This window comes from Nicotiana tomentosiformis, chromosome 8, assembly GCF_000390325.3.
Source record: "Nicotiana tomentosiformis chromosome 8, ASM39032v3, whole genome shotgun sequence".
Lineage (NCBI taxonomy): Eukaryota > Viridiplantae > Streptophyta > Magnoliopsida > Solanales > Solanaceae > Nicotiana > Nicotiana tomentosiformis.
In genome coordinates, this window is record NC_090819.1 from 127,577,590 (window position 1) to 127,649,678 (window position 72,089).

Sequence of the window (72,089 nt, forward strand, 5' to 3'; positions counted from 1 at the left end):
ACGACCTATGTGGGTCCCTATAGTGTAAACACATGTTTTAAACATGATTTATATATTGATTTCTCTAATACGTGAAAAATATACGGATATCAACAGATTATTCAACCACACAGTTCCATAGAATTTATCAAGTCACATTTCCTACGGTGCATGCCCACACGCCCGTCACCTAGCATGTGCGTCACCTCATAACCAATCACATATCACAGAATCCGTGGTTTTATACCCTCAGGACCAAATTTAGAACTCTTACTTACCTCAAACCATGTAATTTTTTATTCTGCTATGTCTTTGCCTCACGAATCGATCTCCAAACGCCTCGAATCTAGTCATAAATAATTTGATTCAGTCAATACAAATTATAAGAATTAATTCCATATGAAAATACTAATTTTCCAACAAAATTCAAAATTGCACTCAAAAATGTCTCGAAACCCGAAAAAGTTACAAAATATGAACGCCCATTCAACCACGAGTCCAACCATACCAAATTTACCAAATTTCAACATCAACTCGACCTCAAAATTTTAATTTCTTATTTTGGAATCCCTAGGCCAAATCCTCTAATTTCACCTAAAAACACGTAATCTAGTCGAAATACTCAATGATAATCCAATATTATTGACTAACAATGATTACAAGTGACTTATCTCAAGATTTTCCGTGAATTCTCTTTGAAAAATTGCCCAAAACCGTGTTAAAAATGTCCACAATGACAAAAATGTCGGAGCCCTCTATGCGCCATTCTCGCTTCTGCGGACAAGAGTTCACTTCTGCTATCCAGTGCACTCCTAGCCCAGGCCGCATTTGCGACCATGTTGTCGCTTCTGCGGTCGTGCTTCTGTGACATTTTGTCCGCTTCTGCGATTCCAGGCTCGCTTCTACGAGCTCGCACCTGCGAGCCAATTTCCGTATGTGCGATTGCATCCGAAACTCACCCGAGGCCCCCGAGATCTCGACCAAATATACCAACAAGTCCTAAAATAACATACGAACTTAGTCGAAGCCTCAAATCACACCAAACAATATTAAAAACATGAATCACACCCCCAATTCAAGTTTAATGAAACTAAGAATTTTCAACTTCTACATTAGATGCCAAACCCTATCAAATCAAGTCTGATTGACCTCAAATTTTGCACACAAGTCATAAATGACATAACGGACCTATTCAAATTTCCAGAATCAGATTCCGACCCTGATATCAAAAAGTCAACTTCCCGATCAAACTTTCAAACTTAAATATCTATTTTAGCCATTTCAAGCCTAAGTCCAAAATCACCATACAGAGCTATTAGAACCATCAAGACTCGCGGAGTTTGCCTATAATAACAGTTACCAGTCAAGCATTCAGATGGCTCCGTATGAGGCTTTATATGAGAGACGGTGTCGGTCTCCGTTGGGTTGGTTTGAGCCATGTGAGGCTAGGCTATTAGGTACTGATTTGGTTCAGGATGATTTGGGGAAAGTTAAATTGATTCAGGAGCGGCTCCGCATGGCACAGTCTAGACAGAAGAGTTATGCCGAAATGAAGGTCCATGATGTTGCTTACATGGTTGGGGAGAAGGTTCTGCTCAAGGTTTCACCCACGAAGGGTGTGTTGAGGTTCAGGAAGAAGGGCAAGTTGAGTCCTCGGTATATTGGGCCTTTTGAAGTACTTAAGAAGATTGGAGATGTGGTCTTATGAATTGGCATTGCTACCTACTCTATCGGGTGTTCATTCAGTATTTCATGTATCTATGCTATGGAAGTATGTCGGATATCCGTCTCATGTTTTGGATTTTAGCACAGTGCAGTTGGACAGTAATTTGACGTATGATGTGGAGCCGGTGGCCATTTTAGACCAACAAGTTTGAAAGTTGAGATCAAAGAACATAGCTTCAGTAAAAGTGCAGTGGAGAGGCCAGCCAGTCGGAGAAACTACCTGGATATTGAGCGTGAGATGCGGAGCAAATATCCACACCTATTTGAGGCTCCAGGTATGATTCCAAACCCGTTCGAGGACGAACACTTGTTTAAGAGGGGGAGAATGTAACGACCCGGCCGGTCGTGTAGATCCGTCTCATGTTTTGGATTTTAGCACAGTGCAGTTAGACGGTAATTTGACTTATGATGTGGAGCCGATGGCCATTTTAGATCGGTAGGTTCGAAAGTTGAGATCAAAGAACATAGCTTCAGTGAAAGTGTAGGTGCCCCCCGTTGATTTCGGCGGATTCCAGCCACAGACCTGATCGACGCTAGCTCGCATGTGGCCATCAATGCAAATTTGCCTACCGATCCTGAGAACAGTGTCCGCATGGAAGTCCTATTGATTGCCTAAAATACGTACGGTGGTGAAGGTGATGGAATCAATTTACGGGTGATAATGGAAATGTTATAGGCTCAACAGGCAGTTATAGCCCAGTTGTAGAACCAAAGCCGTGTGCCAAGAAGAATTGAGCCCAAGTCATCCCGAGAAGTCACCCGCAGAAATGAACTGGTCACGGAGAGGCCGAATGGAAATAAATCGAGGACCAACCCCGAGATCATAAAGATGCTCGAGGAGCTGACAAAACGGGTAGAATCGGGAGGGAAGAAAATCGAAGCCAATGACAAAAAGGCGTAAACCTATAATTACAGGGTCAACCAAATCCCAGGGGCATCGCCGATATTAAAAGGCTTGGATTCCAAGAAATTTGTTCAAAAACCTTTTCCTCCAAGCGAGCTCCGAAGCTGATCCCTAACAAGTTCCGCATGCCCGAGATTCCTAAATACAACGGAACAACGACCCAAATGAGCATGTAACCTCCTACACGTGCGTCATCAAAGGGAACGACTTGGAGGCTGATGAGATCAAGTCTGTCCTGCTGAAAAGTCCAGGAAAACTCTGTAAAAGAGAGCTATGATATGGTATCGCAACCTACCTCCTAATTCCATTGACTCGTTTACTATGCTTGTAGATTTTTTCCATAAAAGCACACGACGGGGCTATCAAGGCCGAGACCAGGAAGTCGGATCTTTTCAAAGTGGAACAAAGGGATAATGAGATGCTCGGAGATTTTGTGTCCCAATTTCAAATAGAACAGATGGACCTACCTCTGGTCTCGGACGATTGGACCGTTCAGACCTTCACCCAAGGACTCAATGTTCAAAGCTCGCTGGCTTCACATCAGTTGAAACAAAATCTGATAGAATACCCGGCTGTTACTTGGGCTGACGTGCATAACCGGTATCAATCAAAAGTTAGGGTCGAAGATGATTAGCTTGCCCCCCCCTTCCGGGTCCATTTATCCCATCAGAGCCATCGATGGAGACGTTGATCGAGAACCAATATCAAACAGGGATGGGTATCAACCATACAATGGAGACCAGAGAAGTAGTGGGTATGGGTATCAACCATACAGGGATGGCCTCGACCTCTACAGTGCGCCATTAGATGCATCAAGGACACCAAATGGCCTCGACCTCTACAGTCTGATCCAGCCCAAAGGGATCCTAACCTAATGTGCAAATATCATGGCACTCACGGCCACATAATAGAGGATTGACGATAACTAAGAGAGGAAGTAGCCCGGCTAATCAACAACGGACATCTCCGAGAGTTCCTGAGCGATCAAGCCAAAAATAATTTCAGGAATATAGATTCTAATAAATAGATCGAGCAGGAGGAACCTCAGAGCGTCATTAACATGCTCATAGGTGGGGTCGACATTCCCCAGGGGCCCAAGCTGAAGTACACCGGAGTATCCATCATAAGGGAAAAATGGACTCGGGATTACGTGCCGGAGGGAACCTTGTCTTTCAATGATGAGGACACTGAAGGGATATTGCAGCCCCACAATGATGCACTGGTAATATCTGTACTCATAAATAAATCTCGAGTTAAGCGTGTGTTAATTGATTCGGGTAGATCGGTCAATATCATTAGATCGAGGGTCGTGGAACAACTCGGTCTACAAGATCAAATCGTGCTTGCAGTCCAAGTTCTAAACGGGTTCAACATGGCATGTGAGACCACTAAAGGGGAGATAACATTACCGGTAAACGTCTCTGGGACCATTCATGAAGCCAAGTTCTATGTAATCGAATGAGATATGAGGTACAATGCTCTGTTCGAGAGGCCATTGATTCACAACACGAGGGAAATACCCTCGACTCTGCACCAAGTGTTGAAATTCTCAATGCCAAGAGGGATAAAAACAATTTACGGAGAACAACCAGTCGTAAAGGAGATGTTCACGGTCGACGAGGTAGTCCCGATATCCGCACTTACAACGACAAAAGGTCTGGGTTCGGTCATCAAAGGAGAAGCCAAATAGCAGTTACCTACACCGGCCCCGACCCAACTGTAGAAGCAGGGGACCGATGAAGATAATGACTATAGAGTTCCCAAGTCTTTTATAACCCCCGATGATTCTCACGCTACCAAATCGATAGTCAAGGAACTGGAGCAAGTCGTACCGATCGAAAGGTATACCTGGGCATGAGGTTGAGTCCCGAGCTTAGGAAAAAACTCATTCAATTCCTTATAGCTAACATAGATTATTTCGCTTGGTCCCACTTTGACATGACACGGATCCCGCCAAAAATAACCACTTACAAGTTGAACCTGGACCCGAAGTTTCACCCGGTCAAGCAGAAGAGGAGGCCCCAGTCCGAGGTCAAGAATGCGTTCATCAAGGACGAGGTATCTAAATCCTTAAAATAAGGTCCATCCGGGAGGTTAAATACTCGGACTTGTTAGCAAATGTAGTAATAGTCCCTAAAAAGGTAAACAAATTAAGAATGTGTGTAGATTATAAAGACTTGAATAAAATATGTCCCAAGGAATCTTTCCCTTTGCCTAACATCGTCGCACGATCGATGCAACAACCGGCCACGAGATCCTTAGTTTTCTCGACGCTTATTTTGGGTACAACTAAATTCGGATGGACTCGGGTGATCAGGAAAAAACTTCCTTCATCACTAAGTACGACACTTACTACTATAACGTGATGCCATTCAGACTAAAAAATACCGGTGCCACTTACCAACGCCTAGTAAATCGGATGTTCGAAGAACAAATAGGAAAATGAATGGAGGTTTACATTGACGATATGTTGGTTAAGTCCCTGCGAGCAAAGGACCATTTGAAATATTTGTAGGAAACCTTCAGCATATTGAAGAAGTACAATATGAAGCTGAACCCAAAGAAATGTGCATTTGGAGTCAGGTCCGGGAAATTTCTTGGATTCATGGTGTCCAACCGGGGAATCGAGATTAATCCCGATAAGATCAAGGCCATCGAAGATATCACTGTTGTGGACAATGTCAAGGACGTTCAAAGGTTAACCGGATGCATAGCCGCCCTGAGGTTTTTCATCTCGAGGTCCTTCGATAAGAGCCACCGATTTTTCTCATTGTTGAAGAAAAAGAATAACTTCTCATGGACCCCTGAGTGCCAATGAGCCTTTGAGTAACTCAAGTGGTATCTCTCGAGGCCACCTCTGCTTCATACTCCGAAGACAGACGAGCAAATATACTTGTACTTAGCAGTATCCGAGATAGCGGTAAGTAGAGTCCTGGTCGGGGAAGAAGAAGGTACGCAATTTCCAATCTATTATGTTACGAGGACTCTAGGCGAGGCCGAAACTATATACCCTCACATAGAAAAATTGGCGCTCGCTTTGCTAAGCGCCTCTAGGAAACTAAAACCATACTTTTAATGTCACCCCATATGCGTTGTAACTACTTACCCATTGAGGAATGTAATGCATAAACCCGAGCTCTCGGGACGATTAGCCAAATGGGCCGTAGAGATAAGCTGGTACGATATCGAATATCGGCCCCGAACCGCCATTAAATCTCAAATTTTGGCAAACTTTGTGGCTGACTTTACGCCGACCCTAATAACCAAGGTCGAAAGAGAGTTGTTGTTGAACTCGAGGACTTCTTAGGGAATCTAGACCCTTTTTACGAACGGTGCCTCGAACGCAAAAGGGTCCGGACTTGGCATCGTATTGAAGCCACCAACAAGCAATGTAGTTAGACACTTTATTAGGAATGTAAAATTGGCTAACAACGAGGATGAATATGAGGCCATGATTGCATGTCTCGAACTGGCCAAAAGCTTGGGGGCAGAGGTGATCTAAGTTAAGTGTGACTCCCTCCTTGTGGTGAACCAAATTAATGGGACGTTCAAGGTCAGAGAAGAACGAATGCAAAGATTCTTGTATAAGCTGCAGGTAACGTTACATCAGTTCAAGGAGTGGACTCTACAACATGTACCTCGAGATCAAAACAATGACGTTGATGCCCTTCCTAACTTGGGATCGTCGGTCGATGATGATGAGTTCAACTCGGGGGTGGTCGTACAACTTATGAGATTGGTGGTGGAAGAAGGTCACACCGAGATAAACTCAACAAGCCTAACTTTGGACTGGAGAAACAAATATATAGAGTATCTGAAGACCGAAAAACTGCCCTAGGATCCTAAAGAATTGAGGGATCTAAGTACGAAGGCAACCTGGTTCAACTTGTCCGAAGATGGTACCTTGTTCAGAAAAACATTCGATGGCCTACTCGCAATATGTTTAGGACCGAGAGATACCGAGTATGTTCTGAGGGAGGTCTACGAAGGCACTTGCGGAAATCATTCGGGCGCCGAATCATTAGTTTGGAAAATAGTCAGATCCGGCTACTACTGGATCGACATGGAAAAGGACGCGAAAGAGTTCGTACCAAAATGCGACGAATGTCAAAGGCATGCTCCGATGATTCATCAGCTTGGGGAGCTGCTGCATTTGGTCTTGTCACCCTGGTTGTTCATGAAATCGGGGATGGACATCGTCGCCTCCCTTCCATGGGCACCCGGTAAGGCTTAATTTATATTATTTATGACTGACTATTTTTCTAAGTGGATGAAAGACCGTTCGTATGAGAAAGTTAGGGAGAAAGAAGTCATCGATTTCATTTGGGACCACATAATATGTCAGTTTGGAATGTCGGCCGAGATCGTGTGCGACAATGGGAAACAGTTCATCGGCAGCAAAGTAAGCAAGTTTCTCGAAGACCATAAGATTAAAAGAATCCTATCGACACCCTATCACCCTAGTGGGAACGGGCAAGCAGAGTCCACGAATAAAACCATACTCCAAAACCTCAAAAAGAGGTTGACAAACGCCAAAGCAAAATGGAAAGAAATCTTGCCCGAAGTCCTATGGTCATATCGTACGACCTTAAAATCCAGTACCGGGGCCAACCTTAAAATCCAGTACCGGGGTTAACTGCACAAAAACAACGGATTGAAAGGTATTACAATCGGAGAGCCAATCTTCGATACTTAAATATCGGGGACTCGGTGTTAAGGAAGGTCACACTAAGCACCCGAAACCCGAGCGAAGGGAAGCTGGGGCCAAACTGGGAAGGTTCGTATCAAATTATCGAGATCACTAGAAAAGGATCGTACAAATTTGGAGCGATGAACGGTGAGCGACTACCGAACAACTTGAACGTAACTCACTTGAAACGATACTACTGCTAAGGTACAACCCCATTCAATTCTTTTCTTTACATATTGGACTAACACTTGCAGGTAACAGTCAAGAAATGATACAACTTTTAGGCCTGAAAGCACGCGTTGCACTCTTTTCCCCTTGAATCAGTTTTGTCCCAAATGGATTTTCCGGCAAGGTTTTTAACGAGGCAACAGTGGATCGTGCTAACTTAAGATTGAATACCAGCTATGAACCGGTGTCAAAGATCATGTCAACAGTATCCAAAGCTTCTCTAAAGTTCAGCCTCTAATACTGGGGGTCATCACCCTTGGACAACGATTTTAGCAAGGAAAGAAACTTTGTGTTCGAACAGTCTAGCCTCGGTGGGTAGGATTTACTGTAAGGGCCAAACAGTCAAATGAATCGTGCCCACATAGACCACCCAAGCCATAACAAAAAATTGAACACATTTGTAACCTTTTATATTACACATAGAAATGAAAGAAATTTTCTCCTTGCGGTTAATATTTTGTCCCTTAAATTTTTTTCTACATTCGGTCCCCTAAAGATATCGAGCCCAAGGGCCACCTCTGTCCGGATCCAATAGATCACACTCACTCAGGGACTGTCGTCCAGGGCAGGCTCGGCCGACCCGGGGTATCAAAGCCCGGAGGCACAAAGCTTATTAGACAGTGCCCGAACTTTAAAGGCTACGGCCATCCCCATCCGGGACTGTTGTCCGGGGCAAGACCGGATAACTTGTGGTAACAAGCCCATTAGGAAACACCCAAACTTAAAAAGGCTACGTCCGTCCTAAGAACGGCTCGGAAACGTCCGAGATCCATAACCAAAACATAAGGTCTTCAAATTTTTAAAACCGGTTCGAAGGCTACCCTCGGTAAAATTATACAAAATTCTAAGTGAACATTTTGGGGAAAGCTTCCGGGCATACCAAACCCCCTTACGAGCCTTAAGCAAAATAGTCTAAAAAATGAACAATGTTCGAACCTCCGAATAAGACCTAATTATTACGTGCTAAGGCATCCGAAATCTTTGCAATCATAAAGAAAAAAGTAAAAAGAATCAAGCTTGAAAATTGTCGAAGGGAAAAAGACTTATATATATATATAATCTTACAAAGTCCAAACGGCCTCAACAAAACATAAAGGTACAAAAGCAAAAATTACAATATACCTAAGAAGCCTAATCCTCACCGGGGCTCGCCTCATCATCGGGGCCATCGGAATATTCCCCGTCCTTAGATCCGTCCGAACCCTCAAAATCTTCCTCATCCTCTGGGTACGCCAACTTCTTGGCCTCGACCTCGAGCCTCTTAACATTTTCGAGCTCGGCCGATAAATCGGACCCCCGGGCATGAACCTCTTCGAGTGCCTACCTCCGGGATTACCACTTCACATGATTGACTATGGCCTTTAGGCGTTCCTAAGCTACCTCAGCATCGGCTTTGTACTGGGTCACTATCTCATCGGCCTTGGCCATTTCAGCAACTGACTTGGCTGCTTTAAGCTCCTTGGTAAGGGTCTCCCGATCGGCAACAATCGAGCTCAGTTGGGACTGGAGCTCCTCAATTTTCCGGGACCATGCCTTTGTTTTCTCCTTCATCAATCGAAGTTAAGACTCCGCCAAGGCCAATTGCTCCCAAGCTGTTTCCTTTTCAGAATCCAACCGGTCCGTCTTGCCCTTCCACTCCTCGACCATGGCCTTGACTTCCTCCATCTCATCCCGAAGCTGGTCAACACCGATCTATCTTCTGTTGGACCTGTGGATTCTGACCGTTAGACACCGTGTCTAGCTCATCATCACTAACTTCAAAAACTTTTACCTGTTCCAATAGGTCGGCATGTTCTTTCTGAGCAGCATCCAACTCGGCTTAAAGGCTTATTGATTTCACCATCGCGTTGCTCGCTGAGAATTTTATACATGTTTCTTTTCTCAACATGCTCTTTGACTTCGGCCTGGAGTTGTCTCAACTCGTCTCGGTACCGGAGGCCTGCAAATACGAGGAAGGATATTAGAATTATCAAAAAATTAGTTCAAATATTAGAAGAAAAATTGGAATCATTAGGAATTATCAAAAGTTACCCGGTCCAATGCCTGTTGTGCTTCGTTAAACAAGCATGGCGAGTCTACCTCATTCATTTTGGCTTGGTCTTCTTCATCACCAGACACCAGAGGTAACTGGCTATCCTTACGGGGGCGAAAAAAACCCGGGCATCCTTCGGAACAGTGATGATAATTGACCGCTTTTGACTAGTATCCGCACTCGGGACAAGGAACCGATTGACCAGTCTCGGGCTCGAGTTAGGCCCACCTGCCCCCCGTGGACGGACTTTTACTCGGTACTTCTAAGTCACCTAACCCGGTGACATCCTCCATGGAGGTAGAATCCACGCCATAAAAAAAATAGCAAAGGGGATCGCCCGCTCCGTGGGCCCCCTCGTTGGGTCGTTCTTTCACAATTTGGGTCTCGTTATACATAGACTCAGTAAATGAGGGTTACTCAGTGATGTTTATCACACCAAGTGCCTCATTCGGGGCACTAGCCATATCCCGGAAAGCCTTAGCCTCGGCCTCTTCATCGACCTCCCTGGCATGAGGCAGATCGGCCTCACGGGTCTCTATTTTAATAGCCCCCTCCTCTTCGAGGGGCGACGGCTCGTGGGCCACAAAAATAGAAGGCTCTTCCCACTCGGGCTCGTCCCTAAGCCGGTAGAGCAAGTTCGAAACTGGTACTCGAGAGCTGGTATTTTCCTTTGACTTGCACACTAGCCTTCTCCTTGTTTTCTTTTTCTCCGAGCTCGGGGAACTCGGAGTCCTCCTCTTCTTCCTCTCTCCGGCTTGCACCAGAGCAAGAGACTCAACAGGAAAGTCCTCGTCCCCTATCGAAAACCTAAGCTAGACGTTCTTAGGCAAACCTACAAAGGAAAGTAAATGAGATAAGGATGCGATGATAGAAGAAAAAGTTCAATACGACTTGTTTGGGAAAAGAACCTTAATATGGGAACAGGCGTTCCCAACGAATTTTTGAAAGTTTGTGCCATGAGCGCTTGGAGTAGGGAATTTGTGACACAATGCCCTCTACCCACTCCTTGAGTCGAGGGATAACATTTGGAACTTGAGCAAGGGCTACAACATAACAAGCACCGATAAAAAAAAAGGAAGATAAGTCATAAAATTGACGCATAAAAGGAATACTTACGTGATGCGTTCCACCTTTCGGGGAACGACCTCTACTCGACAGGTACCAGGTCGACGATCCTCATTTTAACAAAATATCCTTGCCAACCCCGATCCCGGTCCTCGTTGATGCTCGAGAACGGGGCTTTGCTGGCCCAATGTACTAGCTTTATCAGCCCCCCCGGAAGATTCGGGGACTGTATAAGCGGAGTAGATGATCGATGGTGAACGAGCACCCATCGATTTTGTTCACAAAAAATTGGAGGAGGATCACGATCCTCCACAATGATGGATGAATCTGGCCAAGGCACACATTATACCTCTTGTAGAAGTCTAAGATGACCGGGTCTACCGGACCCAATGTAAAGGGATAAATGTAAACAATTAGATATCCCTCGACATGGGTGGTAATGGCCTCTTCGGGGTCGGGGACCACTATGTCTTTATCGGCCTAGTTGCAGTGGACCATGGGGAGGACCTCTTCGGTAATTGAGCAGATGTATCTCGAGACCTCCTCACACCGACCCTGTACAGAAGAAGGCTTCTCAACCTTAAAGTCATTGGTGACCGAACAACCACCGGGAATGAACATCTTCAAGAGGGGCTCTTTTGCCGGTTCATCAACAACCATATCGGGGACAGTCTCCTCGACCTCAATGGTCGGTCACGAGAAAGAATGAGCATCCATCTGAGGAACAGATTTTGAGGTTTTTCCATTTTTGCCATTGTTATGAAAGAAAAAGCTTGGAAAAGATGGAGAAAGAGTGAAAGTTAAAAGATCAGACTTGTTGGCTTGAGTAGGAGATGGGTAAAAGTTTTCGCAAAGTACTGAAGAACCTTGGGTAACGGGGGTAAAAACGCTAGAGAATGTTGAAGTACTGAAGGTACGAAGGTAGAAGATTTGGTGTAAAGTGAAAAATGGATAAGAGATGGGGTATTTTTAGGAGTTCAACGATGTTTTGCATCTAGGTACGGCCGACCGGCGACTGACATGCATTTAATGCCATATGACATGACTAACGAGACGTTTAAGATGTTTTGTCATTTCTGTTGCGATGTGTCGAAGTAAAAATCGGGAGCTCATGTCGTTTCTCGTCATTTACTCTCCGAGAAACGAGGGGACTATCTGTATACGGGTAAAATCGGGCTCACGGTACACCCCGATCTCCGACAAAATAAGCCAAGCTCGAGACATGATGGCAGGGGACCGAAATCGGGGCAAGAGTCTCATCGAGTCATGGTTCGGAATCGGTCCTAGCCTTGAACAACTTCAAAGAATATTATCAGGCAATCAAGCACGACCAACAGAGGACCATTATGCCGGATATACTTCTCGTACTAAGGCCCGAATAGAGCGCTTATCACCGGAGCCATCGAGGCCATGCCCCTGGATTCAGTTCAAGCTCCAAGACCTCGGAAAAGTCTTACCAAACGGTTGCACACGACTAACGAAGGGCCGTGATATCCGCGCCCGACCGGATATCACGGCGCGGATCTCGGCCCGTATTGGCAGCAAATCAGTGATTAACGAAAAAGAAGATTTTACCTTTTTTAGAATTGTACTAGGGATGAAGCCCTCCCACTATATAAAGGAGATGATTTTTATTCAAAGAGGACGTTACAGCACACATTCCAAAGTAATATATTATTATTTTCTTTGTTATTAGCTCTTTATTCTGTTCATCAGTGCTGGCCATAGCGATCCCAGATCAAGGGTAAATATTTCAATAAGGCTGAAACTATCTTCATCGTGTGGTTTGGATCTATTTTATCTTTTTTTTATTCAATTTGACTTAATCTATCGCTTTGTATTAAATTAATCCGCGTATCTTTAAAACTATTTATAAATTTAATTATTATCCGATTTTGAAGGTACAAATTGTCTTTGGTTTTTTCGCAGTCATGTCCTTGTGTTATGCTCGAGTTCTTGTTCCTCATTTTACAGAGGTCAATGCTCCACATTTGTTCCTATAAAATGTGAACATTTTATTTATTCATGTTATACTTCATGCGACATTGCACATATCTTATTGAAGACTAACATCTAATAGTGGTTTCTCCTTTTTTAAATTCTCTTCGGAAACATTAAAACTAGTTTTAAAAAAATGATCATCTGAAAAAAAGACATGTAAAGTGTAATATTTTCGGTAATGTGGCATGTATCTCCCAACTTACAATGAGTGCTGCATGCCCCTTTTTTAAGTCAGCATCACAAAGAGTAGCATTTGCACGACTAAATGATCTTTAACAGAAAAAAAATATTTAATCAATTCTAAATACTAGGTCGTGCAGATGTTGAAATATTTTCCACAAAAAAACTTTGTTGGTTATTAGCGGTTATTGCATTAAGTTTAGCAAAATGTTTCAGTGTTGGCTCCATCAATAACAAGTAGAGTAGTACTTTTGATAAATGGAAGCTTGATAATTAACAGAAATGAATGAAGAAAATAAATAAAGAAAGAATAAAAGTGATCAATGAATGCAAATATGATAATTAATTGAGTCATGGAGATGGCTCTCTGCTCGTTTTATTCATCTTTATTTTAGTGGAAATATAATATTATGATTTATGAAAAGTCATTTAAAAAGTTAATTAGTTTATCAATACCTCGAGAAAACTATTGGAAACTTAGAAGTTTAAAGAGAGAGTACAACAACAACAACCCAGTATAATCTCGTTAGTGAGGTCTGGGGAGGGTAATGTGTACACAGACCTTATTCCTAACCTGGGTTAGAGATGCTGTTTTCGAGAGACCTTCGGCTCCCTCCCTCCAAGAACTCTCCACCTTTCTCTTAGGGTGACTCGAACTCACAACCTCTTGATTGGAAATTGGGTGAATCGTATAATAAGAATAGTATTATCATCACAAAAGTCTTTCAAAGTCACAAAAACGAGCTTCTTTTTCAATATGATGGCGGAGTAAGGAGGACAAATTTGATTAATAGCCTGTTTGGCCAAGCTTCTCGGCAGGCCAAAATTGCTTTTTTTTTTCTTCAAAAAAGTATTTTTTCCTTAATTTGAGGTATTTGACCAAGTTTTTTTTTTGAACAAAAGTGCTTTTGGCTAGAAGCTGAAGCAGAAGCAGTTTCGAAGAAGCAGAAAAAAGTAGCCTCTTTCCATAAGCAGAAGCAGAAGCAGTTTTGACTTTTCTTCTTACCAAAAATAACCTTTGCAAAATATTATATATACCAAAATAACCTTACTTAGTTTAAACTATTAAGTAATATAAAATGACTTTTGGGATAAACTTTCATATTTATAGGATGATTTTTGATATATTTAAATTATCTTGAAAGAATCAAGTACTTTTCAATTTTATTTTTATATTTTACTTAAATAAAATAAAAAACTTAACTATCATCTTTAATAATAAAAATTTATAATTATTTATCTACTTATATAATATTAACTATTAAACAAATCTCTTCATATACTTATTTGTAATTTGACACATAAAAGCACTTTTTGAAAAGTTTGACCAAACACAAATTATTATTCAAAAGTACTTTTCAAAATGATTAGCCAAACACAAACTTATTTTCTTCAAAAATATTTTTTTGAAAAGCACTTAAAAAAAAAAAAAATTCTCAAAATAAGCTAATTTTTCTAGATAGGCCAACCATACTATAAGTATTTGTTTGAAAAAGTCATTAATTTGTACTAAAATATAACTATGCAAGTGGAACTTGGGGTCCACATCATTTCCTCCTTTGACCTAGTAGTTCTCTCTCCCTTTAAAATAACAAACTTTGACCTGGTAAATTAAAACAGGAAAATGAAATAATAATAGGAAAAAGAAACAGGAAAAAAAAGCGATAAAGAAAAAGAGAAAAAGCAAAAAGGAAAAAGAGACAAACTGATATCAACAAAAACGGAAAAAAAGCAGGCGACTATTTTTCCAGCTTAGTGCCATATCTTTCGTCTGTTTCGGCTCCTCACCACCTTTTTTCAACCTTCTCGCCGGCAAACGCCGTACGCGGCGGCTCTTTTCACCTGTCGGAGCCGGAAGCGATTACCTTTGAATGCTCGCCGATTTTCAAAGGCTTTTGTCTTCTAATTCACCGCTTCTTTCCCGGTGATGGAGACAAATAATTCTCTTCTACAACGGTATCGTGACGATCGTCGGAAGCTTCTAGAGTTTCTGTTATCATGTGGATTAATTAGAGAAATTCGAACTCCTTCGGGTCCTACTTTCTCCCTCTCTAACATCAATCTCGATGTTATCAGTGCTGATTATGTCCTTGAATGTGTACAATTTGGTAAGCCTTTTTCTTTTGTTTGTCCATTTTGGAAAGTCTTTTAACAATAGACATCAATATATTACACCCCCACCCTCCTTCGCAATTTCTGTGATGTCATTTCCTGTTTAGTATGTCATACGTTTTGTATTTAGAACAGAAGTCTCAAAAGTCTTCGTTCTTAAATAAACTCCATGCTATAATCTGGACGAAGGGACGACGGGAGTATTACCTTTTCTGCTCGAAAGTAATGCTTAAAATGGTATTTTTGTATTAATTCAATAGTCATTTCTTAATTGAACTTTGCATATTGAAGAACTGTATGAAAGGTACTAAAAACCAGAACTTTTTGTTAGAGTTAAGAATATTTTAAATTTTTGAATATAAATTGGTAATAATGATAAGTGTTTGACATGTCAAATAATAACAGTGTCAAAATCACAGTTTTTTTCTATAGTTAAAATATTCTATAAGTTTTTGAATTAAAGTGGTAATAACATAACTGTTTGACTCGGCAAATGGTAGTAGTACCAAAAAGGTTGGGGCAGAGGGGTGGAGTATCAATTTAAATTGTAATTTTTTTGTTTTGATGTTTTTTTTTGTTCTTTATATAGAATGAATTTGCTGCATGTTTTCTGTTGTTTGTTTACATTCAAAGGCCGAAGCTTCTTGTTTCACTGTCATTGTTCTGAATGATTAGGTGGGGTGCTGGATGTATCTTTAGCAGCTAAGAAGTATCACGATGAACATCGACATCCAAAAACGGTAAGGATTTATGATTTTTTTTGGTCTTCAATTGACCACCACTACAGTGGGGTGATGAAGTTCTAATCTACTATGTTCATGGAATAAGTTATGTCATGTAGAGGGAAGTAAATCAAAGTATTTGCAATGAATAACTGTTGCTTTCTATTATTTCAAAGCTATTAATTTTGGGGTGCCAAAAGACCCATTAGAAGGTAAAGAAGTTTATCCCTGCATTAATATTGGAGTTGGAACTACCTCCTGCTATCAGATTCTGAATTATGAGCATAAAGAATAAGATTTTGATTATATACGGCCAGTACAACTATTTATGATTCCTCAACTTTTTTATTTTCCTTTGTTTTTTCTTCCATTTAGTATACCTGTTACTATAGGCAAATTTCTTGAGATCAGATCCATAAGCTGCTGTTTGACTTCTGATAGGTGAAACACGTTCAGCTTTGAAGATAGCCATGCTAAAATGAGCAAATTAATGCTTTACATATCAAAGAAATAAGAGCAAATTAATGCAAAATGTATCCTTGTTAATTCTAGATGTGAAATGTTTTACATGTCCTCGAATTTATTGAATTAAAGAATGATTAAATAACTGTTTGGGAAAGCACGTTGCATTTTTTATGTTTCTACCTTTGAAATGGCCTAAATGTTATTCTTGTAACACTCTCTATATATGCAGTTGCACACAGGCGATGTGTATTTTCTTGTTACAGATCCGGAAGCAGCGGGATCCCACCCTCAGCGTGTACCACCTCCTATCATGAAGAATCACTCTAACAACAATGGACCATGCCATTCTGATCGTACAGATTTTTCTCTCTACGGTGATGACCATGGGGTAGACAGTAAAGCTACAGGAACTGCAGGGTCATTTCCCATTAAGCAAGCTGATCTTCCATCAATAGGAATACCTGCACTGAAAACAGGTATATGCTTATTATCATGATACAAAAAGAAGAATGAAGCACTCAACTGTTACTCCTGTAGCACGCGGAAGAACCATTGGTCTGTATCCTATATTTATGTTCATCTTTGGAGTAAACTGATACAAAGGTTTAGGTTTCCTGAAGGACTACTGGACGATGATCTGCGTGAATCTGCCTATGAAGTATTTCTTGCTTGCATGGTGTGTTCTGGGTAAAAGTTCTTAACTATGATTTTCATCATGTGTTTGTATTTGAGCGATTTATAATTATTTGAAGGCACTAGTCAAAAAGCACTAGCTATTTTTCATTCTGATGGCCATAATTTTCTGTTACTTCTTAGCACTACAATTTCTTTCAATCTCGTAAAACTTATACTCAACTTTTAGGCTTGAGATATGCTTGGCCGAGGGTAAAAAGAAAGAGAAGAGTCCTAGATTTCTGGCTGGGCTGAAGAATAAAAGGGAGAAAAGACATTCACGGTCCATGTCTGGGTCACTGGCTTTTGATAGAAATGCGGTGCTCATCGAAACTTTCAGGACGCAAATGCAGGCAAGTTGTCATTGTCTTTGTTTTTCTTGAAATTTTTGATATAGTATTGCTGACATCTACCTAGCAATTTGAAGCCAGGTAAAAAAGGCTTTCGTGGGTGACTTTTTAAGGGAAATTTTGTCGATACACCAAAAAAAAAAATTCTATTATTGGATGCTTAGTTATGAATGATGTATTGCATGAAAATTGGTGGCACCCCTTGGTGCTCTTGAAGAAGTAATTTTTTGTTGTTAGTTTACATATATGTATAGTGTAGTCTTGTCCCACATTGGAAGAGGAGTAATATCTCCTTGTAGTGTATAGCTATAAATAGGGACCTCTTGTATTGTATTTATCATCCAATATCAATAACATATTTTTTCCCGTGCCTTCACACATGGTATCAGAGCATTAGTGAGAAAAGACCGTTGTGCGTCATTCCGGTGACCTAAGGCTTGTCTAAGTGAAAGTCACTTTCTGTCGGTGTTGTGCTAAAACCAACACCACCACGAGGTAGATTACCCTCCGACGACCAACCCCTGAAAATTTATCCGGCAGAAAAGCCGCCACGCTCCTCCACGCGCCGGCAACATCAACTTTTCCGGCGAGGGTTCTGGCCACTTTCCGGCCATTTTTTTCGCGAAGCTTTTTCAGGACAGTCTGCTCTCTTCAAAATTCCGAGCCTACCCATCTAATTCAAATCAAATTCCGACCACTTTTATATTTTCCGGCGTGAACAATGACCTTTCCGGCCATTTTTTGAAAACATTTCTTCAGGACAGCTTGCTCGCAAGGGAATTCCGAGTCTATCCATCCTGGTTACGACAAATTCCGACAACTTTGGAATTTTCCGGCGAGCTACGGTGTTTCCAGCGTGAACATTGTTTCCGGCACAGAACAATGTTCTGTTTTCCTGCTGTAAACAGTGTTTTTCAAGCTATTTCTTCAGTTTTCTCACAGGAGTTACTTATTTTCACTATTTCAAGTTAACCCTATTGCTACAAATTGTAGCGACATGAGAACCGATACTTTGAATAGTCGGATGGTTTCTTTAGCAGATTATATTGAGTTCTTTCGGTACAAAGCATGTAAGCAGACATATTCTGAGATAGCTTCGGTTGTTCAAACAGGTAATAGCGTGACTTGTTTCTCCCAATCTTCATCATCTGAGTCTTGGGTCATCGATTCAGGTGCATCAGATCATATTTCTGGTAACAAATCTCTTTTCACTACTATTTCGTATTCTCAATCTCTTCCAAAAGTCACAATGGCCAATGGGTCTCAAACCATGGCAACTGCAATAGGTCAAGCAAGCCCACTTCCTTCCTTACCTTTAGATTCAGTCCTTTATATTCCCCATAGTCCTTTTAATCTCATAACTGTTAGTCGCTTAGCCAAATCACTTAAATGCGTTATTTTATTTCTTGATGACCAAGTTTTTATATAGGAACGCAGTACGGGGCGTATCATTGGTATCGGGCGTGGATCAAACGGACTTTATTACCTTATCCTTGCTAAATCACATGGACTCACATCTTGTCTTCCTTCTACAACTTGTCCTGTTACTGATTCACCAGATTTATTACATAAACGGTTGGGACATCCCAATTTGTCAAAACTTCAGTAAATGATATCTGGTTTATCTCACTTGTCAGCTCTAGAGTGTGAGTCATGTCAGCTCGGTAAGCATACTCGCTCCCATTTCCCTCGGCGTCTTGATAATCGAGCAGAGTCACCTTTTACTTTAGTTCATTCAGATGTTTGGGGTCCTAGTCGGGTCAGTTCCATCTTGGGATTCCGCTACTTTGTTAGTTTCATTGATGATTATTCCAGGTGCACTTAAATATTTTTGATAAAAAATCGACCTGAGCTGTTTTCTATTTTCCAGACCTTTCACGCTGAAATTCAAAATCAATTTGGGGTTTCTATTCGCACATTTCGTAGTGATAATGCCCTAGAGTATTTGTCTTCCCCATTTCAGCAGTTTATGAAATCTCATGGGATTATTCATCAAACATCTTGTCCGTACACATCTCAACAAAATGGGGTAGCTGAAAGAAAGAATAGACATCTTATTGAAACTGCTCGTACCCTACTCATACAATCTCGTGCTCCGTTGCGTTTTTTTGGGGGATGCATTTCTTACATCTTGTTATCTTATTAATCGTATGCCATCTTCAACTATCCAGAACCAAGTTCCATTCTTTGTCATGTTTCCCCACTTACTTTTGTTCTCTCTTCCACCCCGTATCTTTGGAAGCACTTGTTTTGTCCATAACCTTACTACAAGAACAGATAAGTTAGCTCCTCGTGCTCTTAAGTGCGTATTTCTGGGTTTCTCGAGAACACAAAAGGGGCATCGATGCTACTCTCCTGACCTCCAGCGGTACCTTATGTCCGCTGATGTTACCTTCTTTGAAACCCAAGCATACTTCACAGGTTCAGATTATCACTTATATATTTCTGAGGTACTACCAGTTTCATCTTTTGGAGATTCAGTCACTCCAGCTCCATCACCTATAGCTCCAGCTCCACCACCTACAACTCCAGTTGTAGCTCCACCACCTATAGCTCCAGTTCCTCCACATAATCCAGTTCAACCTTCTGCAGCTCCACCACTCTTGACTTATCATCGTCGTCCACATCCAGCATCAAGTATCAAGCATCAAGCCCGGGCGATTCACGCTCCGCATTAGATTCTGCACCTACTGCGGATTTGTCTCCTCTCAGTCAACCAATTGCACTCCGCAAAGGTGTACGATCCACACTTAATCCTAATCTCCACTATGTCGATTTAAGTTATCATCGTCTGTCGTCACCTCATTATGCTTTTATATCTTCTTTGTTCACTGTTTTTATCCCTAAGTCTACATGTGAGGCACTATCTCATCCAGGATGGCGACATGCTATGATTGACGAGATGTCTGCTTTACATGCGACTGGCACTTGGGAGCTTGTTCCTCTTCCTGCAGGTAAGTCTACTGTTGGTTGTCGTTGGGTTTATGCAGTCAAAGTAGGCCCGGATGGCCAGGTTTATCGGCTTAAGGCTCGTCTTGTTGCAAAAGGATATACTCAGATTTTTGGGCTTGATTATAGTGATACTTTCTCTCCCGTGGCTAAAGTAGCATCTGTTCGTCTCTTTTGTCCACGGCTGCTGTACGTCATTGGCCTCTTTATCAGTTAGACATTAAGAATGCTTTTCTCCACTGTGATCTTGAGGAAAGAGTTTATATGGAGCAACCACCTGGTTTTGTTGTTCAGGGGGAGTTTAATGGTTGTGTGTGCAGATTGCGCAGTCACTATATGGTTTGAAACAATCCCCTCGAGCTTGGTTTGTTAAGTTCAACACAATTATTCAGGAGTTCGGCATGACTCGTAGTAAGGCTGATCACTTTGTGTTTTATCGGCATTCTGCTCCTAATCTGTGTATTTATCTAGTGGTTTATGTTGATGATATTGTTATTACTGGCAATGATCAGGATGGTATTACTAATCTGAAGCAGCATCTCTTTCAGCACTTCCAGACTAAGGATCTGGGCAGATTGAAGTATTTTCTAGGTATTGAGGTCGCTCAGTCTAGCTCAGGTATTGTTATTTCATAGCGGAAGTATGCCTTAGACATTCTCGAGGAGACTGGAATGATGGGTTGCAAACCTATTGACTCTCCTATGGATCCGAATGCTAAGCTTCTGCCTGGATAGGGGGAGCTTCTTAGAGACCCTACAAGATATAGGAGGTTGGTTGGCAAATTGAATTACCTCACAGTGACTAGACCTGACATTTCTTTTCGGTGAGTGTTGTAAGTCAGTTTATGGATTCTCCCTGTGATAGTCACTGGGATGCAGTTGTTCGCATTCTTCGGTATATAAAATCAGCTCCAGGCAAAGAATTACTAATCGAGGATCGAGGCCACGAGCATATTGTTGGGTACACAGATGCTGATTGGGCAGGATCACCTTTTGATAAACGTTCTACGTCTGGATATTGTGTTCTAGTAGGAGGTAATTTGGTCTCGTGGAAGAGCAAGAAACAAAATGTAGTTGCTCGATCTAGCACCGAAACCGAATATCGGGCCATGGCTATGGCAACGTGTGAGTTAGTTTGGGTCAAGCAGTTGCTCAAGGAGTTAAATTTCGGAGAAATCAGCAAGATGAAACTGGTGTGTGATAACCAAACTGCTCTTCATATTGCGTCAAATCCGGTGTTCCATGAGAGGACTAAACACATTGAGATCGACTGTTACTTTGTAAGAGAAAAAATACTTTCAGGAGATATTGTTACTAAGTTTGTAAAGTCGAATGATCAACTAGCAGATATTTTCACTAAGTCTCTTACTGGTTCTCGTATTAGTTACATGTGTAACAAGTTCGGTACATATGATGTGTATGCACCGACTTGAGGGGGAGTGTTAGTTTACAGATATGTATAGTGTAGTCTTGTCCCACATTGGAAGAGGAGTAATATCTCCTTGTAGTGTATAGCTATAAATAGGGACCTCTTGTATTGTATTTATCATCCAATATCAATAACATATTTTCTCCCGTGCCTTTTCACATTTGTTTTGAAGGATGGCTTGGAAGATGCTGGTCTTGTCTGGGAAATACGTGATCTTTGTTTCAGTTTCCACCAAGACATGTTTGCTCTCTACCCACTTCCTTATTGTGTGTTGCACACATACATGAAGAACTATAAACAAGCTGCACTATTATGCATATTTCATAGAGAAGTTTTGCAGTTTGCACAAATACCGTGTGGCATTGCTTTTAATCCTAACTATTCGGGACCAGTTTTCCTAGTCCCCATAAATGTATGAGTATAAATATGACATGCTAGAGGGATGACATGCTTCATTTATAAGAGAGTTATAGATGCGAAGTCAAGTAGTTTTTTTTTTCCAGAGCTGAAGTCAAGTAGTAGTTTTTCTTTCCAGAGCTGAGTGGTTTAACTGTGTGTATCTCGGGGCTAAAGATGTATTTGGTAGTATGCATTGAGTTTGAGGTAGCAAGGTGGTAGGGTGATCTTAATGCGTTAGGTAGAGTTTTAGTTAACAAGATCAAAGCATGAGGTCACCATTGAAATCAAGCCTAGAAAATACATAAACACTAAAAAGGCTATAATTAGTCTAAAGTAGGAATGACAATTTTCATCCAACAGGCATATCCGTATCCGCATGGTTAAGTTTTCTTTGAAAAGAACAATGGCTGAGGAGAGAATGAGGATTCAAATCTTGAACTTTTAAATTGACCTAGAATGGATTATTTTTTTTGATGAAGATAAAGAACCTAGAATGGATTATTATATTACATCTTAGCTTCAAATATAAACTAAGCTTCAGAACAGCAATTGGGATATAACTAAATCTGATGGTTGATAGCTTCAACCTATCCAGTATTTGTGCACATAGACTTATACTCTTTTTGGAATCTCTCCTGTTAACGTCCTCCACTCAAATCTGTCCTATGAGGCTCGTCACCTCACTACACCTATTTGTGAGTGTCTACATAGCTTTATGCGTGAAGTTTCATCCGATTGATTGACAGTATACTCCTTTTTATTCTTTCTTTTTCGGGCTTTTGTTGACACTCCTTTAACTTCTTGCTCCACTAAATTGTTTATGACTAACATATACTCTTCACTAGATCTCAGAAGCAATGGATGCTCTTATTCGGCGAAAGTTGGTGCGCTTGGCTTCTGGGAAATCATTTGGACAGATCGATGTTGCTCAAATCGCACTGGGGCTTTTGAATGGCACAATGAAGTCTGAATTTCAGAATGAGAAGTCATATATCCAATGGAAGAACAGACAAGTAATACTAATTAATGCCTTTTGTTTCATCACGAGTTTTTTCCACTTAAAAGTTTCTTCTTAAAAGATTCAGAGTCTGTCATAACTTGATCTTCATGGAAGTCGTCTTTATATTTTTTCTTTTTATCCACATTTTGTTAGAAATGTTTTGATTTGGTGGGTCCATATAGTGGTAGTTGTCAGATTGACATGTGACATTATGCTACGAATTAGAGTTCTGGTTTGTGGCAGTAATTCGTAATTGAATCTGTTGTTAATCTAAAGGAGTAACTAAATGGTTAATCTGATAATGTTCGAAAATCAATAAAGCAAGGATCTGAGAAAATGATTATATTAGCGTGATGGATTATACCAAATTTGATTCTTCTTCAGGAGGGTACAAAGGTTAAAGGTACATATTAGTATGTGGCTGATCTCTTGACGTGGCTGGTCTTTGCAATTTTGGAATCACTCCACTTCCAACCAAGAGGTTGTGAGTTCGAGTCACCCCAAGAGCAAGGTGGGAGTTCTTGGAGGGAAGGATGCCGAGGGTCTATTGGAAACAGCCTCTCTACCCTCTCTACCCCAGGGTAGGGGTAAGGTCTGCGTACACACTACCCTCCTCAGACCCCACTAGTGGGATTATACTGGGTTGTTGTTGTAAGGTTTTTTGTAATAATCTGAGGTGAAATCTGTTTCATGGTTGAATATTGCCGAAACAAACAAGCACATTTTGTTTGTGCGAAACTCAAAAATAAAAGAAGAAATTACTGAGTGACATCAAATAATCAAGCTGAAAAAACAGTGGGTTGGGGATGCATCTTTTATACTGGAACATAAAATCTGAAGTTTGAGTATATCTAGGATTCATAAATCTCATTATTGAGATATTTTTATTTATAAACCAGCTGGACTTCCAATTAATGTAAATATTATCACAACCCTCTGTTCTTAGTTATTCTGGACTTCCAATTAATGTAAATATTATCACAACCCTCTGTTCTTAGTTATTCTAACTTTTAGATGATTTTCTTGTAGGCTAATATCCTTGAAGAACTTTTATCTGCTGAGCAATCAGTTGGAACACTTTTTGCAAAGATTAGGAACTTTGAGGTATGTCTGCCTGCAGTTCATTTTTCTATTGCTGATCAAATCTGTTCTTCAGTTCCAGATTGAGAAGATACTTCATTCTGCTGTAGGAATGGGACATTAAGATGTCTCCCTCTGAATGCAGAGATGTGCTATTTTCCATTAGAAATGTTGCTTTGACGTTGTCATCTATGCCTGGGAATCTGGGTATACAAGGCGAGACATATTACTGGAGTGCTGGTTATCCCTTTAACATAAGGCTGTATCAGAAGCTACTCCTTGGTGTATTTGACATTCTGGAAGATGGCCGGCTTATAGAGGTCTCAATTGTGTCTTTGATTTTACGTTGGTTTTTCTGAGTGTAGTTACTTAATGCTTCTCGTCATCAGGAAGCTGATGAAATCCTAAAGCTCATCAAATCAACATGGCCTTTGTTGGGCATTACCCAGAAGTTACATGATGTGTTATATGGATGGGTGCTTTTTCAGCAGGTAACTGAGCTTTGCTATGTTATTGAAGCAGTCTTCTGCCATCTCCTCCATCTCTCTCTCCTTGTTACTGATGCATTTTTAGGTACAGAATACATGAGCATATGCCATACCTAGGAAATGAAGTTGCGTTATTGGCTGGATAACTCATGTGTCAAGACATACTGATCTTCAAACACGACATATTTTAGCCCTAGATTCTTCAATTGCATCCTCTGTTTGCACAAAATATGAAACTTTGAGTGGCGCCCATGTTACCACTCACTTGAACATCTGTTTGTTATGTTAAAAAAGTTTATTTCAGAAGGCTGGAGAGATTTATATGCTATACTGAATGTCAAGTAAGCTGGCTACCTGTGTGTTAATCTCCCCACCTCCCGCATGATTGTTCTTTAACAATCTGACCGGGTTTTGATTAAAAGTTAATGATCCTTATCATGATAGTGGCTCTTTTAATTCCTTTCCTGTTTTTTTTTCAAGTTATAACCTGCCATCCACCATTCTGACCTGCATTTGTAAGTGGTTGTTAAGCTATACATCTAATTGATGCCTAAAAGAAGTTGGAGGCTTCAACACATAACCTATCATGATATGCCAAAGAAATTTCGTGAGATTTTTCCGATTGGCGTACTTATACTGGCTTGATTGCACTGTCCTCTGCCTGATTTTATAAAATATCTTTTTTATTTAAAAACAAAACTTTTTACCGGATGACAAATCAACAAGTTGGCATTGTTGAATATTAAGAGAATGTGTGTCTAGGTACACACATTCTAGATTCATCTAACTAAAGAATATCTATTCATTTATTAGCATAGAGAATGATTTCCTACCATAGCCTATGACTCTTATCTGAGGAGTCTCTCATGTAAATTGCTAATCAACCGAGTAAATAAGAAATTTTCTCTTTTATTTCACATGGTATCTTAGCCTTTACCATTTTAGGTATAAAATTAAGCAGCTTATGCCTAGATGTGCGGAGTTATGCTGCTTACTCCTCTCTTTAATGATCATTGCTCCTCCTCTCGGGTATTTGAACCTTTCTCTCCTCACTATGAATGTTGCTTATTTCTCCGGTGGTTGTTTTGTCATCACTCCTCCCTATGGCGGTCGATGCTGCTCCTCTCTACAGTGATCATCGCCTTCCTCTAAATTTTGAATTTCTTGTCATTGTTCTGCCACTTTAAGCTACAGTAGTGTGTCCTGGAGATTTGCAACACCAAATCTGTTTTTGGTGATTGAGAGTAGATTCTTTCTGGCTGTAGTACAAGAAACACTTTCTCCGCCATGAATTTTTCCAAACAAAATTCTGCCAGAAGCTTTTTTTGTTTTTAATAAGAAAACTCAAGTTGGTTTGCACGCTCTGAGGTTAAGGGGACGTGTTGTGTATTGAGAGGATGTGTGTCCAGATACAGACATTCTAGAATTCATTGAGCATGAGCAAAAATATTAGAATATTTTATAAGATATCTTAGGATATTCTCTATTTAGATATAGAAGAGTTGTAAAGCTTTGTTTTTAGCCTTTCCATTCAAGTCTTGAATCACTGGATTTGGAAAAATCTGGGCAGAGAAAAGAATATAGGGCTGAGAGAAACTCTTCTATCAAGCCTCTACTTTGACTTTGATGAACTGGTCAGAGCATTAAAACTTAAATTAGTCCACAGTAGTGAGAGAGAACACCTAGCTGAGAAAAACTTTTTTTTTTGGATAAGTCACCTAGCCAAAAAAGAAAAAAATTGCTGGAGCTGAGCATGTATATCAACCAAGTCAATAAGAGGGAGCCTACTTTGGCTATAGCATGCATACTTCTTCACTGAAGATTGTGTTCTTGCTAATTTTTTTGCACTTTCTTAATTTTAGCTTTTGGAAGAATCTGAATATTAGCCTTCTTATTTTGCATGTCTAATTCTAGTGTTGCCCCTTATGCTTGCAGTTTGTTAACGAGGAGCTTCACTCTCTGTGCTTTTGTGGATAATTTGATGCATTTAGCATTTATGGAGTGCAAGATTAATCATTGTAAATTCATTGTAATTATTTGTAGACTTTGATAAGATTTCTGATGCAGTTTCTTCCTGATTGAAGTTTGTTGGGACAGAGGAGGCAATGCTTTTGGACTATGCAGTTCGTAAAGTGCGGAATATTCTGTCACCTGAAGATGCTGGAAAGAAGGAAACAAAGTATTTGGAGAGCCTAGTTTGTTGTACTCACCAAAATGGGTCTGAGATTAGGCTAAATTTGGTGCAATCTATCCTTTGGTCAATTAGTTTATGGTGTGACAACAAGTTACTGGATTATCATTGGCATTTTCGTCAGGTTCTTTTCTATGCTTGCATATTCTTCTTATATTCTTTCTCTAATGTGTTGTATGGCTTGTTAATGGTGGTCTAACATGCAAAATTCTGTGTCTGATGAGAATTTCCTCCATTTTTCAGAAGCCTTGTCTTTTCAAGGGGGTGTTATCCATGGCATTGGTGGCAGGAAATCAGAAGTTCGATGCGTCTGGAAATATGGAGGTATTTGGGGAAAATTTATTTCTATTAAGTGCCTTTTCTGTTAGCAGGAATAAGATAACCATGGACAATATTTTACTGGGCAACTAAATGTTGATGGCCTCTTGCCCTTTTTGGGAAACCTCTTTGCCTGTTGGTCTCTCTTTCTGCCTATTTTCATCCTTTAGATTTTCTGTAAGGAAGCTGCCCAATGGGCAATTGTGCATACTGCATTATCTGTGAGAATGCGTCAAGCTGTAACCACAGCACAAAAGGAAAGTTAAAATTTAGAAAAGCATGAAGCAAGCTATGTATCCACCACTTGTAGTTATCCAAGTATACAACCCAAAAAAGACTTGACTTGGCATCCTTTTTATCTTCTCCTTTATGTAATTAGACATTTCAGTTAGACAAGAATCTAAAATTGCAATCCATCCAAAACAAGCTACTTTAGTATGGCTCTTGTTTTCCGTATCGACTTCCAAGGCCATATTCTTCTACTGGATCATTTTGTTTTAAGAGTAATTTGTAGCAAGACTTGACTGAAAATCTTTTATCCTTGCTACCTTCCCAGAATATGCTGTCCTCCTTATCTTAAATAAAAAACACTGCTCAGTTTTTGTGGCAAGCAGCTCACATTTCCAATCGCCCAATCATTGAAATTTCTTTTAAAATGAAGATTCCATCCTCCTTCTGAGAAGCAGCTTGCTATAGTACAAGTGTTGTTAATGACCAGATTATAAAAATCTTAGGAAAATTGCTCCTTAAGGCGGTATTTTCCAGCTATTTATCCAGCCAAAGTCTAATCTTTTTTCCATTCCCAACTCTTAGGCTGGTATGTAAGTCAAACTCATCCTAGCAATTCCTAATTCGCCTTCATATGGCTACTCCATAGGGAGCTTTCACCAGTTTGGTACCCCAGGGAGATACCATCCCATATTTTACAGTCACAACTTTTTCCAGAGTTCTTCCTTTCTATCATTAAACCTCCATTGCCGCTTGAAACCATCAAATTAACTCAAGATAGTGCTTCACTCTATGGAGTCGAAAGAGTACACCCAGATTTTATAACCTTCCAGCAATACTATTAGGCTGATTATTAAGCTAAAAATTACTATGGCTTGACTTATAACACCCGTATGTCTCCAAATAGGATGGGAAAGCATTTACAATTTTAACTAAGAGTCATTGAGTGGGATCACTATGATTTTACAGTAAAAGGACAGAATCACCTACCTTTCTTTTCGATAAAAACTTAAAAGTTTGATCACCAGCTACCACCATTGAAAATTCACAAAGAATTATACTTAAGAACATTAAAAAGATGTCTCATTGGTCCCATAGACAAAAGAATGCCATTTTCTTCATCTGTATCCTTCATCACTGCCATTTATTGCTGTGTTGCAGAACTCTCTGCTTTCACTGACATCCTTGACCCTCCCGTTCAAGCATATCAATGCCATCCCTAAGAACTATAATTCAGTATTTCAGTGATCAACTCTACGTGGGAGATTCCCTTTTGTGTAATAATCTTTTAAGCAGGGACAGAAAGGACTCTCTTATAGTCCTTGGGCTTGCCATCTTATCTTAGATTAGAAGTTTGGGTTGGGGAATTCTAGTTATTGTCAAATAATTCATTTAGCTTTTATTTTCTTTGTGCTCCTTTTGATTCACAAGAATAAGTTGGACTTAATTCTTAGGGGCTGTTTGGTTTGGGTTTTAGAAGAGCTAATACCCACATAAAAATTAGCATAATCTTAAACAAGTTTTGGTTGGGATTTGAGGAGATTTATCTTCACAGAAAAGTCAGCATTAATTAATAGTACAACATTTGGTTGCTCCTTTTTGTTTTCCTCAAAGTAATACCTGCATAATTATGTGGGAATCTATGTATTATTTTATGCGGGATAGAATTTGGAAATACAACAACAACAACAACAACAACAACAACAACATACCCAGTATAATCCCACAAGTGGGGTCTGGGGAGGGTACTGTGTACGCAAACCTTACCTCTACCTGGAGAGGTAGAGTAAGCTCCCGTTTGTGCGGAGTCCCGGGAAGGGCCGGACCACAAGTGTCTATGGTACGCTGCCTTACCCTGCATTTCTGCAAGAGGCTGTTTCCACGGCTGAATTTGGAAATACATGGATTAAAAATTCCAAAATGACTAAACTAACCCTCATACTAGTAAGTAATATTTTAATTGGTTATAAAAAGTAAATAAATATTTTAAATGATGCATCATACACTAATATATGTAATAAATCAAACTAAACTGTTAACAAGAAATAATCCCTACATTATACAATCCTTGCATTACTCATGCATTGCGAATCCTTACATTATTAATCGCTGCATGACTAATCCCCGCATTGCTAATCCCTGCATAACTTGTCTCTAAACCAAATGACCCCTTAATGTTTCCTTAGAATCGTAAAAATGTTTTTCTTCACACTGTTGCAGCTGATGCTCGATGCTTCAGATGAGATCATTGCTAGCAAAGTCAGAATGTATGCTGAGAGGTCTGCAGAAGCTGCTTGCAACAGGGTATGGTATCTAATGGCTTTGCAAATACAGTAGAGGAATACCTGATTTTTTTGTGAAAAAAGTTGACATATTAGGTTGATCTCAGGTTACTGGTGCAATAAATGCTGGATCTAAAGTAGATAAGAAACATCCTTTAGCTTTGCTTGCAAGTGAATTGAAATCAATTGCTGAGAAACAGTTAACTGTGTACCATCCGGTCCTCAGGCATTGGTGTGCTGAAGCTGGAGTAGTCTCAGCTTTGAAATTGCACAGATTTTATGGTGAAAGACTGGTCAGATTTCAGTGATAAATAATAATCTCCAGCACTTTTTTTTGTTGTTCTTTTGAGTCAAAATTTCCTATCCTGCTGTGTAGGAGCCATTTCTCAAGAATATATCTTGCCTTTCCGAAGATGTGAAACAGGTGCTTGCTGCAGCTATTCTATTGGAGAATTATCTCCTTGAGCTCCATTCATCAGAACGAGTAGAAAATGGCGTGCATTCCCCATTGATGTTAGACTTTGAGCGTAAGGTAAATTTGCACTAGGAAAGCCATTACGTGTTGCTGGAACTGTGTAATGAGCCTAATGAGCTTATTCCTCTTCTGAAGCTGTCCTGGAAGCCACATGTTATTTAGTTGTTTCTACTCTTTCTTGAATTTTTCCATAAAAATGAAATGAAATATGCTGAATTTTACTTCCACTACGTGCTTGAGTTTTTCCGATCACATGCAGGTGAACATTTTTCAGTCCATAAGAATGTTAGTGGAAAGTAATATATGGTGTTGCCTTCATAAAGAAGTAATATATGGTGTTGTTAAAGGCGGCATGCCCAGAAGCTAGGCATGCAGGCTATGCACTTTCCCTTGCTTAAGAGGCCAGACACTTGGCCACTAAGACTCGTGCCTCGGTGTCTATGTGGTCTGTCACTAGAAAATAATTTTGGCAAAGTGATATATTAATTTCAAAGGAACTGTTGCGGATGAATATCTTAATGGCTGGTCGCTAGATGTAAGTTAACAATGTTAAATTATACCTTCGTATCTAAAGTAAAAAATATTAAAATGGGTTTTGAACTTGATTAATGCTGGTTTTACTTAATGTTTCACTTTACTGCAGTGTTTCAATTCCTAGACTATATAATTGTTGCATGTGTTTGTAGTTATTCTGCGTTACATAGTAATCTTTTTAATTTTTGTTCATTTGTGCCTTGCTTCATTAAAGCTCCTTTTATGGGGAATTTGTGCTTAAATTGAAAAAGTTTCTTCCCTAGCAGAACTTGACACTTCTCTTTGCTTTTTACTGTGATGGTTAATTTTCAGCTTATCTTGTGATGGGTTACAACAGAGCTTGACTTTTCTGCTATCCTACATGAAATGGTTAAATGATGAGAAGAGACTAACTAATGTTTTGCAAACAGTGACATGTTTAAGAGCACAGATTCTATCGATAAGCAATTATAAATCTCCACCTTTGTTTTAATGGTGGGATTTCACTTTTATATTTTACTCTTCTGAAACTATAATAAGAGGTTTTCTGTTGCTTTTGTTTTCTTGGATTGCAGATTGGAGAAATCGCAAGGCCAATTATTCTTGATTGGGTGATTGCTCAACATGCGAGGATACTTGAATGGACTGGGCGTGCTGCTGATCTCGAGGTTAGCCTTTTAAAAGATTCTAAGTTGGTTGTAACATAGTAAACGTTAGTCTGGTTCTGAATGCTAAAAGCATATAAAGACATGATAATGGTGTTTGCTTCCTTAGCTGAGTGCCTTTGGTCAGAATAATCTAGTTGCTAGTTATACATAGTTTTTTTTTTAATCTTAGGTCCTATTTAGCAATTTGGCACAAAATTCATCCCATAAGCAAATATGTATTTACGCACCCGGCGGCATTTTGGAAGAGTCTGAGCAACATTGGATTAAACTACACATGTTAAGTTACAGCATGTACATAGTGTCCCACATTGGTAGAGGAGTAGTATGTCCTTGTATAGTATAGCTATAAATAAGGCTCTTGTGTAGTATTATTCATTCATTCAATATATCAATAACATATTTTCTCCCGTGCCTTCTCACATGGTATAAGAGCAATTGTGAGAGATTTATCGCTGTGCATAAATTCCAGCGATTCCGGGAAGAGAAATTAGTCACCGGAAGTCTTTTTCCGGCGACTTTTTCAAGGCTGTTTGCGTCTGCTTTATCTCAGTCAGTGTTGTGCAAAATCCAACACTACCACAAGAGTCGTCACTGTCTGGCGACCAAACCCCAGTGAACAACTCCGGCAGAAGCAGCCTCACGCGCCTCCACGCGCCACCAAAAACTCATGCCACCAGAAGCTCACGCGCCGGTGCGTACGACCACTTCCGGCCATTTTTTGAAAATCTTCCTTCAGAACAGTTGGGTCGCCTGGTAATTCCGATCCTACCCTTACTGTTTTCATTTCATTCCGACAACTTTGAGTTTTTTCCGGCAGCTACAGTACTATTCCGGCAGCTACAGTTTTCAGTATTCTGTTTCTGTGTTTTCGTACACTGTTTCAGTAGATTACAGTTGATTCTTTCTCCTATTTGGTAATAATTTGCAACAATGTCTTTGGGATTTGATGCTTTTGGGTCTAGAAACATGAGTTCTGGAAACTCTAGTGCTATTATTACCTCAGAACCTTTAATGGGAGGTTCAAACTACTTAGCTTGGGCTTCATCTGTCGAGTTATGGTGTAGAGGTCAAGGTGTTCAAGATCATCTAATCAAACAGTCTAGCGATGGAGATGAAAAGGCAATAGCACTTTGGGCAAAAATCGATGCTCAGTTATGTAGCATCTTGTGGCGATCTATTGATTCCAAGTTGATGCCCTTGTTTCGTCCATTCCAGACATGTTATTTGGTTTGGGCAAAGGCACGCACCTTATACACTAATGACATATCTCGCTTCTATGATGTGATTTCACGGATGACAAACTTAAAGAAGCAGGAATTGGATATGTCTACTTACTTGGGTCAAGTACAGGCAGTCATGGAGGAATTTGAGAAGTTGATGCCAGTTTCGGCTAGTGTGGAAAAACAACAAGAGCAGCGACAAAAGATGTTTCTCGTTCTTACCCTCGCTGGACTTCCTAATGATCTTGATTCAGTACGCGATCAGATTTTGGCTAGTCCGTCTGTCCCGACAGTTGATGAATTATTCTCTCGATTACTCCGCCTTGCTGCAGCACCAAGTCCACCAGTGATCTCATCACAGATACTTGATTCCTCTGTTCTTGCATCCCAGACAATGGATGTTCGGGCATCTCAAACTATGGAGCATAGACGAGGAGGAGGTCGTTTTGGAAGATCTAGACCCAAGTGTTCTTATTGTCACAAACTCGGACACACTCGTGAAATGTGTTATTCCTTACATGGTCGTCCACCCAAAAATGCTTACATTGCTCAGACCGAGACTCCAGGTAACCAAGGATTTTCTTTATCTAAAGAAGAATATAATGAGCTCCTTCAGTATCGAGCAAGTAAGCAGACATCTCCACAAGTAGCCTCAGTTGCTCAGACTGATACTTCTGTTTCTGGTAATTCTTTTGCTTGTGTTTCCCAGTCTAGCACTCTTGGCCCATGGGTCATGGACTCCGGCGCTTCTGATCACATCTCTGGTAATATATCACTTTTGTCAAATATTGTATATTCACAGTCTCTTCCCACTGTTACTTTAGCCAATGGATGTCAAACTAAGGCAAAAGGAGTTGGACAAGCTAATCCCTTGTCTTCTATCACCCTAGATTCCGTTCTTTATGTCCCTGGCTGTCCTTTTAGTCTTGCATCTGTTAGTCGTTTGACTCGTGCCCTCCGTTGTGGTATATATTTTATTGACGATTCTTTTATTATGCAGGACCGCAGTACGGGACAGACAATTGGTACAGGACGTGAATCAGAAGGCCTTTACTACCTTAACTCACTCAGTCCTTCCACAACATGTCTTGTTACAGATCCTCCAGATCTAATCCACAGACGTTTAGGACATCCGAGTTTATCCAAACTTCAGAAGATGGTGCCTAGTTTATCTAGTTTGTCTACATTAGATTGTGAGTCGTGTCAACTTGGGAAACATACCCGAGCCTCCTTTTCGCGTAGTGTTGAGAGTCATGCAGAGTCTGTCTTCTCCTTAGTTCATTCTGATATATGGGGTCCTAGTAGAGTCAGTTCATCCTTGGGATTTCGTTACTTTGTCAGTTTCATTGATGATTATTCAAGATGTACTTGGCTTTTCTTAATGAAAGATCGTTCTGAGTTATTTTCTATATTCCAGAGTTTCTGTGCTGAAATCAAAAACCAATTTGGTGTTTCTATTCGCATTTTTCGCAGTGATAATGCCTTAGAATATTTATCTTCTCAATTTCAGCAGTTTATGACTTCTCAGGGAATTATTCATCAGACATCTTGTCCTTATACCCCTCAACAAAATGGGATTGCTGAGAGAAAGAATAGGCACCTTATTGAGACTGCTCGCACACTTCTAATTGAATCTCGTGTTCCGTTGCGTTTTTGGGGCGATGCAGTTCTCACAGCTTGTTATTTGATTAATCGGATGCCTTCATCTCCCATCAAGGATCAGATTCCGCATTCAGTATTGTTTCCCCAGTCACCCTTATACTCTCTTCCACCCCGTGTTTTTGGGAGCACGTGTTTTGTTCATAACTTAGCCCCTGGGAAAGATAAGTTAGCTCCTCGTGCTCTCAAGTGTGTCTTACTTGGTTATTCTCGTGTTCAGAAGGGATATCGTTGTTATTCTCCAGATCTTCGTAGGTACCTTATGTTAACTGACGTCACATTTTTTGAGTCTAAACCTTTCTTTACCTCTGCTGACCACCATGATATATCTGAGGTCTTACCTATACCGACCTTTGAGGAGTTCACTATAGCTTCTCCTCCACCTTCGACCACAGAGGAGTCTAGTGTTGTTCCCCCTAGTTCCCCGGCCACAGGAACACCACTCTTGACTTATCATCGTCGTTTGCGTCCTCCATCAGGCCCAACTGGTTCTCGTCCTGCACCTGACCCTGCTCCTGCTGCGGACCCTGCTCCTAGTACACCGATTGCACTTCGGAAAGGTATACGGACCACACTTAACCCTAATCCTCATTATGTCGGTTTGAGCTATCATCGTCTGTCATCTCCCCATTATGCTTTTATATCTTCTTTGTCCTCGGTTTCCATCCCTAAGTCTACAGGTGAAGCGTTGTCTCGTCCAGGATGGCGACAGGCTATGAGTGACGAGATGTTTACTTTACATACAAGTGGTACTTGGGAGCTTGTTCCTCTTCCCTCAGGTAAATCTACTGTTGGTTGTCGTTGGGTTTATGCAGTCAAAGTTGGTCCCGATGGACAGATTGATCGACTTAAGGCCCGTCTTGTTGCCAAAGGATATACTCAGATATTTGGGCTCGATTACAGTGATACCTTCTCTCCCGTGGCTAAAGTGGCTTCAGTCCGCCTTTTTCTATCCATGGCTGCGGTTCGTCATTGGCCCCTCTATCAGCTGGACATTAAAAATGCCTTTCTTCACGGTGATCTTGAGGATGAGGTTTATATGGAGCAACCACCTGGTTTTGTTGCTCAGGGGGAGTCTCGTGGCCTTGTATGTCGCTTGCGTCGGTCACTTTATGGTCTAAAGCAGTCTCCTCGAGCCTGGTTTGGTAAGTTCAGCGCGGTTATCCAGGAGTTTGGCATGATTCGTAGTGAAGCTGATCACTCTGTGTTTTATCGGCACTCTGCTTCAAGTCTCTGTATTTATCTGGTAGTCTATGTTGATGATATTGTTATTACTGGCAATGATCAGGATGGTATTACCAATCTGAAGCAGCATCTCTTCCAGCACTTCCAAACTAAGGATCTAGGCAGATTGAAGTACTTTCTGGGTATTGAGGTTGCCCAGTCTAGCTCAGGTATTGTTATTTCTCAAAGAAAATATGCTTTAGATATTCTTGAGGAGACGGGGATGATAGGTTGCAGACCTGTTGACACTCCGATGGATCCGAATTCTAAACTTATGCCAGGACAGGGGGAGCCGCTTAGCGATCCTGCAAGCTATAGGCGGCTGGTTGGAAAATTAAATTATCTCACAGTAACTAGACCCGACATTTCCTATCCTGTGAGTGTTGTAAGTCAGTTTATGAGTTCTCCCTGTGATAGTCATTGGGATGCAGTTGTCCGCATTATTCGATATATAAAATCGGCTCCAGGCAAAGGGTTACTCTTTGAGGATCGAGGTCATGAGCAGATCATTGGATACTCAGATGCTGATTGGGCAGGATCACCTTCTGATAGACGTTCTACGTCTGGATATTGTGTTTTAGTAGGAGGAAATTTGGTGTCCTGGAAGAGCAAGAAACAGAATGTAGTTGCTCGGTCTAGTGCAGAAGCAGAATATCGAGCAATGGCTATGGCAACATGTGAACTAGTTTGGACCAAACAATTGCTCAAGGAGTTGAAATTTGGTGAAATCAGTCGGATGGAACTTGTGTGCGATAATCAAGCTGCCCTTCATATTGCATCAAATCCGGTGTTTCATGAGAGAACTAAACACATTGAGATTGATTGTCACTTCGTCAGAGAAAAGATACTTTCAGGAGAGATTGCTACAAAGTTTGTGAGGTCAAATGATCAACTTGCAGATATTTTTACCAAGTCTCTCACTGGTCCTCGTATTAGTTATATATGTAACAAGCTCGGTACATATGATTTGTATGCACCGGCTTGAGGGGGAGTGTTAAGTTACAGCATGTACATAGTGTCCCACATTGGTAGAGGAGTAGTATGTCCTTGTATAGTATAGCTATAAATAAGGCTCTTGTGTAGTATTATTCATTCATTCAATATATCAATAACATATTTTCTCCCGTGCCTTCTCACAACACACAGATGTTTTCTTTCATCCAAACTTCCGTTTAGTCATTGTGCTCATATATTTCCACTTAAGCAAATATCTTGCTGCTATCTTCTGGTTGAAAATAGCAGTTACGTTGTTGTCGTTTTTGGCAATTTGTTTCTTGCTAGCAAATCTTTTATGTAGTTTAGACTTTAAAATTGTCTTGTCTTAATCATAGGACTGGGAACCCCTATCACATCAGCAGAAACAAGCAGCTTCAGCTGTAGAAGTATTTAGAATTATAGAGGAGGTATGCCCCTTAATTATTGATGTTATTCTTTTCTTTTGATAAATTCTGACTTTGCCTTCCAGTGTCACTGAAGATTGGTGGAGGGAATATCATGAAAGACATATTGCATTACGCCACTTGATGCATAGAAACTGCAATTTTGACTAGGCAGTAAAAGATTTTTCAGAAAAGATATATCATGGTGTAGGCACCAAGAAGAATAATGCATGCACATATAGTATATTATATTCTTTCTGCTGGTTGGGATAAAGAGTCTTCAATTATCAAGTTTTTTTTTTTAATTTTGTTAAGCCAATAATGAACTTAATAGTAAAAAACGAAACATTGGATAAATTAACCCATTCATATTGACTTTTGTGTTAGATAAGTTGTTTTTTATGTAGTTTAGTTACTCCGCATTTTAGCACATGCACACATGCTAGTCTGTAACCTTCATTCATCTCTATCTTCAAGAGATTGCTAGGTCTGTGTGTATGCAGGGTTCGTATATTTTTTATTATGCTTTATCATGTTTTTGCTGCTCTACTCTTATCTTTGAAGTTATTTAAGGTATATCCTGCTTTGTTGGTTGCTATACTGTTTATTTGCTTATTTTGTCTTGCTATTTTCTCTGGATTTCATCTTCGAGTTGATTTGCAGACTATTGATCAATTTTTTGAGCTGAGGCTTCCAGTGGATATCACGCACTTGCAGGCTTTGCTTTCCATAATATTTCACACGTTGGATGCCTACTTGCAAAAAGTGGTTAACCAGTTAGGTAGCGTGATTCTTGGAATCCATTAAGTGTTTGTATTTATGTTGCTTCTACTCGAATTATAACCATTCTAGGGCACAGTGCCACTGCCACTGCCAGTGGAACATCTGTCTAGATAGAATCTCTTTTTTTTTGTGCCTCCAAATTTTTTTGGGGCGGGTACATTATCCAAAGAGTTTCGGACCGTGACCACTGGTCCTCGGGTATTAAAAAAAAGTTCTTCCCAAAAAGTTGGTGCTGTCCCCAAAGATGATAAAAAAAATTAGGGTCTTGATCAATAAGTGCATACAGATATGTGAATGTTGGTGGTCATCTGATGTTGGTGATGTGGTTGAATTTGTCAACTGCCTTGAACACAGTTGATTCACTGTTCTTCTAAACATGTATAAATCCTTAATGGGGAGTCTTCTTTTTGGTTTTGCAGGGCCTTATGTTATGTTACCAAAACCATTCTCTCTTTGCTTTCATCTTCTCTTTTATAAATACTGGGTTTGTGAATTCATTCCTGTTACATGAAGAGATCGTGAAGTTATTGAGTGACTTTAACGATTTCCAGAAGGGCATGTTTAGAGAATATTGGTTAGGTGATTGCTACATAGATTTTGAGTTTGGCTAGTAAAGGACTTCTCGTCTTCTTGTGCACAGCAAGAGATAGTACACTTCTAAGCACTAGAGCAATCTAGCATTTCAAAGAAAAATTTGTTTTGCTAATTAATCTTCTGCATCGAGTATTCAGCCTTCGACACACATATCAGCATATTAATTTCCATAACTCTTATTTGATATCAATTACAAACTGTTGAATGGTGCAGTGGACAATCACAATCTTTATCCTCCTGCTCCTCCCTTGACTCGTTACAAGGAGACGGCATTTCCGAGCGCCAAGAAAAAGTTGGTTGAATCTGTTGTTCTTGATAATGCGGTGAATAAGAAGTTGGAGGCCTTGACAACTTCCAAGCTTTGTGTCAGAATGAACACCCTTCAAGTGAGTGCAAGCTTCTACCATTTGACGGTTTTCTAACTTTCAGTTGGCTTACTGAAGAAGATGAGTGATTTTGCTGTATTTGTTTTCATTTTGTCATGCATCTGGTGTTTGTATATAGTCGTGGGTAATCCTCGCCTCATGAGCTAGCTTTTAAGTTGAGTTAGGCCCAGTGTACATCTTTCGTATGAGCTAAACTCATCTATTACCCGTTGTTGGGCTCTTATGTTCACGCTTAAGATGTCCATTCCTAGACGTGCGTTGTCTCCTTGTATGGTCTACAACAATCCTCATCTCATGCGCCAGTTTTTAAGGTTGTGTTATGCCTAAGATCTATTTTCTTTGGATTTACATCTTTAGAATTGTATATTTTTTTATTTTTATATTTTTTTATTTGATTACCCAGATATCTCTGAGGGCCAATAGCGCACGATTAGAGACTTGGCAGATATTGGTCCTGCCCCTCTATCCTTTTCCACTTAAATACCAGGATTTTGTCTGTGGCAGGGGTCGAACTCGTGACATGCCCTTCACCTGCACATAATGCGTTGCACTCTTACCACTTGGCTCTAATCCTGGGGGCAATTGTATATTTATTGCTAAGACCTAGTCAGATCGTTCATTTGAAAGTGGACATCTCCCAACAAATTGACCTCGTTATAACAATTCCATGTGAGAAAGGAGTTGTCACTAGATTTTTTTTCAGTGTTCCTGTGATATCCCGTTCCACATTGATGATAGCAGCTTTGGAAATTAGCTACTAAAGCTTATTTGTTGCTTCACTTGGAATACATCTGGTATCTCTCAGGATTCTTTTGTTTTAGATTGAGATTTCTATGCCCTTGTAGGAATAAATTGTGAGATATAAAAAGCTCTAGTTTTGAAGAAACTCTAATTTCCTTCATAGTTAAAGTTTTTAGTATTGGAATGAAATGAATGTGAATAGAGCGGTATGGATTCAAAGGATTCATGAGAATGACCCTAACTAATTTTGGGTTGAGGCTCAGTTGATTGATGGATTGTCGTTCTGAAGTCTAAAATAGCTTTCACTGTCTGCTAAATCTGCATTTGTTTGTTGCTAGTTCTTATTTTAGTTTTATGAAATGAGTTGAAAAGCGTGCATAGTCTCTAGAAACATTGAATCCTTCATACAGCAGTAGATGTGGATACTCTGGTATACAACCAATACACAGAGACCAATATTGAATAACAACCTCTGAACTTTCCCCGATGTTGCAACTTTGAATGGTGTGGCACAAGGGATTCTTGACCATGTGTGATATTGTTATCCTGAACCACTAACAATGTGTCGTTTTCCGATTGTTTTGTGATCATCTTGGTCTCCAGATTTGAAATATTTAAATGGATATGGACTCTTATAAAGTTATGAAGGATTTATCCTCATCTTTAAAGATCTACAAAGACTCAGGCTTAGGGGCACGACAATATGCACTGTGATGATTTGAGGAAAATTGTGATGCATGTATTTTGAGACAAATTATTAATCAAAGATGTGGGTCCATTTATAAGTTCTCTTTCCTTATCAAAAACAATTAATCAAAGATGTCAGAGTGACCCAACACACGTCAATTTCACGCTTACAAATGAGAACAAAATTCTTTATTTTTTCATTTGATTGTTACACGATATGGGATTCAGTTTTTTGGCCCAACTTATGCCAAACTCTCTTAAGTTACTTGATATTGTATAGCTATGTCCCCCTCTAGCCCGGTCCCTCCCAATCCTTTCACCTAAAAAAGGAAAAGCAAATCTAAAATTTTAATGTGATGTCTGGCAAAATTTTCACTTTTCTTGATCAAAGGATACCGAGGGTCTAAAGGAAACAACCTCTCTATCCTCACAAGGTAGGGGTAAGGTCTGCGTACACACTACACTCCCCAGATCCCACGGTGTGGGATAATACTGGGTATGTTGTTGTTGCTTGATCAAAGGATATCTATACATGCTCCTATTTGGGATCCTTTTTTCTTTCAATATTGTCATTGATTCTCTAGTTTGAGCTGTGTACCTTTTCTTTTATAACTTACTATATAACTGTGGAAGATTCATTTGTTCAAATTTACTTATATCTTCTCTGCTGCTTCTTTTCCTTTGCTTTTGGTGGTTCTCTGTAACGCTGTTTAGTCACAGAAACTACTATTTTTCCTGATGACAGCGATACTTTCTCATGCAGTATATGCAGAAGAAAATTTCCACTCTTGAGGATGGTATTAGGGAGTCGTGGTCGGCTGTTAGACTTTTTAAAAATCAGACATGCCGTAAGTTCTGCATCTATCCGTACTTTTACAAAGTATAGTTTAGCATTATTTGAAGGTTGTCCTATTCTCTCATCCGTTTTCTTCGGAAACGTTGTAGTTAGTTGCTTACTTAATTATTGGAGGATATCTTATACCGAGTCATTTGAAAGTTACCCGTGCAGATTATAGTGATTTAAAAACTTACCTCAACCTTTTAGGGGTTTTCTAGAGATACTAGGTTATGTGGTTTATTCTGTCTGGTATTTTCTATCGTGCAAGGAAACGTAAATTTCAGTTTAAGCTTCATACATTTGTCCACTTATTCGATGAGTTGAGGAATCACCTGTGGAATATCACCTTTGAATGGCTATCTTACTGATGTTCATTCTTGTTACCTTCAGCTGATGTGGATTCTCGTTGGACTTCGAATGGGATTTTGGAAATGTGTAGCGAATCAGTTGATGAGCTTTTTGTTGCCACCTTTGACTGCATCCGAGATAGTGCCGCTGATGCTATCAGGAAAACTTGTGAGTTAGTGGGTAAGTACGCTCTATCCTGGTTTCATTTAGTGGTAGTGGACTTACACTTAATCTACAGTGTTTAACAGCATATTGGCATCTTCTAATAAATATGACAATGTAATTCCTAGTGTGGTCACTGTTCAAAGAATTGCTATGTGGGTCTTCTTATATGTAACAAAATTTCCTTTCGTAGCATTTGATTTCTGCAATAGAAGGTGCTGATTAGATGTTGTTGAGTAAACGTTATTGAATTACTTATCCAAAAGGTAATATAAAGGTTATTATATCACCATATCAGTCCGTGAAAGTCTATTTGCTTGCTTCTGTTCTGATTTGGGTACTGGAGCCTATGGCGGGGAATCTATCTTTTCCTTTGTTAACCATCAGAGACATGCCCCTGTGCTGGTCTGAGGGGAGTATTTTGCAGAACATGTTAAGAGGAGGCTGTTATCTCTCTTTCAAGTCATGAAGACTTTCAGTTGAAACATGGGGTGAAAGTTATGACACAAACATATCTTGGTATTATTGACAAATAACTTTGGCGTACAAGAGGGAACTATGAAGTATTCGTGCTGACTTTTCATCAAATTTAACTGAGGATCTTTGAAAACTAAGGATAAGGTAGCCCGAGCCTAACAAGGTGTCTAATATTTAGGGATCTCCCTGGGCATACAGTATCCTGACCAATGCAAAGGTAGGCAGCAAGATATTGAGAACATCCCTAGGCCAGTATTACCCCTAAAATTAAGTCGAATGGCCTTGAGTTCTTAACCATTGGAGCTCCTTGCAGTATTAGGGAATGCACCTTCTCAAAGCTCTCAACGCATTTATCATGCTCGTGCGTAGACCATTTTTAGATTTAGCTACGTATTTAATGATTTCCTCTCAAGAAGATGCTTTTATCTTCTTAATATTCTACTTGCGGCCGAAAGCCTCCATAGGTGCTGTTGGAAGGTTCTTTTCAGCATATGCTTTATAAAGTGCTTGAGCAAATTGAATTGACAAGGGAATTCCTCGATGGTTTGGTGGCTTTTGGTAGTTTAAATATCGAACGAGCCAATTGCTAGAAAAGTGTTGGTTACAGTTTGCTTCTTGATGGTGTTTTAAGTTTTTGGTTTCATTCTTTTTTCTTTTCTTTCCATTATAGAGTAATGCCGTTCTGTTAAATCTTAAATGCCACGATTAGTATGTCCGAATGGTCATTTGCTTATAAAATGGTAAAATTGGCATCTTGCAAACAAGTAGAATCGCTCAAAGCCTATCTTTGGTGCGTCAACTTAAATTTGTGAAAGCTTGATTTTAAACGAGAGAGTTTCGTATGTGCATTCAACTTGAACAATCAATAGAACTGACCGTTCTCACTGTTTACTTTTTTTTTTTTAATAAGGTAAAGTTTTATTGATAAAAGTAATAAGATGGTACAGAAAATTACATAAAAGGACCAGACAACATCTACCGAAACCTCCAATTACATCTTCCCTAGCAAATCCAAAAATATTGGACCATTTCTCGATTTGTGCGTGTCATCCTTGCGCAGGGGCCATGCTAACTGTTTACTTAATTTGCTAGATAGACGACCTTGGTATGCTCAGAAGCTCTTTAATTTGCCCCCCCCCCCCCTATTAATACGTGCTATGCGACTTTTTTTGGATCAATTATTCTCTTCTTAGATTTGATGGTAGTGTCTTGTTTGCTTTCTGAGTTTTGAAGGCAAAACAAGTTTCTTTTGGTTCTTTTGCAAAGTTTTATCAGGATGTGTGATTAGGGGACCTCCCTTATTTATTTATTTATTTATTCCCTGGCTTTTCGAAAGGTCTTAGCACTTGGATGTAGCTGTTAACCTAAGCTATTCTTATGTGATTTTTAGGAGCTAGAGTTATGTTTTGGGACTTGAGAGAACCATTCATATTTAATTTATATCACGGTGGTGTTGAAGGTGCACGACTGGAAACTATGCTTCCACAGTTTGATAGAGTAAGACATTCAATATTTCACTCTACTCCCACCTCTTCCTCTGTATCTCTAAATACAAAGAAAAAGATCAAGGGATTGCATATTTTCATTGAATGCCTGGTCAGAGAGTTGGATCTATTCAAGATAACTTTAGTCATTACATGCTTTGTTATTTAGGTCCTCAATAATGTTTGCGCTCTGATTGATGACACCCTCAGAGACATTGTAGTGAAAAGTATTTTTAAGGCATCTCTGGTACGATCTCATTCTTATGAATTTTCTATTATGATTCCGTTTGTCCAGTTCTGACTCTCTGATTTCACTGGATAGGAAGGTTATGCTTGGGTGTTACTAGATGGAGGGCCTTCACGTGCATTTTCTGATTTTGATGTTGTCATGATGGAAGATGACCTCAATATATTAAAAGTAAGTATCCTCTCCTAACCTTCTTATTACTAGTGGTCATTATGCTTATTGAAGCAGCAGTTGAATTTAGAGTTCTCAAGCAGCGTAAGTTATTTAGCACCAGTTAATTTTTGACGGACTGACTAACATGATTGCTACTAGAACTCCTTGCAATTTCACTTGCACAGAATACTTTCTGTGGAGTACTTTTCCCATAAGTTGCTCGGACTCTTCAGGTTTGGTGCCGCACCCGTGTCGACACGACGTGGATGTGGGTGTGGGATCCGTTCTAGATTTGGTCAATTGATTTTGGGTACTTTGACAAAAATCGACGGAGGAATTCGAGACAAATACAATGATTTCTTAAATAAAAAAAAAGCTATGGTGGAATTATAATTAGGCATATTTTTATAAATCTATTTTTAGATATTTGAATTACTTTTAGCAGAATCACCGCACCCATATCCATACCTGGATCCTACCCCCGAATCCTAAAATTTAGATCATGAAGGATCCGATCTCTAGATCTGCACCCGTATCGGATACCCGCACCCTGGAATGAAAAAGTGAGTTACACGGGAAAACACATGTTGAAGACTTCCTTTGCCTCATGCTCATGTAGTTGGTCACTGGATACCTTCTTTTAAACAGGATGTGTCGTAAGTTCTGAATCTCACACTCATCCAATACCGATGTACAAGTTTCTAACCAGAACTAGTGCACACCGGATGTCATATAAATATATCCAACAGTGATGTACTTAATCTCCGCTAGTCTTGCCTTTATTGATCTTTTCCTTCCAGTATGTTCAGTTCTCAGCTAAATCTGTATTCAGTAACTTATGTGTTCAGAAACAAAATTTATGTTTCTTTCACTTTCTAGGACTTGTTTGTTGCTGAGGGAGAAGGGCTTCCCCGATCACTAGTTGAAGAGGAAGCAAGATTCGCTCATCAAATCCTCAGTTTATTTTCTCTCCGGGTTTGTTAACAACTGATTAAAGCTTTTGGCCTGTTTATATGTGTGTGTATATCCATACTGTAGGACCTATTTGATTCATTGGTTTTTATTAGCAGGCTGAATCTGTGATCCAATTGTTGATGACTTCTAGTGAACACAGTTCAATAGGACTTGAAGCACATAAATTTGGGCACAGACATCTGGGAGATGCACACACCTTGATACGTGTTTTATGTCACAAGAAGGAGAGAGAAGCTTCGAAATTCTTGAAGCTGCATTATCACCTTCCAGCATCATCAGGTGCCCTTTCTAATTCGACCAGTTTGTTATGGTTTCCAAAATGCCAATATTAGGCTTTGAGCGATTCAAGATCTTTATTATATTGTCAACCAATGGATTGTGGACTTGGTTAACATACTGCAGTCAAACGGAGGACTCAGAGTAGTAATTAAGTGTGTTTTGAAATGCATAGAAAAGAAAGAACAAAAGATAATCAATTAGAGTGTAAGGAAGCTGTTGAAAGTTTATGTCCTAACTTTTAAAATATGGGGAAATTTGAGGTTTGCATTCTCAGAGATCACTGTCTATCTTACCTTTCCTTGAATTTTCCCCATTTGTCCATAAACAATAAGTATTCCAAATACACTTTTTCAACATCAACTTCAACTAAAAGTACTCTTTTCTTTTTCCGACTTCAACCAATTGTTGTCCAAAGGACTACTTAAAGTTAATGAACTATCCTCTGCATGGACTTCCATTCTGTATTTCATTTCAAGAACTATCTGAAATTAGGGTTCAGCTCTATAGTGGTCTGGTGATCACATGATTTTCTTGGAATATTGGCATTTTGACACAAATTTGGATGGTGTAGTATTTTCTGCTGCTGAAATCCAATTTTTGGAGTGCAGTGTACGATGAAGCTGCAGTGGAGGACGCCTCTGTGAAGTCGCCACTTATGGCAGATCTTATTAAAAGGAGTGCTTCGTTTCGTTGGTCTGACAAAGGAAGTAGTAGTTTCAGATCTTTAAAGAAGAAAATCCAGGAAGCAACATCAGATTTTAGGCATGTGGGATGGTGATGATGCTATCCTCTTCTTGATGCTATCCGTCTGATGGCTGGTTCTATAAATAATGCTCTCTATATGCTGCGCATAAAGTGGCGGAAATGCTAACTGCATTTAAATTTAGAGCTGTAAGACTGGATGAAAAGTGCTTGTATGTCAAAGAAGACCATTTTCTCATAAGACAGAGAGAACACTCCATTAGGGAGTATGCTCAGAAAATTTTGTCATGTTTGCTTCTAACTGTGAAGTTGTAGATCAATATTATTAACTACGGGGCTCAAAATAAAAGTGAAAGAAACATTCCCAGATTATGTTATATCTACATATACCTAAGAAATGAACATTCTGACAAATCGTGTATGCCTATCCTAACTCTGCACATTAGTGAAATTTGACATGTTCTTTTTTATTCCATCAAAACATACTCTGGTAGTTCTCTTCGCCGCTTGTCATTGTTGCAGGAGTGCTCCTACTTCTTTTTAAGTTGGAAAATAATGGGGATTTAATCATTCAAAAGAGTTGAATTATCACTACGTGACGTGCCCTTATAATAATATAATTTTTTTTAGGAAGCAATCTGCTAAACTTTCTACTGCAAGATGTTGAACATTGCCAGAGAAAAGGCAAGCAAAATATTTAAGGGGAGAGTGCTCAAGATTCAAAAAAAGAAACTTCATTGGTACTATCTAAGCAGAGGGAGAAATAGTTAAGGTGCTCTTGAGAAGTGAGCAAATTTTCTAACTCTAAAGTATGGGGGCAATTAAGCATGCAAGTACCTTATTGGAAGGTTCCTTACAATTAAGTTTATTTATTTCCTCCCTTCATTAATTAATACGGTCGACTATTATCATGACTTGTTCATTGGGTCTGCATAATGCAAAATGTATATTAAAAAGAAACCCTATGGGAAAATAACATTGTATAACCGCTTTTAAAATAATAGCCAATATATATATATTTTTGTATAAATATACATTCTGTATGTTATATATAAAGATTATACAAATTTTATACATTTTTGGGCTACCGAATATAAATAGTTTTTGGCCTTAAAACTTATTACTATTACAAAGCTACCTCTAGTGGAGGGGTTCAATTGAATCTCCTTTGTCGAAATATTACACTGAAATATATACTACTCCCTCAATTTCATATTAGATGATGTAATTTCCTTTTTAATCTGTTCCAAAATAAATGACACATTTCTAAATTTGAAAATAATTCAACTTTAAACTCTTTATTTTACCCATTTTACCCTTAATGAGAAGTTTTTATAACCACACAAATGTCATGGTCCCACAAAGCTTTTACCCCTTAAGCTTTTAAGACCACAAGTTTCAAAAGTCTTCTTCTTTTTTCTTAAACTCCGTGCTGAGTCAAACTACCTCATTTAAATTGAAACGGAGGGAGTATAAATTATTGAATACTAGGGGTGTACAAATGAAACCGACAAACCGCACCAACCCGATAATCCGAGTCAAACCGAGAAAAAAATCCGACTATGGTTTGGTTTGATTTGGTTTGGTGTTGGAAAACAAATCCGATCATATTTGGTTTGGTTTGGTTTTAATTAAAAAAAGTCAAACCAAAACCAAACCAACGCGACATTATATGTATAGAAGTTTTAAATATATTAAAGGGCCAAATATACCCCTGTACTTTCGAAAATGGTCTAAGAATACCCCTCGTTATACTATTGGGTTATCTATACCCCTGTAGTCATACTTTGGGTTCAAATATACTCCTCATTTAAACGGAGGTACACGTGTCATCGTCCTATTGGCCAATTCTAAATATCTCCTAATTAATTAAAAAGACTCATTACCCATACCCGAAAAATAATTTTCTAAAGCAATTATTTTTTTTGTAAAAACTGAAAAAACTAATTTTTTTTTACTAAAAACTGAAAAAAATGAAAATATTTTTTTTTTCAGTTTTTACAAAAAAACTGCTTTAAAAAAACTGAAAAATACTTTCGAAAACAATGTTTTTGTAAAAACTGAAAAAAGAAACTGAAAAGCAATTTTCTAAAGCAATGTTTTTGTAAAAACTGGAAAAAAACTGAATATTTTTTTAACTAAAAATTGAAAAAAATCGAAAATATTTTTTTTCAGTTTTTAGAAAAATATTGCTTTTAAAAAAAACTGAAAAATAATTTCTAAAGCAATTGTTTTTTGTAAAAACTAAAAAAAAAAAACTGAAAAGCAATTTTCTAAAGTAATATTTTTGTAAAAATTGAAAAAATAAATATTGTTTTCCCCAGTTTTTAGTTAAAAAAATTTCAATATTTTTCAGTTTTTACAAAAAAATATTGCTTTAGAAAATTGCTTTGCATGTATGGGTAATGAGTCTTTTTAATTAATTAGGAGATATTTAGAATTGGCCAATAAGACGATGACACGTGTCCCTCCGTTTAAATGAGGGGTATATTTGAACCCAAAGTATAACTGCAGGGGTATAGATAACCCAATAGTATAACGATGAGTATTCTTAGACCATTTTCGAAAGTACAAGAGTATATTTGGACCTTTGCCGTAAAAATATTTATGGTAGTGTAGTTTATAAATATTTCTTAAGTTTTTTCATAGTTTTATCTTTTAACGTATTATTTCAAGTTTGAGCTTATAATTTTTGGATGCTCCAATAAGTTTTATAGTACATAAATGTTAGTAACTCAAATAATCCTAAACCAAAATCAAATCAATACTAATGCTAATAAAAGACATTCAATTCAATTGTACTATGAATGAAAATAGTATTGGATATCTATTTTTTAGTTTTTCCATGGTTTAGATAAAATGTATAACTTATTTTTCTTTTAGTGGTTAGTCATGTAAATAATAGTACTTATTAGTCATAATTTTAAATTATATTTGTTTTCATTATGGCTTATTAATAATATTTATTTTATGCGATTTTATTATCTTTATTGTTGAATATTTTAGTACAATGCCATGACTCATTTCATATTTATATTATTTTATTGAAAAACACCTTATATAGTTCTGTCTTACTAGGATTAAAGAAATATTTGGAGCACAAATTTTATGTTTTGTGCTATGAAGACTTTATGAAAAAAAAAAAAACCGAAAACTCATAAAACCCAAGATTAAAAAACCCGATTTTTATTAGTTTGGTTTGGTATTTAGATTTAATAACCCGATACAATTGGTTTGGTTTGGTAATTAGAAAATTCGAACCAACCCAAACCATGTATACTCCCGTTGAATACACTTGACAAATGACAACTTATGTGGTGTCGTGGCAAATTTAAGTTGTTCAAATTTTACCTTAAATAGCTTGTTCAAATATAAGTGTGACACTTATATTTTTAAAATCCACTTATTAAAATTTTTGGCTCCGCCATTAATCACTATAACTAGTTTATGATTGAGAACCCCTACGGAAGCCCTAGCTGTTTCCAAAGTCCTAAGAACAGTATCAGCGTGGAAATTTCTTCTACACATGAATTAATCAGTTTAACCTATACTTCGGTACTAGTTTGAAAAATATATTTCAAGCAACTTTCCAATTTTATCATGTACTCATGCCTTCACGTTTCAAATTTGACATGTAGAAATGGGAAGAATAGTATAATGTGGAAATGTAAATGTAACTTGAATTTTCCTCTAAGGGACCAAATCTGACTTGTGTTTCTGGGCTTTCAAGCAAGAAGCTTCTTTGAAATGATCTTCAGATATGGAATTCCAAATCTCTAAGATAATAATTAATTGTGCACTCATGTAGATGATTATATATTTTCTATATATGTTGCTTGGAAAGAATTTGGTATTCATTGAGAAGAATGACGTAGAGATCTAGGAAACAAAGAGAAATGTGACAAAAAACTTTACTATTATATGAAATGTGAACCATAAAAAACTTTCTCAGATAAACAACCCGGCATAAATGTAAAAAAAAATAAAACTAATTAAATGTTCCTAAATTAATGGAGTAGTAGTTAGTGGATTGTATATACTAAAATATGAAGTGTGAGAGTTGAAGTTCAATTGAAGTGTACTTAATCTTGGGTAATTAATAAAAAACTTATGCAAGGAGACTTTTATTGACTCTATGGCGCAAGGAACCAAGTTTGACTTTATATGCTGCTAAACTTAATAGATTTTTTTTAAAAAGAATTAATCGAAACAGCCCTCCACCTAATCGTTTAAACTAAAAATAGTTGGCGAATATATAATATACGTATAACTCATATATAATATATGTATAACTATATATAATAAATATATAATCTATACATATCGGTTAGGAAAAGTAAATAATGAAATCGACCATTCTTTTTGCCATTACAAAAACTCTTAATATATTTAAATTAAAATAAGGTTTTATCTGAATAATGTCTAAGAGGTTCACAACGAAAACCTGAATTAACAAGATAGAAAATGATGAGCATTGACACACAAATAAAAGTCTAGAGAAAGAGAGAGCTACTTGTCTTATATGAACAGTCGGATTATAGCTCAATGATCACTTAAATGGAGCTGTCAAATCGACTAAAGTCAAGTATATATGTCATAAGTCTATGTGTTTTTTATGTTTTTCTATTTATCCTATTCACAATTTTAAGTGGGAATTGGTGTGTTGGAGGGTAGAACCGTTTGGAATACGTAAGAATTGTAAAGACCATACAAAAATTTTCCTTTTATAAAGGGAAAAATAGATAGGTTTGGTCCCTTTGGGGAAGTCATATAACCAAAAAAGTAGTCGAAGAGCAATTGAGTGGCGTAATTCCACATTGCTTACTCAAGATACTTATAGAACTCCACGTTAGATATGTGTGAATAAAGTTTCATATAAAAAGTAGAAAAAAAAATCAAATTATTTATAAGATATTGAATATTCTTAATAGGGTGAGATTTTAAAAAAATATTGTGCAGTATTAATCTAAAACAGATAATACCACATCATATTAAAAGTATTTTACAGCCAATTTAGCCAAATAAATGATAGTATTATTCAATGATTCGGCGAGAACAACTTGAAGATTGCAGAATGATGGCGTTGAATGTAGCTTATTACCTTTTTTTGTTTATGGACTGGTTTATTATCTTCACTCGTAGCTTGGAAACGCACAAAAAAAAATATGGGTTTGGTGCCCATAAATACTCGGATGATATTTGTGGCACACTATTATAGCCTGTTTGGCCAAACTTCTAAAATCAGCTTATTTTGAGAAGTGCTTTTCTCAAAGGTACTTTTAAAAAAAGTACTTTTGGTGAGAAATAATTTTTGTTTGGCTAATTAATTTGAAAAGCACTTTTGAGCAGTAATTAGTGTTTGGCCAAGCTTTTGAAAACTGCTTCTAGGTGTATTTTTCTCAAAAAATGCTTCAAAGAAAAGTGATTTTGGAGAGAAGCTACTTTTTTCTGCTTCTCAAAAATTATTTCTTCTCCTCAAAAGCATTTTTTCTTCTTCCAAAAACTTGGCCAAACACATCAATTTTTAGCTAAAAGTGCGTTTGGCCAAAAAAAGTACTTTTGGCCCAAAAAAGCTTGGCCAAACAGGCTATTAATCTCAAAATTAGCTCATAAATAGTGATGAGTCATGACATCATGTGGAGCTTAGTTCAAGACTTTTTGAGAAAAAAATATAGGAGCTTGACCACATACAACATTATATTATATTAAAGTATTTTTGGATCAACTTAACCCTACATTCCGCACAAAAAAAAGAAAAAGAAAAAAGAAAAAGAAAAAAGAAGAAGATTGTTATAAAATAAAGACTGTAAAGTAAAAAAATCGAAGACAAGTATAGAGAGAGATTGATATATTATTCAACTTCAAACTCATGTACATAATGAACTGAATTCTCCTCTATTTATAGAAGAAAGGAAGCTGCTGTGTAAGTTGCTACTGCAAGCTGCTGTGTAAGTTGCTACTGCAAGCTGTTATGTAAGCTGATTGTAAGCTGCTACTCTAAGCTGCTGTGTAAGCTGCTACGGTACCAGATATAGATAATCTTCTATCAGAGGTAATATTTATCCATAACGGAGTACCGAAAGGATAAGCTTCTTCACGAGACTTATTTCCAATAGAGTACTACATAGATAAACATATTTATGGCAGAGTCCCCATATGGATAAATTTCTTCAGGAAGCTTATTTACAACGGAGTACTAAATGAACATCCATAATATAATATATTTATAACACTCCCCCTTGGATGTTCATTAAATGATATTGTGCCTAGTTAAAACCTTACTAGGAAAAACCAAGTGAAAAAAATTCTAGTGAAGAAAAAAGAGTACACATATTTAGTAATACGCAATTCTAGCTGCCTCATTAAAAACCTTACAAGAAAAACCCAATGGGAAAAACCTTAGTAAGGAAAAAAAAGTACAATACTTATTTCACTCCCCCTGATGAAAACCTTGTTCCAAATATTTGAGTCTCCGTATTCCAATCTTGTATACCATCTTCTCAAAAGTTGAAGTTGGCAAAGTGAACAAATCTGCTTGATTGTCACTTGAACGGATTTGTTGCACATCGATGTCACCATTTTTCTGAAGATCATGTGTGTAGAATAATTTTGGTGAAACGTGGTTCGTTCTGTCTCCTTTTATAATTCATCTCTTTAATTGGGCTATGCATGTAGCATTGTCTTCGTATAATATTGTGGATTTTTTTTTATCACATTCCAACCCATATTTTTCTCGAATAAAATGAATCACAGATCTCAACCATACACACTCCCTACTTGTTTCATGAATAACTATTATCTCAACATGATTTGAAGAAGTAGTAGCAATAGATTGCTTTGTGAAGCACCATGATATGACAACCTCCACATGTAAATACATACCCGATTTGAGAACGAACTTTATGGGGATCAAATAAATAACCTGCATCTGCACAACCAATATGATATGTACCACCTTTTTTAGCATTAGCAAGATACATAAGTGCACCAATTGCACTGAGATAGAGTATTTCAGGACCAAGGAGTTCCTCATCATCTTCTAGAGGTCGGAACGGATCCTTATTCACTTCATGTGATCGAACACCCATTTGGTTACTTAATGGGTGTGCTTTGTCCATGTAAAAGTATTTTAAGACCTTTTATGTATAGACAGATTGATGGATAAATATCCCGTCTGCTAAATATTCAATTTGCAGACTAAGACAAAGTTTTTCCCTTTGGATCTCTTCTGGAGTTCCTATGAGATTTATGCTATTAACATAAACAACAAGTATAACAAACTATGATGTTGTTTTCTTTGTAAAAATGCATGGACAAATGCCATTATTTACATAACCTTCATTCATCAATTCAGTGAGAATATTATATCACATGCGCCCAGATTGATTTAAACCGTACAATGATCTTTGTAATCAGATTGAATACATTTCATGATGCTTTGAACTATATGCTTCATGCATTTTAAATCCTTCAGGGATCTTCATATAGACTAAATCAAATGAGTCATATAGGTTATGACTTGTATTTAGATGGCATGACATCTTCAGGTGTCTGGACTACAGGTCCGATCCTCACAATCTTTTATATTATTTTGAACTATATTGTATCAAATATATCGTCGACGATCGTTTTGTATCGGTTCCTAAGCGACATAACTTGTTGAGATCTCATCATTTTCTTTATTTTCAGGTACCTGAACTTCTTTTGGAGTTTCATGAAATGCTATGTCGTGGGCTCTTCTAGAGCGCATTTCCTCCTCATTATGATCATTTTGATCATTTGCTCATATTATTTTTTAATGATTGTTACCTTTAGAACCGACCGGTTTACTACGCTTCATGCGTGTAGTAAACTTTATCCTTAAACGCTTCATGCGTGTAGTAAACTTTATCCTTCAGGGACTTTAATTTTAATAGGAGCATTTGCAGCTGAAATATGATATTTAATTTTGGATCAACAAATACTTATGGCATTTGACTTGAATTATCTTCTAAGTGAGGATCATATTAATGATAATTCGATTCATATAGCATATTTTTCAGTTGTTTATTCCATCCCCAAATGTTAGAAAAACTAACATATATCCCTTTCTTCTTTGGGAAACCTATCTTTGTGCATTGTGGTAGAGAGATTAATAATATACCACACATCAAAAGTTATTAGATAGTAAAAATATTTGGTTTCTGATCCTAAACCAATTGTGAGGGGAGGACTTATCATATTTTGTTGGTATGATGCATACAAGTATTGTTGTATGCAATTTAGAAAATCTTAGACCAACATATGAGACTTTGTTCTCATAAGCAATAATTTAGCCATTAATATGAGGTATTCAATGCTAAACTAGCTTGGATATAAACCAACATCATCAAGATGAACTATCTTGATTTCATAATTGTAATGACCCAACCGGTCATTTTAACTTTTAGAACCCCGTTCCCTAAAATAAAACTTCCTGTAGGTGCTTGTAATGATTTATGACTTGCGGGGATGGTTGATTCGGGATTTAGAAGTGTTTGGAGTGAAACCGGAACATTTGGTTCCTTAAGTTGGCCTTAATGTATTAAGTTTGACTTCAGTCAATATTTTTGAGAAAACGACCTCGGAATAAAATTTTGATGATTCCAACAGCTCTGTATGGTGATTTTGGACTTAGGAGCGTGATCGGAATTTTATTTGGAAGTCCGTGGTGAATTTAGGCTTGAAATGGCTAAAATAGGAATTTAAAGTTTGAAAGTTTGACCGGGGAGTTGACTTTTTGATACCAGAGTCGGAATTCAGTTCCGAAAATTTTCATAGCTCCGTTATATAATTTATGACTTCTGTGTAAAATTTGAGGTCAATCGGAGTTGATTTGTTAGGTTCCGACATTGAATGCAGAAGTTGAAAACTCTTAGTTTCATTAAGCTTGAATTGGGGTATGATTCATGGTTTTAGCGTTGTTTGATGTGATTTAGAGGTTCGACTAAGTTCGTATGATGTTTTAGGACTTGTTGGTATATTTGGTTGAGGTCCCGTAGGTCTCGGGTGAGTTTCGGATGGTTAACGGATCAAAAGTTGGACTTAAAAAGCTGCTGCAATTTTCTCTTCTGTTGCATTTTTTGGGATGTGACCGAGCCTCAGATCGAGCCCCAGATATCGAGCCTCAGATCGAGCCACAGTTATCGAGCCTCAGGTCAAGCCCCAGATATCGATCCTCAGGTCGAGCCCCAAATATCGAGCCTCAAATCGAGCCCCAGATACCGAGCCTCAGATCCTGGCCCAGATATCGAGCCCACGATCGAGGCCTGAGTCGAAGTCAGGGACGAGACTCAGTATCGAAGCCTCGATCGAAGGCAAGGCTCGAGGGCATGATCGAGGGTAAGGCTCGAAGGCTCAAGCTCAATGCAATGATTAAGGCTATGATCGAAGGCCCAACCTCGATACCCTGATCGAGGCCATGACCGAGGTCCAGACTCGAGCATGTGATCGAAGTCGCGATCGAAGGTAAGGCTCGATGGCATGATCGAAGGTATGGCTCGAGGGCTAGGATTGAGGCCCAACCCTCGACGCCCTAATCGAAGGCACATGTTCGATGCCGCGATCGAGGACCTGTTCGAGGCCCAGTTCCGAAGTGCTGGGCAGTGTTATAAAAATAGGGCATTCGTCCTATTTTGCCATTTTTGACGAACTTGAGCTTGAGCAGAGACAACCTTTGGCAGAATTTCAAGGGAAAAACATTGGGGTAAGTGATTCTAACTTAGATTTGATCAATATACAAGAATATATCATTATTTTCACAATTTAATTAGTGTTTTGAGATTGAAATTTGGAAAAGTTTAGAAATCTCATAGAAACGAAATTTCAAGATTTCGGTATCGATTCGGAGTCGGATTTGAGTGAAACTGGTATAGTTGGACTCGTAATTGAATGGGTTGTCGGATTTCGTAACTTTCGCCGGATTCTGAGATGTGGGCCCCGTATGCGAATTTTTAATTAATTTTGGGATTTTTATTAAAAATGTAGTATTTCCTTATAGAAGTTATTTCCTACAATTTTTAGTGATTGTACTGAATTATTTTGGCTAGATTCGAGCCAGACAAAGTTGGATAATCGTGAAAAAGGCAAAATCTTGGATTAAGTTGGAGCAAGACGAGGTAAGTCTCTTGTCTAATCTTGTGAGGGGGAAATTACCTCATAGGTGATTAAGATTAAATAATTGTTGCTAATTGTGGGGGCTACATACGCACGAGGTGACGAGAGTCCGTGCGTAGCTACTATAATGCTAAAGTACGGGTAGTTTAGGACTCAAAGCATGTATTACTTGTGTAAATTGTATTCTTTGATTAATTAATATTAATTAATATAAATATGAATATATTGTGAATTGTTTGATAAAGATATTAAAGAATGAAAATCTCATAGGCTTGATTTCTTTTTAAATCAATTAATTGTCAAAAGAAATTGTTCTCCTCCCAAATTTATCATATAATAAACATACTGTCCTTCCGGAGGCACATAAGAAAATGTCCTCCTTTCTTGTGGAGCGGGCCGAACGCCTCGGCTGGATAGATGCATCTATGGAGCGCGCCGCACGTCCCTCGACAGTGTACACGACACTCTGGATCTGTCCGTACGTCCTCGGCAGAAATCGTGCTTAATAATAATAATAATTACACGATACTTTAATAATTTATTTCAGCTTGTAAAGCTAATTAGTAAATTGGAAAATCTTTGGAATTTAATGAATTATTATTCTTACTTGTTAAGGAATTAATTGTTACTTCTTTAAATGAGATTTAATTGATAAATTGGAATTTATTTGAATTAAAGGAATTTAATTAATATATTGAAAATTGATACATTTGAAGGAATTTGATTATTTCCGCTGATTAAATAAATTTTGTAAATCACATTGATTTAAATATCCTAGTTTTATTTCAATTGTTATTGACCTATAGTGAGTGTCAAAGTTGGCCATCTCGTCTCTGCCACTTTGAGATTAGGCTTGATACTTACTGGGTACACGTTGTTTACGTACTCATACTACACTTGCTGCACTTTTTGTGCAGGATCTGAGACAGGTACTAGTGGAGGACCTATCATCACATACCCATGTCATCCAGAGGCATAGTGCTGAGCTACCTTTCTGAGCCGTTCTGCAGCTACCAGTGTCTCTCCTTCTGATATTTATATTCTGTCTATTTTATTTCAGACAATATTTGGAGTTTTTGTATAATCTACTAGATGCTCATTCACTTGTGACACCAGGTCTTGGTATACACATTGGTAGAGTTTGGGTTTATATTTTCTTGGTTTTAAATTTTATCAATGTATGCTTAATTTATTAGTTGGCTTGCCTAGCCGTAGTGTTGGGCGCCATCACGACCTACAGGTAAAATTGGGTCGTGACAACATGGTATCAGAGCACTAGGTTCACGTAGGTCTCACAAGTTATGAGCAGACTTAATAGAGTCTTGCGGATCGGTACGGAGACGTCTGTACTTATCTTCTAGAGGCTATATGTTGTTAGGAAACTACCTTTCTATATATTCCATCGTGCAATTGATGTAGTACTAAATATCCTTCTCTTATTCTCTCACAGATGGTAAGAACACACTCTAATGAGGTTCCAGACCAGGGAGTAGCTTCTCCCCAGTTGTTAGAGGTCGAGGCAGAGGCCGATGCCGAGGCCGAGGGAGGGCTCCAGCCTGTGGTAGAGGGCGAGGACGTCCCAGGACTATTCCGGTTATGCCGCCAGTGGATCCAGTAGAGAATACCATTATTGAGGAGCAGGGTGAGGTGCCTGTGGCAGAGCCAGCTCCGGTGGACTTCAAATCTGTACCGAAATTTCAGGATGTTATGGGTCGTATACTGCGATTCATGGATAATATGACTCAGGCCGGTTTATTTTCGGAAGACCCAGCCACATCTCAGGCGGGTGGGGGAGCACAAACCCCTACTGTGCAAGCTCATGGACATGCAACTGCTGTGTATCAGACCCAGGGTGCATTACCCGTAGGTGGAGTCCAACCAGTGGCAGCAGCTACACCTGAGCCCAGGCCGGCTGTAGCCGCCGATCCTCAAAAACTATTGGACAGATGGACTAGACTACATCCTCCTGTCTTCAGGGGTGAGTGACATGAGGATCCACAGGATTTCATTGATCGTTGCAAGGATAGACTGTACAACATGAGGATATTGGAATCCCATGGGGTTGATTTCACTACTTTTCAGCTAGAGGGTAGAGCCCGTAGATGGTGACATTCTTATGCTCTTGGCAGACCAGCAGATTCTCCTCCTATGACTTGGGACAGGTTCACCCGCATCTTCTTGGACAGGTATATTCCACCCTCCCAGAGGGAAGAGTTGCGGTTTCAGTTTGAGCAGCTCTAGCAGGGTCAGATGTCAGTGACCGATTATGAGGCGAGGTTTTCTGAATTGTCTCGCCATGCACTAATGATACTTCCTACTGAGGCGGAGAGAGTGCGAAGGTTTGTAGCCGGTTTACATACTGGTATTCAGGCTACTATGGCTCGAGAGGTTGAGATAGGTACTTCTTATGAGCGAGTTGTGTAGATAGCCCGGAGGATTGAGGGTGTACGTCAGCGGAGCTGAGAGCAGATTATGAGAGATAAGCGGTTCAAGTACTCTGGAGAGTTCAGAGGTGCTCCGTCCGGGGGCAGAGGTCAGTTCGTGAGGGGACAGTCCAGCATACCCCCATATCCAGCACCACCACCTCCTCGAGGTGCTCCAGTGCGACCTTATCTCAGTGCTATCCCAGAGAGTTCTTACCGCCCACCAGCTATTCAGGGTCCTCCCCAGGGCCAGGCACTTAGTTAGCAGCCCATCGTATCGAAGAGTTGTTACGAGTGCGGGGATCCCAGTCACATGCGGAGGTTTTGCCCCAGGCTTCGGGGTAGACTAGTACAACACGGTCAGCAGCTTATGCTTACCGGACCAGTTGCTCCACCAGTAGTTCGACCACCCAGAGGTGGAGGACAGGTGGGTAGGGGTCATCCTAGAGGGGGAGGTCAGCTAGGCGGAGGCCAGCCAGTTGGCGCTCCAGCTCGGTTCTATGCTTTTCTGGCTAGACCAGATGCAGAGGCCTCAGATGCCGTGATTACAGGTATTATTTCTATTTGTGGCAAATGTGCCTCAGTATTATTTGATCTGGGATCTACGTATTCATATGTGTCATCTCTATTTGCTCCATTCTTGGGCGTTTCTCGTGAGTCCTTGAGTACTCCTGTTTATGTGTCCACTCCTGTGGGCGATTCTGTTGTTGTGGACCGGATCTACCGATCCTGTATTATTACATTCTGTGGTTATGAAACTAGAGCAGATCTCCTATTGCTTGAGATGGCCGATTTTGAAATTATTCTGGGTATGGACTGGTTGTCTCCATATCATGCTATTCTAGACTATCATGCCAAGACTGTTACCTTGGCTATTCCAGCATTGCCTAAGCTGGAGTGGAAGGGTTTGCCTGTTAGTTCATTTAATCGAGTTATTTCTTTTATAAAGGCTCAACACATGGTTGAGAAGGGTTGTTTGGCTTATCTAGCCTATGTTCGGGATACTACTGCAGAGACTCCTGCTATTGATTCAGTGCCTGTAGTTCGTTAGTTCCCCGATGTATTTCCGTCAGATCTTCCAGGTATACTACCTGATCGTGATATTGATTTCTGTTTCGACTTGGCTTCAGATACCCAGCCTATATCTATCCGACCATATCGTATGGCTCCGAAAGAATTGAAAGAACAGCTTGAAGAGTTACTAGCCAAAGGGTTTGTCAGACCGGGTGTATCGCCTTGGGGTGCACTGGTATTATTTGTGAAAAAGAAGGATGGAACAATGCGGATGTGTATTGATTATCGCCAATTGAACAAAGTCACTATTAAGAACAAGTACCCGTTGCCACGTATTGATGATCTATTTGACCAGTTGCAGGGTGCTAGGGTATTCTCTAAGATCGACTTGAGGTCGGGGTACCATCAGTTGAAGATTCGGGATTCGGATGTTCCGAAGACTGCTTTCCGTACTAGATATGGTCATTATGAGTTTCTGGTAATATCTTTTGGTTTAACTAATGCACCGGCAACATTTATTAATCTGATGAACAGGGTATTCAGGCCATATATTGACTCATTTGTCATTGTCTTCATTGATGACATTTTGATCTACTCTCGTAGTAAGGAGGAGCATGAGCAACATATGAGAGTGGTGCTTCAGACATTGCGGGAACAAAAGCTATATGCTAAGTTCTCTAAATGTGAGTTTTGGCTAGAGTCTGTAGCATTTTTGGGACATATCGTATCGGGCGAAGGTATTAAAGTTGATCCCAAAAAGATTGAGGCAGTTCAGAATTGGCATCGTCCCACTTTGGCGACGGAGATTAGGAGTTTTCTGGGTTTGGCAGGTTATTATCGTCGGTTCGTGGAAGGTTTTTCATCTATTCAGCACCTTTGACCAAATTAACCCAGAAGGGTGCTCAATTTCGATGGTCCGATGATTGTGAGGTGAGCTTTCAGAAGCTCAAGATATCATTGACTATAGCACCAGTGTTAGGGTTGCCTTCTGGTTTGGGGATGTATACAGTGTATTGCGACGCTTCACGCATTGGCTTAGGTTGTGTATTGATGCAAGAAGGGCAAGTTATTACATATGCTTCACGTCAGCTGAAGCCCCATGAAAATAATTATTCGGTACATGATTTGGAGTTAGCTGCGATTGTTCACGCTCTTAAGATTTGGAGGCATTATCTTTATGGGGTGTCTTGCAAAGTTTACACTGATCATCGCAGTTTGCAGCATTTGTTCAAGCAGAGGGATCTAAATTTGAGGCAGCGCAGATGGCTGGAGTTACTAAAAGATTATGATATTACTATCTTGTATCATCCGGGCAAAGCAAATGTGGTTGCAGATGCGTTGAGCAGAAATGCGGAGAGTATGGGTAGGTTGGCTTTCATTTCAGTAGAGGAAAGACCATTAGCCTCAGATATTCAGTCTTTGGCTAACAAACTTGTGAGGCTGGATATTTCAGAGCCCAGGCGAGTTCTTGCATGTGTTGTGGCCCGGTCTTCACTATTTGAACAGATCAAGGCTCGCCAGTATGATGACCCACACCTGGTGGTTCTTCGTGAAACGGTACTATGAGGTGATACCAAGGAAGTTACTATTAGAGCGGATGGTGTTCTGCAACTCCAGGATCGTCTGTGTGTTCCTAATATGGATGAACTGAGGAAAACGATCCTAGAAGAGGTACACAGTTCTCGATATTCTATTCATCCAGGTGCTACTAAGATGTATCGTGACTTGAGGCAACATTATTGGTGGCGATGAATGAAAAAGGACATAGTTGAGTATGTAGCTCAGTGTCTAAATTGTCAGCAAGTTAAATATGAGCAATAGAGGCCAGGTGGCCTACTCCAACAGATGACCATACCAGAGTGGAAATGGGAACGAATTACTATGGATTTTGTAGTTGGGTTGCCGCGGACCTTGAGGAAGTTTGGGTGATTGTTGACAGGTTGACCAAGTCGGCACATTTTATTCCTGTTGTGACTACGTATACTTCAGATAGGTTGGCCCAGATTTATATTCAGGAGATAGTTCGGTTGCACGGTGTGCCAATTTCCATCATATCAGACAGAGGCCCTCAGTTTACTTCACATTTCTGGAGAGTAGTACAGAGTGAGTTAGGGACCCCGTGTAGAGCTCAGCACAACTTTTCATCCGCAGACCGATGGACAGTCAGAGAGGACAATTCAGATTTTGGAGGATATGCTCAGAGCATGTGTGATTGACTTTGGAGGTCACTGGGATCGTTTCCTGCCTTTGGCCGAGTTTGCTTATAATAACAGTTACCAATCCAGCATCGAGATGGCTCCATTTGAGGCTTTATATGGTCGGTGATGTCGTTCACCTATCGGATGGTTTGAGCCAGGTGAGGCTAAGTTATATGGTACTGATTTGGTAACGGATGCCTTGAAAAGGTAAAGTTGATTCAGGAGCGACTTCGTACAGCACAGTCCAGACAAAGGAGTTACGCAGATCAGAAAACGCGTGATATATCATTTATGGTAGGTGAAAAAGTTCTCTTGAAGGTTTTGCCGATGAAGGGAATTATGAGATTCGGGAAGAAGGGCAAGTTGAGCCCAAGGTTTATAGGCCCATTTGAGGTGTTGAAACGAGTTGGGGAGGTTGCTTATGAGCTTGCCTTGCCTCCCAGCCTATCGGGAGTTCATCCGATTTTTCACGTATCTATGCTACGGAAGTATCATGCCGACCTATCACATGTGTTAGACTTCAGCACAGTTCAGCTAGATAATAGCTTGGGTTATGAAGAGGAGCCATTTGCCATTGTTGATAAACAGGTTCGCCAGTTGAGATCCAAGAGGATTTCTGTAGTAAAAGTCCAGTGGAGGGGCCAACCAGTCGAAGGGGTGACTTGGGAGACCGAGGAAGACATGCGGAGCAGATATCCACACTTATTCAGCACTCCAAGTACAATTCTAAACCCGTTCGAGGACGAACGTTTGTTTAAGAGGTGGAGAATGTAATGACCCAACCAGTCATTTTAACTTTTAGAACCCCGTTCCCTAAAATAAAAATTCCTGTAGGTGCTTGTAATGATTTATGACTTGCGGGGATGGTTGGTTCGGGATTTGGAAGTGTTTGGAGTGAAACCGGAACATTTGGTTCCTTAAGTTGGCCTTAATGTATTAAGTTTGACTTCGGTCAACATTTTTGAGAAAACAACTCCGGAATAGAATTTTGATGATTCCAACAGCTCCGTATGGTGATTTTGGACTTAGGAGCGTGATTGGAATTTTATTTGGAAGTCCGTGGTGAAATTAGGCTTGAAATGGCTAAAATAGGAATTTAAAGTTTGAAAGTTTGACCGGGGAGTTGACTTTTTGATACCAGAGTCGGAATTCAGTTCCGAAAATTTTCATAGCTTCGTTATGTAATTTATGACTTGTGTGTAAAATTTGAGGTCAATCGGAGTTGATTTGATAGGTTCCGACATTGAATATAGAAGTTGAAAACTCTTAGTTTCATTAAGCTTGAATTGGGGTATGATTCATGGTTTTAGCATTGTTTGATGTGATTTAGAGGTTCGACTAAGTTCGTATGATGTTTTAGGACTTGTTGGTATATTTGGTTGAGGTCCCGAGGGTCTCGGGTGAGTTTCGGATGGTTAACGGATCAAAAGTTGGACTTAAAAAGTTGCTGCAAGTTTCTCTTATGCTGCATTTTCTGGGATGTGACCGAGCCTCAGATCGAGCCCCAGTTATCGAGCCTCAGGTCAAGCCCCAGATATCGAGCCTCAGGTCGAGCCCCAAATATCGAGCCTCAGATCGAGCCCCAGATACCGAGCCTCAGATCCTGCCCCAGATATCGAGCCCACGATCGAGGCCTGAGTCGAAGTCAGGGACGAGACTCACTATTGAAGCCTCGAGGGCATGATCGAGGGTAAGGCTCGAAGGCTCAAGATCAATGCAATGATTGAGGCTATGATCGAAGGCCCAACCTCGATACCCTGATCGAGGCCATGACCGAGGTCCAGACTCGAGCATGTGATCGAAGTCGCGATCGAAGGTAAGGCTCGATGGCATGATCGAAGGTATGGCTCGAGGGCTAGGATTGAGGCCCAACCCTCGACGCCCTAATCGAAGTCACATGTTCGATGCTGCGATCGAGGACCTGTTCGAGGCCCAGTTCCGAAGTGCTGGGCAGTGTTATAAAAAGAGGGCATTCGTCCCATTTTGCAATTTTTACGAACTTGAGCTTGAGCAGAGACGACTTTTGGCAGATTTTCAAGGGAAAAACATTGGGGTAAGTGATTCTAACTCGGATTTGATCAATATACAAGAATATATCATTGTTTTCACAATTTAATTAGTGTTTTGAGATTGAAATTTGGAAAAGTTTAGAAATCTCATAGAACTGAAATTTCGAGATTTCGGTATCGATTCAGAGTCGGATTTGAGTGAAACTGGTATGGTTGGACTCGTAATTGAATGGGTTGTTGGATTTCGTAACTTTCGCCGGATTCCGAGATGTGGGCCCCACGGGCGAAGTTTTAATTAATTTTAGGATTTTTATTAAAAATGTAGTATTTCCTTATAGAAGTTATTTCCTACAATTTTTAGTGATTGTACTGAATTATTTTGGCTAGATTCGAGCCAGACAGAGTTGGATAATCGTGAAAAAGGCAAAATCTTGGATTAAGTTGGAGCAAGACGAGGTAAGTCTCTTGTCTAATCTTGTGAGGGAGAAATTACCTCATAGGTGATTAAGATTAAATAATTGTTGCTAATTGTGGGGACTACGTACGCACGAGGTGACGAGAGTCCGTACGTAGCTACTATTAATGCTAAAGTTAGGGTAGTTTAGGACTCAAAGCATGTATTACTTGTGTAAATTGTATTCTTTGATTAATTAATATTAATTAATATATATATGAATATATTGTGAATTGTTTGATAAAGTTATTAAAGGATGAAAATATCATAGGCTTGATTTCTTTTTAAACCAATTAATTATCAAAAGAAATTGTTCTCCTCCCAAATTTATCATATAATAAACATACTGTCCTTCCGGAGGCACATAAGAAAATGTTCTCCTTTCTTGTGGAGCGGGCCGAACGCCTCGGCAGGATAGATGCATCTATGGAGCGCGCCGCACGTCCCTCGGTAGTGTACACGACACTCTGGATCGGGCCGTACGTCCTCAGCAGAAATCATGCTTAATAATAATAATAATTATACGATGCTTTAATAATTTATTTTAGTTTGTAAAGCTAATTAGTAAATTGGAAAATCTTTGGAATTTAATGAATTATTATTCTTACTTGTTAAGGAATTAATTGTTACTCCTTTAAATGAGATTTAATTAATAAATTGGAATTTATTTGAATTAAAGGAATTTAATTAATATATTAAAAATTGATACATTTGAAGGAATTTGATTATTTCCGCTGATTAAATAAATTCTGTAAATCACATTGATTTAAATATCCTAGTTTTATTTCAATTGTTATTGACCTATAGTGAGTGTCAAAGTCGGCCATCTCGTCTCTACCACTTTGAGATTAGGCTTGATACTTACTGGGTACACGTTGTTTACGTACTCATACTACACTTGCTGCACTTTTTGTGCAGGATCTGAGACAGGTACTAGTGGAGGACCTATCATCACATACCCACGTCATTCAGAGGCATAATGGTGAGCTGCCTTTCTAAGCCGTTATGCAACTACCAGTGTCTCTCCTTCTGATATTTATATTCTGTCTATTTTATTTCAGACAGTATTTGGAGTTTTTGTATAATCTACTAGATGCTCATTCACTTGTGACACCAGGTCTTGGCACACACATTGGTAGAGTTTGGATTTATATTTTCTTGGTTTTAAATTTTATCAATGTATACTTAATTTATTAGTTGGCTTGCCTAGCCGTAGTGTTGGGTGCCATCACGACCTACAGGTGAAATTGGGTCGTGACAATAATCTGAAAATTATGCTCTTAATTGAGAAAAATAATTACTGCAGGTTGACAATAAACACACATGTAACCATCTCATATATGCATCTATTAGTGGTTCACATGATAGGTGAATGTGCTCATATTCACCTTTTATATATTCCAGAATTTTGGGATCTTAGTCCCAACTTTAGCTGGTATAATCAATTTATTATGAGAACAAGCAACACAAGAGATTACTTGAAGAATCTTCTAGTTCTTCAGTATATGCTTATCTGAATTCTTAAATAGCTCATTTAAAAATGGAAAATAAAAATTTCAAGTTTATCATGACATGTGCTATCTCTAAGTAAACTTTTGGTTTACTATAGCATACACTTTTGCATCAGTAAACATCTGATTTACTGTGGCTAATTTTGTATCAGTAAATTTATGGTTTAAAGTAGCTACTTTTGCCTCAGTAAAACTTCTGGTTTACTGTGACTGCTTTTGCATTAGTAAGCTTCTGGTTTACTGTGATACATGATATAATACAAATTAAATAATAAGGCATGTCACTTCTCAAATACATATTATTTTACCCCCTATGATTGTGAAAACATGAAGATTTTCAATCTTCTAGTCATTTGTAGTCTCAACATGATAGCCATTTATTAGTAAACTTCAGGTTTACTACAACATATATTTTGACCATAATCATATAATATGAATGACATATTTGTATATAAGCTCTTCGAGAGCCTTCATTTATTATCCATAATCTAATATTTATCCGACACTACTGGTGTCATGTGTCTTCTAGACAAACAGTTAGATCTCCAGGAGCTTTTGATAAATTTTGTACTACCAAATATTGTTCAGACACTTCTGGTGTCATGAGAGAAAATCATAATTAAATGAACAATATAAAGACAATTCTAAATTTATAAATGACGAAAATTACGAATTTTAATATTTTTTTACCACTACATAATATTTTCCCGCTTCAGGAGGAAATTATAATTATTTACTACTTCAGGAGAAATTTGAAATATGAAATATTGAGAATATATTCTCTCAATCGTATTACCTCTTCTGGAGGTGAATCGTAATATATTTACATCAAGAGCGCGTTCATATTTAATATTGTCACATTCACTTCAGGAAATGGATTAATATTATCAAAAGTTCTCTTCCTTCAGGAGATATAACATAATTATCTGAACGTGCATAATCACATCAAATTGTGATGCTTCAGACCTCTTTTAAGTTATTTGCTACTTCAGAAACAAATCGAGGTATGAATATAATATAGAATTATTTTTCTAACTCATCTTCATTGTAACCATAGCAAGCCTAAATTATCACTTCTGAGACTTCTAGTGGTTAATAAAATTTAGGTACAATGAGATATATGAAACATAACCGCTTCTGGTGGCCGTACTCTGCTGGAGTTCAAGTGAACCATGAAGTTAAGTCATAACGAGACTTAGGAAATATTACCACTGTTGGTAATTATATATTTCTCACAAATTCTGCTGGAATTTAGATGGATCTGACATTGTTATTCACTTTGTAATATTTTATGGAGATGACAACATGATGAAAACAAGTATATAAAAAACATAGTTGTTATATGCTAATACGTATACAGAGCACGTAACATAGCAAGTTGATTCAATATCCATTGTCTTCTTAGCCTTCAAATTTGCATTTCAAATCACAATATACCTGTAAGTCCTGCATCACTAGTTACTTAGAATTAGCACGTGATGGACATAGATAATAAGCATAAATTTTCAAGCTCATGAAGGAAATCAAATTAAAATTATAAATTAATAAGCCTTATCTTTGAGAAATGACATCAGAAGGATTTCATCTCTTCATAGAGTTGGAAATTAACAAAACCAACTTGCTGCTATAATTTTCCTCAAAATGTTCTGAATGAACTCGGTTTGACCACGCACAAGGGTAGTATGTTGCCTCATAGTCAGGAAGTGATGATGAAATTAGAGACTCGTGCTGATAACATGTTATAAAATAAAGGTTGTAAAGTAAAGAAATCGAAGACAAGTATAGAGAGAGATTGATATATTATTCAAGTTCAAACTCATGTACATAATGAACTAAATTCTCCTCTATTTATAGAAGAAAGGAAGCTGCTACTGCAAGCTGTTGTGTAAGCTGCTACTGCAAGCTGATGTGTAAGCTGCTGTGTAAGCTGCTTGTAAGCTGCTACTGTACCAGATATAGATAATCTTCTACTAGAGGTAATATTTATCCATAACGGAGTACCAAAAGGATAAGCTTCTTCAGGACGCTTATTTCCAATAGAGTACTAAATAGATAAACATATTTACGGCGGAGTCTCATATGGATAAGCTTCTTTAGGAAGCTTATTTACAATAGAGTAATAAATGAACATCCATAATATAATATATTTATAACAAAGATAGATATACACAATGGAATTCTAAACCATCTGGATTGCTTTTTTTTCTTTTCTTTCTTTATGAAGTTAGGCTTTGGCATCAAATCAAGCTGAGATGCAGGAATTCATCATAATTCATATGTATTTAGAAAATTTGGCACAAAACTATCCTTCAATATCACTCTTTTCATGTCTTAACTGCTTACTAAATAGATCCCTTCAAAGGATATTATTAAGAAATTGAGTTATCAAATTTTCTCGAAGTGTCTCGACAACTCTTCAGAATATAGGAGCTAATTAAGCTTCATCATAACACGTGAGAAATGGAGCCTCTAGAAGAAATAAAAAAGATAACATCAAAGGTTGTGATGAAATAAATACTATATTTTTATTCTTAATAAGATGCTTTAGATTATGGTCTTGAGAATAAAATTATTTTAATAAGGAACACTTCTTTTTTAAATGAGCTTACGCGACTCGAATTCAAATCTGGATACTAAAACCATGTAAAACCAAAAAAAGAATACTATCTTTGAACTTAGTGATGGTAGGCTAGAAATTCGTATTTTACCCATAGTATTGCACTCTAATTATTACATTTTATGTGTGTTTGAGCTTAATTGATAGTAAATTATACTTATTACGTGTTTTATGCCTTGTAGGAAATGATTCTGAGCTATTTTGGTAATTTGGAGCGAAATCGAACAACTTGGAGCTTTGAAGTCTGAGTAGAAGCCCAAGAAATTAAATCGGGACACGTTTGGGGGTCGATATCAAAAAGTGAACACATGAATTTACGCTGAGAAAAAGCCACTACCGCGCCGCATAGGGCACGCCAGGCGCGGCGCGGCAGTGAAAAAGTAGCTGGCACGAAAAATGCGAGCTCTCTCGATTTCCTCACTAGTGCCGCATGGGGCGGCGCATCTGTGCAAAATTGTCAGAGTGATTTCCAAGTTCGGCTAGGAAAGGGTAGTTTCGTCCGGGCTTATTTATATACGGTATAAATACAAAAAAATACGATTTTGAAGGTACTTGTAACCTACGAAAGATTGGAGAAGCAACCAAGGTAAGAAGATACAAGAATTCATCAAGATTTTAACCTACAATCGGTGCAATACGAGAGTTTGTATCGAATCATTAGTACTAATGTTTTCTTTATTTTTGAACCTTATTGAGATGACTTATTCCATAGCTATGGAGTAAATTTCATTAGGGTGTTGACAAATACGGTTCTTTGATAATTTGATTAGGGATTCGATTCTTGATACTTGTTAGAATTAATTGATGGAGTTTTAATTCGGATTGTGGAGTTATTTCTTATTTTGCTTAATCGAAAGATGAGCCTTATATTGAATTGCTTTACATCTTATGTTCCAGTTTAAATTCATGATTCAAATAGGTAATCGAAAGAGCCTCTTGAATTGTTAATCGAACTAGAAAATAGGAAAATATTCGTGAGAAATTACCCTTTAGATCATAACCATCATTTTATTGTTGCGATTGTTTAACGTACTTCAATTGGATGAATTGCTGAAATTAACGTTTAATCGAAAGAGGAACATTAACTTCAAGTGTAATCTGATTATCTGTTGAATTCATGAGAATCAACAGTATTATAGAGTGAATTAACTTAAGAATTGGATCCCGAGTCAATTATCTTACACATATCTAGTCAAACACCCTTATTTCTCTCATTGATATTTCTTCGTTGCTCATCTGCTATCTTTTGTGATCAACTGTTACTTGCTTAAATGTTACACCCTGTGCGTCCCAAGGTGACGTATAATGAATACGAGACTTGTTAATCATAATTTAAATGAGTTTAAAGTCATATATGATTATATATGATGTTTGGATATAAAATATAATGTTTGGAAAAAATCGGATTTAAGTTGCGGAAAAACCGACTAAAGATTTACCTTGTAATAGATCTTTTTGAGAAATAAATTTCGTATGCTATATAAGGTATTTTTGGGACATATTATATACCAAATTGAAGATCTTGGAATTTAGTTTCTAACGCTCTTAGCCGTACTTTCATAAGACCCCCGGATAAAAAGTTTTAAGCGTTGGAAAAAGGACCAATGCTAGGGTGCCAAGTAGCACCTTTTGACTTTTCACAAAAATTGGATATTTATATCCTTATCTCGTCTCCGTCTCCTTCTTCAATTTTCTAGAGAACACGACCAAATAAGACCCCTAACTTTACTCTCAAGCTCTCCTCAAGGTTTTCCAATGAGATTATCATCTAGGGCACGAACCCAACTAGCGATAACATTAAAACGATCCCTACGACGTAAGTATTGCTATATCACCTCTCTTTTTCTTTGTAGTTTGAGTTTTGGAAGGTACTTCATAGTTAAGAAAACGTGTACTTTCTGTATTAAAGTGTTTAAATATCAAGGAAGGTTGATAAATTCGTTTCTTAATAGTTAGAACTCACGGGACGGTGATCGGAACTCTTGAGTTCGAATTATTTGACTTGTAGTGGACTGTTTTGTGGGCTATTTTGTGTTGCCTTTTGGCTGTCTATTTTTTTTACTATTTAATGGATTTTTGAAGCACAAATTGTGTGGATAAACACCACATAATGACAGAATGGTGGGCTGGTCATTCGTCGTTACATTTGTTTAGGTTGTTTGACATTACTTTGGTTGTCATTTTATGTACGAAGTGATTAGGGTGTGTAGGCTGTTTTGTGGTATATTGTGATGGAGATAAGGTTGGAAAATGATGCTTACATGTTCTTATTGTTGTGTTCTTATTGTTGTTGGTATAAGGTATTGGAGGAGGGCCTAGTTACAGGGGAGATGCTGCCCAAAATTTCGTAAACGAGTTACTAGTTTAAGTAGCAGACTTAGCCTTTACTCAACACTGATTTTGAATCTCTTTATGTTGTGGTAGATTGAGTTGAGTTATTTGAAAAATTTCTTGGAAGGTATTAAGGACTCAACAGAGTTAAGGTATGTTAAGGCTAAACCTTTCCTTTATTTTGGCATGATCCCGTAACTACATATGTTTGATAACGAGACATCAAGAGAAGTTCATATTTCAGAGTTTATGTACATTTTCCTAGTTTCATAAGTTACAATATTCTCCCTTATCGGCACTTCATATTCAATTGAGTATTGTCTTCTTACAGTCAAGAGAGCAGAGAGCCTGTATATACAGTATTACAGTAATTTCATTACCATCGAGCTATAATCAATGGGCAAGGCCCCTATTGGGCAACCTCTGATTAGATGGTAAGTTATATACCGAGCCTACTATGGCCGAACTCCTATGAGAGAGCCCATAAATATTGATATTCAAAGCCTAGTATGGCCGAGCGCCTATGAGCGAGCCTACTATGGCAGAGCAGTTACACATACCGAGCCTTATAGGGCCGGACATCTATTTTACTTACTATATTGAGAGAGATGAGTCAGTATCAGCAGGTAAGCATATCTTCAAATTATGTTTGTCTCCCAGGTATTTTCAGTTATTATATTATCAGTTCAGTTTTAGATTTTAGTTATCTTGTTGCCTTACATACTCGGTACATTATTTCGTACTGACGTCTCTTTTGTTAGGGACGCTGCATTTCATGCATGCATGTATTAATGGACAATTGGATAGACCTTCCTAGTAGACAAAGTCAAACATCAGCTTGGTTGGTAAGCTCCACTTCCTCGGAGTTACCAGGTCGATACCTTGTAGTCCATTTTATATATACAGGTTTGATGAGTAGGTCGAGACCCTGTCCCGACCATGATACAATTTAGTTATTCCTAGAGGCTTGTAGACGAGTCCCGTGCATTTTTAATATCAGTATTGTAGCTTTACCAGACCTATGTAAATGTTTAATTTGTTATTGCTGGTTGTAGACGTTATTTTTAAATGATTTAGAATATGGCCTTATCGGCCTAAGTTGAGGATTACCCTCCAGAGTTCACAGTTACAGAGTGGTACGCTCGGGCCGAGTATGGCACCGGGTGCCGGCCACGCCTATTCAGGTTTGGGGCGTGAAAAACTTTGTATCGGAGCAGTTCTATCCTAGGGAGTCTACAAGCCGTGTCTAGTAGAGTCTTGTTTATGGGTGTGTTGTGCACCACACTTATAAGCAGAAGGCTACAGGGCATTTAAGACTTTCACTCTTTCTTCTTACTCTAGATCGTGTGGTAGAGCTTAGTTGTAAGATTCAAACTCCTAACTTTTATTTTATTCGTAATACAACGATACCTACATCCAGAAAGACAGTTGGTAAGAGATTGAATGTGGTTGTGGATGAGTTGAGTCAGAGGAACTCGATTTTGCATCAGGTTTATGATGAGTAAATGTATGATCTTCAATAGATCATGTGTGTATTAAGACGTGTAAACTCCTTGATAAAGAGCCCTAAGGAAAGAATATCTATCCACACATATGGTAAAAATAAATAAGAGAATCAGAAGGTATATACAAGTTTCAACACGTAAAAGAAGCAAGGTGAAGAAGAATACGAGGTACCCAGTTAGTGAAGATTATCAGTATTTATAATTCAGGCAGATAAATATAAGCATTCTGAGTTACTTTCAACAGTAACAGAGATATATACAATTGACCACACCTATATCAATTATGCCCTATGGGAGCTAACATATATAGTTTAAGAGAAGGATGGGATATCAGGATCCAGTTGGGGTTAGAGTAACCCAAAATTGCGGATGGATTATTATCATTAGCTAATATTTTTGAAGGATAGTGCA

General features: G+C 38.7%; 1 protein-coding gene and 2 pseudogenes across 4 annotated transcripts; 2 read left to right on the forward strand and 1 right to left on the reverse strand.

Moving 5' to 3' along the window:
• The first annotated feature begins 14,466 nt into the window (after window positions 1–14,466).
• On the forward strand, window positions 14,467–45,854 carry LOC104113044 (protein unc-13 homolog). Of its 4 annotated transcripts, none has more exons than XM_033660490.2 (26): window positions 14,471–14,912; window positions 15,592–15,656; window positions 16,333–16,579; window positions 16,724–16,790; window positions 16,966–17,128; window positions 22,747–22,914; window positions 23,931–24,005; window positions 24,092–24,301; window positions 24,371–24,472; window positions 26,554–26,784; window positions 26,904–26,984; window positions 29,427–29,510; window positions 29,596–29,781; window positions 29,865–30,020; window positions 31,052–31,144; window positions 36,579–36,650; window positions 37,290–37,407; window positions 38,217–38,389; window positions 40,563–40,665; window positions 41,046–41,183; window positions 43,033–43,139; window positions 43,296–43,373; window positions 43,449–43,544; window positions 44,406–44,501; window positions 44,597–44,780; window positions 45,389–45,854. In XM_033660490.2, exons 1-26 carry the CDS (start codon window positions 14,732–14,734, stop codon window positions 45,556–45,558), a joined length of 3,444 nt encoding a protein of 1,147 aa, XP_033516381.1. In that variant the 5' UTR covers window positions 14,471–14,731; the 3' UTR covers window positions 45,559–45,854. The 4 variants fall into 4 exon arrangements, 3 of the variants coding, with proteins under 3 accessions (XP_033516381.1, XP_009621421.1, XP_033516383.1); XM_009623126.4 differs by having other exon boundaries at window positions 14,473–14,912; window positions 40,581–40,665; XR_011410621.1 differs by lacking the exons at window positions 44,597–44,780; window positions 45,389–45,854 and having other exon boundaries at window positions 14,467–14,912; window positions 43,453–43,544.
• Window positions 20,130–21,648, forward strand: LOC138896964 (uncharacterized mitochondrial protein AtMg00810-like; annotated as a pseudogene).
• On the reverse strand, window positions 42,657–42,751 carry LOC117280742 (U6 spliceosomal RNA; annotated as a pseudogene).
• Window positions 45,855–72,089: the final 26,235 nt, after the last annotated feature.

What these genes read in the sequence shown, in the direction of transcription:
- LOC104113044 (XM_033660490.2), top strand. Translation starts at nt 14,732, where the DNA reads ATGGAGACAAATAATTCTCTTCTACAACGGTATCGTGACGATCGTCGG. An exon ending in GATGGGTGCTTTTTCAGCAG is followed by an intron (nt 24,473 to 26,553) that starts GTAACTGAGCTT and finishes TCCTGATTGAAG; the next exon opens with TTTGTTGGGACAGAGGAGGC. An exon ending in TTTTAAAAATCAGACATGCC is followed by an intron (nt 40,666 to 41,045) that starts GTAAGTTCTGCA and finishes TGTTACCTTCAG; the next exon opens with CTGATGTGGATTCTCGTTGG.